Consider the following 72,089-nt stretch of genomic DNA (forward strand, 5'->3'; position numbering starts at 1 on the left):
TTCACACAAATCAGCAGAGGAGGATGAATGTGTAATTTATGTGTGTCTATAACATTGCACCATTGCTATTTCTCCCTGAAAGAGCCTTCATGAAGATGTGTCAATTTTTCATTGTGGATGTCACACATGGCTGCGGCAGTCACCACGCTCATGTGCAGCTTCCTTTCTGACCCATCATAACAAGTATCTTTGTGAGTTTGTTTCAGTACTGCACCCCTGATCCTAAAGAACTTACTCAATATTCCTGCAAAAGGAGCACACATTCTGTTTCATTATAATTTAGTAATTGTCAGGAGTCACAGTTTTTCCCATTTTCATGCTGAAAGTAAGCCTTGAAACAGCTTTCAGGATTAATAAAGCTTTGAAGGGTCACACTGGGAAAGTTTCTATAGACAAGCAGTTTGATAAAAAGCAGAACTAATGAAACTCAAATTTCAAGTTTCTCTGTCTTTTCTCTGTGGATTGTGACGTCTGATAAAGGGTGAGCCTCTGAGCCTCTCTCTCTCTCCAGGGGAGCCTAGTCTCCTAAGTCTTGCAGAAACTTCCCAGCTGAGTGGTTTCCACTCTCCTGCTAAGGGGAGTTGAAACTAAGCAAGTTCAAAACTTGTTACAGTGAGTCTGATACAAACACATGCAAACACAGTAGGACTGCACAGGTCTTATTTCCTTCAGAAATCTAGGTACAAAAAACAAAGGTGTGATAATAAAACATACCTTTGGAGAAAAGGTGAGAAAAAGATAACGAAAAACTCAGCACCTTGGTCTTGGGAAAAGAAAGCTTCACATAAAAAAAAAAAAAAAGCACAAGCAACTACACTTCTGCTTAAAAGTAACTTTGAGCGTGCCTGCCATGACAGCCTGGAAAAAGAGAGATAACTTCATCCACTGAAAGATGATATGCCTTAAACTTCACTTTGTCTCAGAGCCCGATAAGCAAATTGTGGAGAAGGAAAGGGGGAATTTACAATACCCCTTGCTGTTTCCATTACCCAGAATGACTTTATTGCATCCCATTTATTTTTGCTAAGTTTTGTAATAATGAAAGATCTTGAAGGCTACTAAGAAATGCAGGCTTCAAAGTATTTAATGTATTTCATGGGTGCTGTTGCTGTATGTTTCATAGCAATAAAGATAATGATAGCAAAACGTATCTCTCACCATGTCAGGCATTCATGAGATGCAGAAGAAAAGGCAGCACACTATCAGCAATGACAGATACACAAATGTGCGATGTCCCACTATGGTGCAAAACATCAGGGATTGACAGAGGTCAGAAAAGTTCTTGTTGCTTTTGTCAATTTAGTGGTAGCAGTTAAGCCAAATACAGAAAATAGGTTTGGGTGGGGTAATACACACATATATATATAAATGTATATCTAGCATATCTTATCAAAATGTAACATTACATCTCTATTTTAGTCTTCACAGTAAATGAAATTTTTACTTTCTGAAGCAAAATCGTATCTTTTCATGGGAAAAAAATATGTTTGTGAGTGGCAGACAAAAAAAAATGCTTATCCAGTGACAAATAGATTCACGGAATGTGAATCAAGGCAATAATTTGTCTTTCTTGCCATCGCTGTTACGCATCCGTCACTGCCACAAGGCTTTCATCCCTGCAAATTATATCCTCCCGAATCACTACACTGAATCACAGATCTTTCTGATTAGCTGCTTTTATTTAGCCACCCCACAATCATTCGATTCTCTCCATGCAAGGAAAAAACAGAGCTGTGATCCATCTGTTAAGTTATAGACCATAAGTTCCCATCTGTCATCCATGGACCAGTGGCAGTCCCCGGAGCACTCTCTGTCCGTCTGCAGAGAGCTGGCTGCTCTCCTGGTGCTGCCTTCTCCTCGTCTCCAGCTGTTAAATCACATTAAAAGATGGGTAAAAAAACACAGAAGAAAAAAATGTGAACCACATTAACTTTCCATGTAATCAATTGCTTTAGCTGCAAGAGGGATGTTATACAATTGCGAATGCCTGGGGAGGAACCTCGGAGCCACGTGTCTCTCCCGGCGGCAGCTTTGCCAAAGCCCGGTCCCAGCGGCAGCTGTAGCAAGGGCTCAGAGCGTGGCCAGCTGCAGGGTGCTCCGCCGGGAACCCAGGGCCCACGTCCAAGCGTCAGCACCGTTAACTGGCTCACTGCTGATCGCTCCGACAGAAATATCTACCACTTTAGGGAAGAAAGAGCTGATTTCCCTGGATTAGGCTGGATCAGTTGCCCCCACTCCCTCCCCCGCCAGCTGTTCATCTGGTTCTGCACCCGAAGCACCAGCTCGGACCACGGCTGAGCAGTCTTGTGACAGCTCTCCCATCTCCACAGTTTACAGCCTGGGGTACGAAACGTGTTTGTTTACTTCAGTCTGCTAAGCTGCCATAGTTCAGCAGTTGCTACGGATCCCACTCCTGGAGATGGAGAAGCGGTGGGGCGTTTCAGTCTTCCCTGTTCACTCTGACCCCACGCACAAGGCAACACCGCCCAGTCCCAGTCCCTCCTTACGTCTGACAGCCCACGGTGACGCAGCAGCAGCAGCAGCAGTTTCTGTCCCCTCCACCCTCCCAGCCCACCTGCCCAAGGCTACCAACCCCACCAACACCACAGCTGAAGATGCTATCCCACCACCTCACTCACAGCCCAGCGTGCAACTGAAAGCACCATCAGTTCTGGTTTGTTTTAAAATAGATCAGGCCTCTGCATCCCCAAGCACTGTCAGATGATCTGCTGGGGTAAATTCTTCAGCTGTCACATCTGACTGAGAACCCGAAACCAATAATACAACCCCAAACTGTGTCACAGATACTTGAACCCATCAAAGTGTCCTTCAGCCAGCACCCTCCAGACGTTGCACACAATATTGCCATTACAGAGCAGACTGAAAACTGAGGATGCAAGAACTGCATAACCAACCGATACTCAATTTCATATAAGAGTACCTGAAGGGAGGGTAGGTGCTACATTGGCTCTGTTATCGGACTTTATTCATATTTAACTCCATAACATTTCCCATTTTGATGTGTGCCAAATACCTCAAAGTGGTCCTGTACACCGTGCCAAAGAAACACGGCAAAAGCTGCATGGCAAAGGCAAGACTCAGGTGTTTGTGGAGGTGGTACATGATGTTTATTCTCAACTGTACAGGAGAAGCTGACACATATGGGTTACCCCCCCATAGCCCTTTGACCGCATGAATCTACTTAGTAAAGCAATTTAATTTTTGTAACTAACAGTACACCAGAGAGCAGTACGGCTGTCATTCACCACAAGTTCAAACAGCCCAGTAGCAATTTACTGCTGGCTCTGGTGGGAGCATCCTTACACGCACAGCTGGGACAGCTTCAGTTCATACGTGTCGATTAACACTGAGACACCTCTGCACCTCTGCTGCCAGTCCTGAGAGCACCAATATGTCTAAAAATAGGCTGACGTGGGAGCGCTCTGACACAAAGTAAAATACCATCCCTTACTTCACCAGCCCCAGAAGTGCTGTTTCAAACCTTAACTCCTCCTTCTTGGAGCACACGTGCATGTACTTACTGCCTAGTAAAACCAGACCTACTGACTGTATCTGAATGACTCCATAAGTGAAGACAAACATGTCTGTAGGTGTCCACAGCAGTAGCTTGTTGGGGTCAGTTGTGCCAAGCTCAGGGTTCTTTGGCCTTTTCAAATTCAGCATATGTTTAAGCACTTTATAGTGCTTGAATCCAGGCTTATGGGAGCCCAGAATATTTCACGTAAGTATATTAAGCAATTGACAGTGGGGCTCTTCAGTGTCTCTCAGTTATTCATCTAGAACAAGAGGCTGTGCTTTTCCTGGACTTTGTACTTTGCTAGCCTGGAATTAGCATTTTGCCAGCCCCCAAAGCCCAAATCTGAGCTCACCCAAACTTTTGGAAGGATGGATCTAGCTCCAAGCCCTGTATTTCAAGGCCATCTTTAATCTAGTGCTAGCAAAGTGTTGGGTTGTTGTATGTTAATTCCCCACTTTCTCGTCAACTAATGGAACAAAAAGGAGGAAAAACTATCTGGGTCCTCAGGATATTATCTTCCCTTTCTGTTGGAAATACACACTTGATGAACCAATCAGGCTATGAATGATAAACAACTGCTTAAAATAGATAAGAAGCAAATAGGCAAAAAGACAATAAGGTTATTAAGGGATAATACTGAGAAACTGAGTGACAGGTGATTATCTAAACTTCATTTAATTTCAAATTCAGCATTTCTTTTATGTCCGGTCCTATAATTTTTCTTTTCCCTTTAGTTCACATTCACTTTATGCAGCAAAAAAGGGGAGTAGATTCAAAACACAGAATTTGTCATCACCTAAAGCAAAAATTAAATGACTTGCCAAAAACTTCATACTTTGCCACAGGTCTCCAGGGTCACAGGCAGAGGCTTTCATTTAGATTGTTACCCTCGTTCTCTGCTCTTGCTCTTTGGACAGAAGCCAGCACTGGCTGGTACAGGAACGGTTTAGTGCAGTTGGTGATTCGTGCCCTCTCTGCCTGCTGCTGAGATCCGAGCTGGCTCTGTTCCCTGCTGCCCTGGAGCAGGGCAGAGATGACATGTGGCTTTCCACCCCGATCATGCAGTTCAGAAATTTTTGTTTAAAAACACAACCGTAAAGACAAAAAGTCTCACTTTGATTATTTTTTTTGTAATTAACAAGATGAAACTTACTTGTCAGGCATATCAATTCATTTTGTTGTTTGTTTCCCTCAGAACAAACAGGAAATTTGATTAACTGAGATAGCCTTGGCTTCACCGGCCTGATGAGTGTTGTCCTCTTTTACTCATGTACATGGGAAGGGCTAAATGCTCTTCTGAACAGTCTTGCTAGTTTCTGTGGCGCGCGGGGAGATGGAAGGAGAGGACTAGTTTTGCACCAAAATCATCTCATGGAAGAAGCAGCAATGCTCTGCTCCTGTGGACGTTGTCTACTTTTAAACTGCAGCTCAGTAGCTTTGTCACACACTGATGCCAACAGAGCTGACATCAAACCTTCACCAAAATGCACTTTGTTCTCCCTCCTCCTCTTTTGGAGCCCCAAAACCCTAATGGTAGCTTCCATCCAAAAGTACAGATGTTTCACCCTTTGCTCCAAATCTGACCAATTTCAGCAAAAACAAATCCTCATCCTCTCATCTTCTCCTCTAGCCTCACCTTATTCTATAAAGTTTGGCTATTCAGGGATGAGTAGCTTACATGCTCTTTGAACAAAGCATCAGCAATTTTCCTATGCGTGGTTTCATTCACTTGGCAGTTTTCCAACTCCTAATGCTACCGTGGATAGCATCCTCTTAAATAATGCCTGGAAATAATGTAATTTTACCCTCAGAAAGTAGTGAAGTTATGTGGTTCTATTGGTTCATACATGAATATGCCATTCTTGAACCAAAAAGCGTCACTAAATTGTTTTAAATATTTTTTAATCTCTGCTAGAAGGAAAGCATCAAAAATCCTGGTTTTATACTAAATTAAGGCCAACAGCTCCAGCAGTAGTATCTCTGATTTTAGGTGCATAGGGTATACAAAGTGATATAATAAGCAGAACTAAAGTGTTGATGTTTTTCATCAAAAGAATAATTCAAAATGGAATGAAATCAGCATTCTAACTAATATTTCTTCATTGGTTTTAGGCAAAACATCAAAGAAAGGTTGTGAACTGATTTTTTATTATATTTAGTTGAGATCCTCCAGAGACTTTTTATGACTTTTCAGATCAGACATTAGCTAGCAGAAGACATTGGGTAGAAATTGGTAAACTAAACAGTCATTGCCCAGTGCAATGGAAAGCAACTTCTCCTTTGTGGAAAAACCAGACTCCTAATATCCCTTCTAGGGATTCAGCCACTCAGGTTCTAAAGAATTTCAGCAGGATTTTATTGAAATTAACCTAAAAACTCAGTACCTTCCTAATCAGGTGGGGGCTGCTGGTCTTTATGCATTCAGCAGAGATATTTTGCTAAATGTTATTTGATTTTTTGAACTGTGTAACTGTTCTCAAACTCAGCTGAATTCTACATGGCTGTAGACAGATAATCCCTGTTGTAATATTGAAGAACATGGATAAAAGCAGGAGGGAGAGAACAGTGCTGCAAATCAGGGGGAATGCATGTAGCTCGCCATGTGTTTAACTCTGTGAGCTTCCGTACTTAATGAATCCCAGCTCTGCAGATAAGGAGATAATATAGATCCTCTCTAGTCATAAGTTGCATCATCCCAACATCTCCTTGGAGCGACACTTATAACAAAACCCCCTAGCATTTATTTCACTGGAACAGCTTCACAGAGTTAGTTCACGGAAAACAAAGCAGGCTAAACATAACCTCATTTGCCTTCTAGAAAGTGTAGTAGCAGTGTTCTTTGGGGCACCTTTTTCATTGACATCAAATTTTTTGGAAATCAGTGCAAGAGAAAGAGAGTTCCCACGTCCTCAAACTGGAACTGTAGAATAGGGTTCAATCTGGATTTGAGTTTGTATCTTTCTACAGTGAGGAAAATAAATGAACTACTACCACATCTTTCAGGACCCATGAAGTGGGATGGGGCAAGAAAGTAGAACAGCTGCTTCGGCAGCAACAAGGTAAAACAAAGAAATTCTGTTGTGAAGAATACAGCAAACCTAAAAAAAGAAAAAAGCTGATGCGAACAGCCTGCTGTTCATTACCCTCTTGAGAAATATGTTCAGAGCATCGTACAGACAGAGATATTGAAGAATCAGTAATACTTTGACATTACTCTACAGTATACTGCTTGGGAAACAAGCACTGTTCTTGCTGCCAGCGAAGCCTGGAATTACAGTTCCAATTATTCATTTTGCCTACCAGAGAACAATAAGGTAAAAGCTTGTTAGAATATAGCTTGTGCAGAACTAGTATCTAGTGTAAAACTAAATCACATAACTGCATAATATGCACTACACTACTATTTGTGCTACAGTGCTACATGTTCTATCAAATAGAGCTACAATAATTCAAAGAAAACAAATCCATCTACTCTCTATAGCTAATTAATATAGCAAAAAGGATAATCTGCGTGTTTTCATATGCATTTTACTTTTACCTCAAATGTCTTTGTAAAACAAGCATATGCCTGAGCTGATACAAAAAACAAGTTTGCATTAACTTGTCTTTGATAGCTATGTTCCAAAGAAGCTCCAACAGAGCCAACCTATGGAGCATGAGGGCTGCTCATATGCATCTCAGCATGGCTGGGAGCAATGGGGATGATGGTGACAGCGGCAGAGAGCAGAGGGAATGAGTGAGGCTGAATGATGTTTTTTTGTACATATGAAATGTGTTCAGTACTCTTTAAAAATATCTCTGCCCTAAACAAGGAAAGGATCTCTTCTAGGATGCTCCTAAGCATATATACTGCAAGTATTTCAGAAATAGCATGGATAAACAGTTGTATGTTTATATATTGTTAGATACATGCACAACGTTTTCTCCTGAACTAGAACAGTTTCCATATGTCCTACCAGTATTCACCCCCATTCTTTTTAAAGTTAAATAGAAAAGCCAAAACTAATGAAAATGCCATCACAAATGTAATAAGAGGAAAACTTCACTGTATAAGTCCGTGGTTGATCCACGTAATGAATAAAACACAGATTTCTGATCACCTCATCTTTAAGAAATACATAGAGCAGAACTTGAAAACTTTCAGAGAAGGGCAGAGAGTGGAATCAAGCCATAGAGCAGTTTCTGTGTGAGGAACTGCTTCATAAGCTGATGTGTTTCAGTCTGGGAAAGAGAAGACTCATGGAGAATGCAAGAGAGCTGCAAAATCATTAGTGATGTGGAAAGCATGGCTAGGATTCAACAGCTCACTGACTCTTCTCATACCAGAACTACAAATGACATTACTAGGAGACGGCTTATAAAAGCATTAGGGGGAAGTTGGTTGTCCCTCACATGTGGAGTCGTGGATCTGCAGAGCTTCTCAAGAGATGACTCTGTGAACTCTAAAAATTCACAGGGTTTCCAGGGCAGCTGCTCATGTGCGAGGAGTCCTCTGCTACGGGACACACAGAAACCAATCCAGCTTAGGAGGCACCTGTGCTGAAATAGCTAAAGGCTAAGAAAATATAAGAGGGAAGTACTACTAAAGCTTGGCCTGTACTTGCACTTTCCTAGACAGTGATGTAACTGGGTACTTACGGACACGGTGGGATACTGGATGTTGAACTAAATGGATCACTGGTCTAAGCCAGGATGGCTCATTTTGCTAGGATGAGAGAAGCAAAAGGGAAATTTTCAACAGGAAAAAAAATCACAAAATTAGCTTGGTTTGTGATCATGAATTCCTGTGCTGCACTTTACCAAAGAGAAAATGCATCAGCCTCCACCCAGGCTTCTGCTTGTTTTTGCCATCAAAATGTCACCAGTATTCAGGTTAAAGACACTTCTAATTCAGAAATCCAACATGTCACAACTACATCTTATGTTCAGCTCCCACTGATTTCAAGGGCTCAGCAGTCACGAAATTCTGAACACAGGATCGCAGACGTAAGAAGGCAATGAAGTTATGTTCTACAAATGTACTAGAAAAACAATAATTATTTTTCCTAGATAAAAATTGTCACTAAATAGGAGTTATTTCCTTAAGAAGCTTTTCAAGCCTCAGATGTTTTCTGGCTACCCTCCTTCAAAGGATGTGTTGTGATCCTGCACATTAACAAGTCCAAGTTAGAGCCTTCCCCAAAACCCTTCTCCAAGACTGATTCCTTTCTGTCAAAGGGGAGGCTAAGGAGCAAACAGAACTCTGCATGTCCCAGGCTGTAATATAGATATAACACTCAGCTCAGTGAAGCTCATGTCCTGTGGGGATTTTGTTCAATACAAGGAAGTATTTATAAGCTTTCTGCATTTTTCATCTTTGAGTAAATGCTATAAAGACTATTTTGTCTAATATTTAAATAGTAAAACTGTACTTCAGCCCTTCCAATCTGACAGTTGTATAATAGGACACTGTGGAGTATGAATTACTTGGAAAAAAAAATCGTAAATCCTCTCGTTAACAAGATAGCCATCAGCTACCTGGATATGGTGCCGGTGGGTTGGCATAAAATAGAGCTGTTGGTGGGCTGGGGAGAAAGAAACAAGAGAAATAGTCAGGCTCAGTTCTAATTACTTCATTATTAAAATAACTGCATAGGGAGACTAGGATGAGTCATTTTCTTTGGGGCCAAATTTTTCTTACTTTCAGTCACGTTGAGCAATACTGTGCTGCATGTGTGGTTCTGCAGAAATCAATGCGATTCTCATCAAATATTATTCAGTGTTAGTCAGAATATCTGCAGGTGGCTTGCAGAGTTTGGAAGTAAATTTTGAAGCTAGCTTGGGATAAGGAAATGCATTATGGCATGGGTAGAAGCCTTTTCTCCTTCCACACCTGGGACCGGAGAGGGCTGATACCCCATTGCTGTCTCTGTCCCTGCTTTCTAAACTTGCAGATTGTCTCCTGAGCGCGCACATGATTTAGATCGCTGTCACACAGAGCAATTCCTCCTCCTGCCCTGACAAATAGACTGTGACACACCTGAATTTAAGAAATTAGAGAGGAAAAAACAGGAGAGGTTAATCACTGTTTAAGGGAAACTTGAAATCCATAGATCATTAATCATTTGGCACTCCTAAGCATGCTGGGGGAAAAGAATTAAAATACTGGGTATCTGGTTTAGCATAAAGGTCTGTTGGAGTTCCTGTTTATGCTAGAGACAGGGAGACTATTTATCCAGGTATGAGCTGAAGTAATTACAGACTCAGCAGAAAAATCACACAGCATCTACCAATAGGAAAAGGTAACTAACACTTACCAATGTGGCAAAGGAGTTACGTCAAAAAAGCTTTGACTTCCTTCTTTAAGATAACAACATTGATAGAGATCAGTGTTGGAATGATGTGTCCCCTTCTGGGATTGATGTTCTCTACAGGCATTAGGAAAACGGAGGGACTACAAGAACCATTTGAGAGTTGGAGAAAATCGTTTACTGTGAAAGACCAAACAAGACAGATCTTAATAGCTCATTTGAAAAAGTACATTTGGAGAAGATCTGATTACAGTGCCTAAATACTGCCCTGGAAAGAAAACATCAGATAAGAAAGTCTGTGTAATCCTGCCAAAGAAGGATTATAAGAATTAAGAGCTGAATCCTAGGCAAAACTAATTTAAAATAAAAATTAAGAATCACCACATAATTATAGGGAAAGAAATTTTCTAGTTAATTACTGGAAAAAGTTACGAAAAGAACCTGAGCATTCTCCATCTCTGCATAGCCTTAGAACAACAGGCTTCTTCCAAAGCCAAGTTGTTGGCCTCATAACAGGGTAGCTAGATGAAGCTGAATGACCTATAATAACAAGAGGATAAGACTAGCCTTAGTAGTTCTGCTCTTAAAATCAGCAGAAAATAACATGATTCAAAATTTAGAAAGCTGAAAAACGTGGTAAAGAATTACTCTGCAGACTTGATGGAATCCACTCTCACCTAATGCAAGTGCTGCTATCGGAGTACCACATCTCTTAGGAGCAAAACCATACCTTAAGAGCAATCTGCTGTAGTAATACAACTCAGAAAAAAGCAAGCAAAAATGCTTCGGTTATCTTGGTACTTGAAGAAAATTTACACAAGTTCCCAGGTATTTTTGCAGTGCTCACCTTCAGAATAACAAGTAAAAAACTAAATAATTTGCACTTTAAAGTCCTTTCAATGGACTGATGCATCTGGGCTGACAGATCTTCATGGAATGATGCACACAGGAATGAAAAAGGACTTTAAATGGAATCTGAGTCTTTCTAAAACACCAGGAGTTGAAGGAGGAAATTTAAATACATAGTTTTGCCCACATGTGACAAAATGTACAATGGACAGTCATTTCACAAACCCCAGATTTAACACTTGAGGTTTTTAATGAGAAATAAAGCGTAGTGGGAAATGGCAAATGAAATGCTGGAAATATAGGCTGGTATTTATGTCACTTGATAATTAATGACACATATTCTCCATTGTATTCTGCTTTCCTCATTCAAGCCCACTATCTTAAATTCTGAAATATAGAAAGTAACAATTTCAATTTAAATGAGCAGTTCCAAGGAGCTTTGCTGGTGCAGTGTCAACCATGCGGCAGAACAATTTAATCAAACTTCACCAGTTTTCATCTTTACTCATGAATCAGCAAAACAAAAGTCCTACAATTTAAATGTAGGATTTTCTTTTTAATGTTAAATAGCATAGTTCTTTTTCACGGTGCTAATGTGGTTCATTAAGGCAAAGTGGAAAGGGAGCTAAAGAGGCAGCTGAACTTTAACAAGACTCCTCTCCTTATGTAAAATTCATTGAAGTTGTATCCAACTTCATTTTAACAACACGTTATATAAGCACTATTTTCATGGAATTCACTAAAGGAAAGTGGCTCAAGAAGATACTTTTTAAACCTTAGCATTGATTTATATGATGAGTATCTGGAAAGAATATTTTCTATGCTGGTGGTAGCTTGAAATCTCACAAATCTGACCTTCTTATTTAAAAATAATTCTCTCTGATATCAGCGGTAAAAGGACATTAGGTGGTTTTCTTCTTTGTTTACTCGTATTTTCCCTCATTAAATAAATCTTATTTTCAGTTTTCATCATCTGACAACAAAAAAAGGATGCCTTTGCATTTCAGAGCAGCAGAGAGAGTGATGGTCTTGAAAGTGAAACTAACATTTCTGTTTGGTATTTTGCAATGATAAGGACTGATTAAGCATGGCTTTAACCTCATTTATTTATCAGCTGCAAAGGCTCTGTCTCTTTAAAAGCCAGCTGGTATGAACCCATTCTTGAGCACATGGGATTCAAATAAAAACATAAGAATTTATTACTTGGTTTATTTCCTCTCTCATTATAAAAGTAATGTTAAATATCTTTATGTATATTGAATAAAGACAATGAAGGTAAAAAGCATTAGCTGAACATGGGAACATAGGCACTATTTCTGCAGGGAGCTGTATACAACAGACAGCAACAGATTAAATTCACACACAGCCATGCCACCTCACCCATGTACCGCATTTCGGCAGAAGGAAGTGATTGCAATGTCTGTAACATAGACAACGCAGAATTAGACTGGAATTTCGGGCATATTTGGCATAAACTACTAAAATCTGTGAAAACTGGACACAAGTTGGATAAAATCTACAATCTTCCGGAATTAGAGAAGGCAGAGATGCTCCTGAGCCACGGAACTCCTCAAAAGAATAACAATGACTGTTCAAAAGGCATTAACCTGTTGTGGTTTCTGTACTTCCTTTGTGCTTGCAAGGTGTTGTGTGCAGGTCAGCATCACTTGGCCAATGTTTCCTTCTGAGCTTACTCCTAAATACTTCAGAGTATCCTCTGCCCTTTCAGCACTCTGACTTAGCCAGCGGCCCGTTTACTCCAGCACTTCCATGTGCCAGCAGGGATGAAGAATTGCTTTCTTCCCTGTGTCTTTAGATGAGACGGGCAGGGTTATGTTTCAGATTTCCAGGACAACATTTTGTTTAAAGATCTACACATGATGAGTAAACATAGGTTCTTATCCCTTGAAAGTCACCTTTAAATAAGAATAAGAAACATTTATCTGTCACTGAGATTTTTATTATCAGGCAAGACTTACCAAGATAATGTGCTGCCTAGCTTGCTATTGGCTTAGTTTGAAATTCAGGTACTTTCCAAAGGTTGGTTCCATACAGACCGATTCACTATAGAGAAAAATGCTTTTCTGTTTAAGGAGTACATACAACAGACTATGATGTGCAGCCTGAAATGGAGGAAAGCTATCCCTTGTGCAAGTAATCCTATTGTATCCAATCTGTCTTGCAGGAAACCAAGCTGGAGGGAGTGATGGATGAGAAATAATTTACTGCTAAGATAACCTTAGTCTGAGTGAGCCTCTGCAAGCTGCAGCTCCAAATTATTTATCAGAGTTTACAGAGTTTGTCTTGGGTTTGACAAATGTAGACACATCTTAGGCAAAGCTCTGATTGCTTTAACTGAAATCTATAATCACATACATTTATTCTTCACTTTGTCTGTTTTGCATCCTGCTGCCTCTCTGCTGCTTCTGCTAAAATGAAAAAGTTGAATTTCTTCCATTAAAAATTTCTGTTATGAATACTTGATATTTTCTGTCTCCTGTCCTTAAATAGTAAAAGACATGATTGTCTAATCAATGGAAATAAAATTTCATATCCATGATGCTACCAACAGCTTCTTAGACATAGCGCTATTGTTTTCATAAACAATTCCTGTGACAGGCAGTTAACATTTTCTGATCATTATCTGCCATTGCCTACATTTTTAAAACTTGTTTACAGAATTGATCTGGAAACTTCACAAAAACGAACTAAGTTTTTTCCCTATCAACATTAAGCATGAGGAGTCATCTGCAACAGACCCCAGTAAAGCTACCGCGTGACAGAGTAAAACTCAAGCAACAAAAGGCTATAGCTGACTTTAAAAAATATGTAAATACCTATTTAAATATGAAGGATTGTTTCACTTCTTTATGTATGTATTATATGATAAATATGCACCCGCAATTTAGCTGAATTAGAATTACAGACAGAAACTGTATCACATGAATTTTATGAGACACTAGAAGTCCTTGAAATCTATATACAACAACACTTAAAAAGATGGTCACATAAACTGTGTTTTGACAGCAAAAGAGATGGTCACCTATTCTACAGTGCTGCCTGAGATGCAGCATTGTAAATGTTAAAAGGGAAATGTCACTCAAGAGGACAAGGAAAGGGGAATCACAAGGTTCTGATCTTCTCACTACTCATGCACAACCTTGGCTTAAAGCAATGGATAATCCTTATGAGATCAGGTTATGGTACAAACCTGAGATAATGAAGAAATGTCAGATTTTTGCAAAGGCCACCCTTGAAAAGTTTAGTAATCTGAAGTAGGTCTTCGGGTGAGGATCACTTCCCCCATATTTTTAGAGGAGATTAGAGAACATCGATAAAGTAAAACCAGAAAAGTTCAAAGCATGTAGGAACACACAGAAGAAGTAAATGACATATGGATAAAAAATATCAACAAGTTGGTCAAGAAGGAGGCAACTCAGGTAACATGGAATCAGTACAAAACGATCTGGTGAACGCGCTCATCTCTGAACCACATAGAAAGTAATCCCCTTGCAGGAATGAGACTGACTAGCTTGTTCAATGCAAGTGCTTCAAGATGCTTGTATAGGAAGTGTATGGATACAAAAAAGATGAGTGAAACTGTACTGAATTTTAAAATAAATCAAATTTCTCCTGATTCTTTCAAGATAAATTGGGCTTTGCCAATAATAGCAGAATTAACAAGGTCTGCAAGGCTTATCTTCAGTACATAGATATTTACGGACTTTTAGGTACATTCTCATTGAAATATACTGTGCATTAAAACATCAAAATAGGAGGTGGAGTGACCTTCCCTAAACATCCTAATGCACTGATATACTGCTCCCCAGTGCATAATTAAATCAACAGGCTGAAACTAAACCAAGCAATAGGGATGCCATCACTTACCTCATAATGCACCTTCGTTTTGGGGAACGCTCTAAGCACTTCATTATGTTAAAAGGGTTTCCTGAAAAGCACATCAGATGTTAGCTCAGTTTAATGTCACTGCTCACAGTCAGGCATCTATCTTCTTTTCTGACTGTTTTTCTTTATAATAAAGCAGTTATAAATCATTGTTTGTAATGGAATTAAATCAAATGATGCATAGCAACTAAAAAGATCAGCGCCATAAAAACTGGCAGACTGGAAAAATATTAAAATCAGTACATGACACACAGACAAGCAAAAGTAGTTATGAACTTCATCTAGAACACAAAATATGGTATCACTGTAGCTACATGAATTTGGACCAGCCAAGCTATTGGCACTAAATTTCTAAAGGGTGACACTTTGTGCTCCTTGGCCACAAAATGATTCCTCTTGGGACTGAGATGTAGGATCTTAATTCTTAGGTAGAGATAAAGTAAGAAAATCTCTTTTTGTTACTTAAGTAAGCAACACTGAAAATCTCTCATGATTTCATGGGTTATTTTATTAAAGAGATAGTTAAGTGCTGGTATTTTGGGGCCACTCAAGAAGCCCAGATTACCAAGCACACTAAATTACCTGCAGCCCTTTCCTCTCTCTCTCAGAAAAAGTAGAACAAAAAGGAAGAATAACCTGGAAGGTAAATATTAGCATGGGTACTAATGCCATGAGTTTCTTTTTTGTAACATATCGTAATTGCTTTCTATTTTTAGCTGATGTTAAAGAAGCAATGATCCATAAAATTAGCAATTATTTAATACTTAGATCACTGCACTTCATGTTCATATTTTCTAATTTACAACTCAGCTAACTGCACAACAGAAACTAATCACAACTCCAACAAAGTGAAGAGTTTCTTTTCACAAGATCAAGGAAGGAGTACATGATTAAAACTGAACCTCTCTCTGTTTAAGTAGGCCTCCTGGAACTGAATATCAGATAGCCACATATAAACTAGCCATAAACCTCCACAGAAATGAAGAGTTTCACAGAATTACATTAATTCTGTGTTTCATTTGAAAATATCACATTCAGTTTGCTTGTATTTTTCTTTCAGAGAGAAAGACTTACAGGGAAGTTCTCACCCTTTAAAAATATATGCACTACCCATTTATCTGTGTGCATCAGTGGACATTACTGTATTCTGTACATTCATAATGGTAAACTTATGCAGAAGGTTGAAGTCATAACTTAATTAAGCTTTTAACTGAAGACATTATTAAGAGGTAAAATCACCACCTTTCACTGAACTTCATATTTCCCCATACTACTTATACTTAATTTAGCATTTTTGTGGCAATATTTGATAAAAGAAAATTCATTAATCGATATCTGATAAATTAAAAAGGTACTACTCCTTTAAAAAATTAAAACTTCACATCTCTCTCCATTACTCTCAACCCATTTTGCTGAGTATTTGCAATGCCTTGCATTACAGCTCCCTTTTTTGAACAGATACGCAATAATACAATTACTGTATTGTGCTGAAAACTATTCTCATAAATAGCTAAGCTTCAGATGTCAAATAAATTAACACTGCATCACCCTGACTTTTGTTTTCATTTTCCCCTTTATTTGCTTACAGACTATGATAATCCATAAAGGGTCTCCCAGTTCTCAGTTTTCAATTAGCATTCTATTGCCTAACTTTTTGACTGAAAACTCTGGAGGTGTAAAACGGAAAATACAAATAAATAAAATGGAACGTTAGTAGAGAGGGCAGACAGCTCATGAAACTCAAAACACTGAGATCTAGAGCAATCAGTGGGCCTTATCCCAGTTAAGCAGCCAAACCAGGCCCAAGCACCAAGCCTGGATTTCAAACATTGGGTTATCTCCACGCCGAGCACATCTTTATTGAAGTGGTCTGGTAATTATTTTCTCAGACTCAAGTGCACATTCAGGCTATGCAAAAAGAGAGCAACCACTTCTCACCTCCAAAGCAGCTTTCAACTATTCATGCCAAAGCATAACACAAACCTGGATGTCAGACTGGGTGGAAGATTTTCACCATAGTATAAAATAACTGGCAAGACTGAAAGACCTGGTGTGCCTCATACTTTCTCCCGTCTCTGTTTTCTGTTGCTGCAGCTCCATTCTCCATAAGAGCTAATCAGAGAAGATCTTCATTTGGCCACAGCCCACCACACACAAAGACAGGGAGGTCCAGTGTGGACGTAGAGAACCTGGAGGCCGTCAGACATCCAGAAGACAATGAGTCTGCAGGGGAGGCAAAGCAGAATTCACTGCAACTGTATCTGTCCAGCACAGCTCCACATGCACTGCATTAAGAAAAATGTGGAAATTACATTAATGAAGTATTTTGTCTGATATTTTTCCTCATAGGCTCTAACTTTGAGTTCTACATTTATTGTTACAGTTTACTGATTTATAGTTAGTTTACTTTACACCTACTTGCAGCAGGTTTATATGCATGCAAGTTGTGCTGGGCATCCCACCTGCAAATCTGTTCCTGGGTTCATCCACAGTTCTAACAGAAGAAGAACCAGAAGCTTAGCTGCCGACTGCAGTCAGAGACTCCATCGCTGTCCTAACAGAAACAGAAACGTACCATGGAGAAAAAAACTCAGTGTCTCAGACATGTTTAGAAAGCAACCAGCCCACATAGTCTGCCAGTGACGAAACCCAACATGGGTCCCCTGGGGACCCCTCCACTACCTGCAGACATTTCTGTACATTTCTGCACTGCCTAAACAGGGGTAAAAATAATGGGTTAAGGCTCAAAATGACAGTCAGCTCATACATATGGGGATTACTGTATACACCCCACCTCCAAAGGGAAGAAAAGCACCTGTGCGACAACATGCAGCTCTGTCCCCAAGTGCTGAAGCCAAGAGCTGAGCAACCGGACCAGTGACAACAGTCACCCTTGCCCAAAAGCACCTTGACCTCCTTGCAAGCTTCCCCCTGCCTTCTGTCAGTTTGCAGGGGTATCTGGATCTGTTGACCATGCAACACAGCTGCCAATTATTTTTGCTACATCCTTTAGTTTGCTATCATTTTAAAGATATTCATTATTATTTATTTTTGCAATGTTTCGAATAACAAGCTGACCGCTTTTCAAAACCAAACTGATGTTAAATGAACCAGCAGGAAAACACCGATACAGAAAGCTCCTCCAACTTCTGGCATCACTCAGTTGGCACACACATTACATCCAGTTTTAGCACAAAGTGTACACCAGACCAATCCTAAATATTCTGGACATTGCAGCCTAGTTTAATCACAAAAAAACAAGATGATTAGACAAATGAGTCATTTTGTTTATTGCCACAAGAAAACAGCAGAGCACTTTAATCAACTTCATAGCACAGAAACTGTGCTGCTGCATTTTTGGAAAGTAGTCCTCATTTCAGTAAATGATTTCTCTCTAGTCATCAAGTCCCATGATGAAACTCCATCTCATCCTGAAGATCTGGGTGAGGTGGCAAGGCAATGACTAGGACGCTCTCGGAAGAAGGAGGAGAGTCTGCCTCAGCCACTGACCAGCACTGCTGCCTGCAGAGAAGCAGGCAACCAGCAGAAAAGTCAGAGGAAGACAACCAGCTTGAGAAATGTTTTATGACACAACCTAGCCTAATCTCATAAAAACTTCACAACAGTGACCCTCCCCCTTCTGCCTCACCCTAGACTCAGTCTTCTCTGTGAATTATTTGCTTACGGTACTCATTATCTATACTCAAAGCGCTGATGCACTTGAATAAATTGAAGTACAATTTATTTCTGCTTAAAATATATTTGCATTTTAGTATTGTGAGATTTGCATTATTTTATTTTTATTATATTATTTTTTTCTGAAATCTTAGCACGCACCAGTCTGGTTGCCTTCAATGTGTCTGAACATGTCAGCTGATTAAATCCTAGGGTACCAGTGTAGACAAGGGACACTCCAAAGGCAGTCCGAATCACTAAGTTAAAAGTCTAAATTGAGTGTTATTTTAGTCCTGTCCCAGAGGTACAAACACTATACCTGATACTTTGAATGAACTCAGTCAAAGGCTATGAAATAGCATCAATTGCTTTGTTTAGCAAAATGCTGCCAAGCCAGGTATTATCAGGTCACAACTCACAGCATTTACTTTACATGAGAGGAAAGTGGTGAATTCACCACTTTGAGGCAACACAGAAAGCTTTTGGCAGAACAAGGAAAGACATGACAGTGCTGGTTAGCTGTGTGATTATGCCAATTTGACCACTTTCATATTAAAAACAAACCTTGTATTATACCTCCACTTCAGCAGTGGTTGCCACCCTGGTTTTATAAGCTTTCGGACTGCCAAAGGAAAAGCTACGTTATCATGATAGCAAAGCCACGTAACAACCAAAATGCAAGATGTATCTCTGGAAGGTGGGAAAGGAGTGAACCACAAGGCAATCTCCTCCAACGCATGCATGTCACCCCAAAATAACATCTTACTACATCCATCGTTTCCTTTACTATTTGCTGTCACTGCACCGACATTTTCACTCGATGTGGTAACTCTTCCTGCTTTCAAAATCGTTCAGGATCTTCTCAGCTTCTGCATAAATTCAATCTTCAGGTTAAACCTGGGCCCCAGTCAGATTCACAGCTTCAGCTTTCATGGAACGTTCTGTCCAGGAAAAGCCGTAAGGGCTCAGCTGGCCGAGGTGGCTTTTTAGTTTCTGGAGTGTGCGATTATGCAGCAGGAGAAATGACTTTGAAGTATAAAGCAAGCAGCTTCAAAGAAAAGGAATATGCACTGGTAAACTGAGAAGGGAAAGGTCAGAGTTCAGTTTCCAGGTTTTTAACAGAAACACAACGCACAAAGAGGTACAAACAATGGCCAGTGGAACAGGCCAAATATGTGTAAAATGAAGGAATGTGATGGTAACCTTCCTTATTTCATTTTCCAACGCTCTTAGGATGTTTTATGTCAGCATCTTCTTCCCTGTCCTAGCTAGATAACCTGGTCAATTAAACCTCCACCTTTCCTTCCTACGGAAAAAACTTTCTGGGACATAACTGAAGTACCAATTCAAGTAAAGCAACTGAAAATTCTTTACATTGAAAGAAAAACGGTGGACCTCTGACATGGTGCTTGTGAGAACCCTGTGCTTTATGCACCTTTCGCACTCCATTTTTTGCATGAATGTCATCTAGTTAGTATTTGCAGTTCTGCAGGAACTACAGCTGTGGCTGTAGCTAATCTAGAGTGAACTCTACCATAAATGAGCATAAAGTCGCTTTTGTAGCTGAGGAATTTAGCCCAGGATTAGACCAAGGTACGTTGTAAGCCCACAAGCGGCTCCGTGCTGCTCGCCCAGGGGCTGCGTGCTACAGCCACAGCAGGCTGCAAGGCAGGCAGATTCCCAGTGGGACGAGGGAATTTCCAGCAGAGATGCAACGAAACAAAGTATGGCCCTCATCGCTAGCCGGATCACCTCTGGGGCGCAAGCTCTTGCCCTTCACCGCTCCCTTCGTGGGCCGGAGATGGTGCGAGGGAGGTCGTGCTCAGGCCATGGTGGGAGCAGAAAGGAGAGAGCTCGGTGCTCGGCCGTAAAACACTCCCTGCTGGGCTGCTGGAAATCACAGCAACCACCGACACCATTTTCAATTACGTTTCTGAGCTGCCCAAAATACGGGCATTTCAAGTCACCTCTGCCCGCCTCGCAGCACCGAGCCGTGCCCCCCAAGGAGCACAACGAGGAACGCAGCCAGCCTTTACCCGGTCTGCACATCCTGCATCAGGCTCTCCTTCCAGCTCCAGGCTGCAAAAACAACTTGTTTTGAGTGTTGTGCTAAAGTGTGAACACAGCACTCCCCAGCTGGGCAATAAAATACTAGCAATGAAAATGTGAGGCTGGAACTGGGGAAAAAGCTCCAGAATTCTGCTGTGTGAATGTGAATAATGGGAAAATAGTTGAAGCTTGCACTCCAGATACATTACTTAAGACTCTGCTTGTTTGTTTTTCTTAATATGACTGAAGTGATCAAAATATCTCATTTACGATTTTCAGCTAATCCTTCCACATACGTATTAGACACTGCAATCCCTTTCATAGATGGAATCTAATACTTCCTTTGTAATTCATGGATGAGTTTTCTCAATTAAAAAAAAGAGGATAAATCACTCCACTCATGTGGAGTAGTTATTGTCTTAAATAATAATCACTGTGCCTGGATTCCATCACAATGTATTTTGCTACTGAGCACCCTGTTTTCTTCTTATTTGATTAGAACTACCCCTCCCATGGCCTCTGTGGAAATGAGCAACACAATGCTTTTATGACCAATACGGATTTTGTAGTTTGTTCTACTTACTCTGCAGCACATTCTACTTGTTGTAGTTCAGGCCTGATCTCAGAAATCTTTGAGTGCACTTATTCGTGTGCCTGTGAGCAACAGAGCAGCATGTAATAAGGTGAACCTCCATGTATCTCCACAGACGAGTATAAACTCTGCTTCATTCTGATCTTGTCCGATACAACTGCAGGTAAACAAATGCACCAAAAAATGCATTTGTTGTGTGCTCGTACTGAATGCATGTCACGCTCTTTATCCCGCTCAGAGAAAGTAGTGTGAAACCTTCTCTCCCCTTAGAAAATGGTGTGGCATCAGCCATGAGACAGGGACGGCTGCTGTCGGTGCTGTTTCCGTGAAAGCATCTCTTCACCGCCACTAGGTCAGAGCACGCTTTTGCCTGCTAAAAAAGGTGTCATCTTTTCAAGGGCAAAAATATTATTAAAAGACCCACCTTTGTCTGAGATGAAAAATTTAGCATTCCAGTTCTTCATACAAGATTGCCTTCAGCAGCTGTGAGCAGAAATGTCTGCATCACTGATATCTTTCATGCTTCTTCAGATCTTAAATGAAGATCTGAATCTGAATGAATACCTAGGTGGTATTAAGGGATGTACAGAGATATGGGAAGCACTGGAACATCTCTGTCCTGTCAAGGTACATTTTGGGCAACGCCGCACCAACCGTACATTGAGTATCTCTCTGTATTACTGCTCCTTCTCTGCTTACATTAGACATAATTTAACAAAGATCTTTAAAAAATAGCAATGCATACCTTCTATCTATCAATTAATAACTCATATCTATAAATTACTTTGATGATAAGTTTGGTATAAGAGAGTTGACCTGTAATGTCTTTCTCGGCTCTGACATCAGTTATATACGTTCCTGTTAAAAATTAAGCCCATCTAGACTGAGCTAAATGGAACATGACTGTTCTTAAGAAATGCTGTGACCTTTTGCACTGAGCTGAAGAAAATAATCAACGTAACACGTTGTTGTACATTCCCTACTCCTCATTTCAATTCTATCAAAAAGGCTCTGTGTTGCGAGAAGCATTGCTTGGGGCGCTAACAGCGTGTTTATTTCATGTTTCCACAAATCCATCTTCATTTCATGATTTCGTAGCAGCTCGATTAGCGTGATGAGTATAGTTTGGAAAGCAAAGCTGGTCCTGCAGTAAAGATACTGATGTGAAATCCAAGAGAAAGAGATACAGTTTCTAACTTGGCTGCCCACGTCTGCCAAGACTTTGTGAAGTCATTCAAATTGTGTTCTCAGTCAGTAAAATGAAGATGATTTCATCTTGGCTTCACCTTGTTCTAGCTTAAGTCTGGGAGTCTGGACAAGCCAAAGGACAACAGGGCCCTTGGGGCTGACAGCACTACTGTGATACAAACCGGTTTCTTTTGGCAGATAAAAAGCAATTGGAGTCTATGGTAATTATGGATTATATAAATGCCAAAGTTTTTATCAACACCACAACATTTTTTTATAAAGTTTGTAAGGAGCAACAAGTTGTGACCTTTACTGCTGTGAAAAGCGTTCTCTTTCTTATTATGCCTCCCTCTTTCTTTGCTTCTCAGTCCTCCATTGCTGAGGAAATATTATCCTCCGCTCCTACAGTGAGTAATGTTCCTTATGTAGTTTTTGCTTTGTAGCATTTTATCAAAATTTTCTAAATTCTCTCCTGTTTTCTTCCTCTCTCTGCAAAGAATACTTTCCCCATACAAAACTGAACTCAAACTGGGATTTATTGAGCTTTCATCTGCTGACACTGGGAAAAGTGAGTGCTTCAATAAATATTGTCTTAATTACTCCTTCCTTGTATTACTACTCATTCTCTGTGAATATTAGCATGTTTCAGGAGGAAGGAGACGACTCTGTGTAGCAGGCACTGCTACACCTGGTGGGAAAAGGGTAAACCGAGAGTCCAGCCGGGACCTTCTTCCCGCTCCCCACTCTGCCAGGCCCTGGGGACCCTCATACAACCTCTGCAAGGATGCAGGGTGAGGACCAGTGATAGACAGGAACCAGCCAAAGACTCCAACGACAGAGGAAATGGAGAAGCAGATGAACCAAGGAGTCAGGAATATCTGTAGCACTTCCGACAGCCACAGCTGGATTTCTTCTGCCCAGCACTGGCTGTGCACAGATATCTCTCTTCTCTCTCCTACAGTGTTCTTGCGCCTGTGCATTTCACACCCGATCTCTTTCCATCTTTTCCTCTTCCCTGGTCCTCACCAGCAGCCGTACAACTTATCCACTGCAAAATAACCTTCCCCATTACTCCTTTTCTACACAGAATTCACACGCCTTTTATTTGGTCCTTTTCTGCGCTTTACTTCATTCTTCATCTTTTCCCGTTATAGTCTGTATCTTATCCACAGGGATTATCTGCACCTCTGTGCACAGTGAGATTCTGTCACTGGCTGGGTTTTCATCACGACCAGATTAAACACAATAAGTGACATTAAACAGAGTAATGAAGGACACGGCAGACTGAGCAGAGCAGAGTGGTCAGGCTGAGCGTGGACACTCGTCTGCAGAACGATGGAAGCAGGAGTCGTTCAGCCCAGCGACGTGGGACGTACGCTGCAGGAGGAACACTCAGAAGGTTACTGGGCTGTCTGTCCCATCACAACACGCTGAGTATTAGAGTGCAAGCCAATAAACGATGGCAGAGCTGAGGGTCAGTAATTGACCCGGAGGACTAATCTGATGACGTCCATCACAAAAAGCTCTGCTTGTACTGAGCATCCTCACAGCAAAAGAGGTACCGGATGTGTCAGCTCTGGAGTTAGTCAGTGCTTCCCTAACCATCATAGGAACCAACTTCATGGCATTCCTGCTGATTCAGTGGCATGGCAATTTGCTTGTTGCTCCAAATGCAGATCCCTCACATACTAACATAAATACACCCACTGGGATGATCTTTAAAATGTCTACCTCTCCTCCTGAGGGTTCACTTACAAAGCTGGCTGATATTACTGCGTAAACAGAGAGCCCGATTCTGTTCTCACGTACACTGATTACACGCAAGAGCTACGTCTTTGGCTTGAATGGATGTATTTCTGACAATCCGGACACTCATTTGAGCATCCTTAATCTGACTCAGATAGCGGATGTAAGGACTAACAGGTAGCAGAAAGCACAATTTCCATACAACAATAGTACTAGACCTTGTGTTAGCTCTGAAGAGCTAACCTGGCTCTATCGCAGTTACCAAATAAGTGTGCTACATCGATGTACTGCAGCGCTAGGAAAGGCAAATGAGATCGGAGGAGGTATAAATTTAGGTGTCTCCCTTCTCCAGGGGAGATAATTATGCATTAACGCCCTAATGAAATTTCAGCCAACATACTGTGTACTGTTCCCATCACTCATGTCCAGAAGTCATGAACTCCAAGTTCCAGCAAATGCAGAGCAGAGCATTTACTCGAGAAGGGCCTATCTCAGGACAGAAATCTGAACAGCGTGGTTCATTCACTTCAGCAAAACGAGGACTAGGGAGAATAATCCCACTCCAGAAACACACCAGAAAGGGCAAAAACGCTCTCTAAACTGAAGGACAATGCTGAAAGAAGATCAAACAAATATAAACCAGCTAGAAATAACTCAGGGCTGGAAACAGAAGGTGGCTTCTGACAGCCAAAGAAACACAGCTTAGCACGGTTGGGGCAGAGCCCTGCACAAACGAGAGGTCTCAGCGATCAGCATCATCGCTCTGCGTCGGTTCCCCGGGGATGTCAGACGGAGCTGCTGGGGTTGAGCACCTCGCAGAAGGGCTTGGAGGTTTTGCCTCCGTCTGGCTCCCTCCGATCCGTCTTTTCCTGGTCACCAGAGCTGTGGCAGTAAGGCAAACCTATTCATACTTGGGACATTCCAACATTTTCCAATCGAAAGCCTGGCCTTCTCGCTCTCTCCAGTAAAACCCGCTTCCGCCAAAGGCAGCGGGGCGCGGGACAGGGGGCAGGGGAGCGGGGCTGCCGCCAGCCCCGGGGCGACCCCGCCTCTCCCCCCACTCCGTGACTCAGGCCGGTGTCTCATCCCCGCCCGCCCCCGGTGAAAACTCCCCCCGGTGCCGGTCCCCCGCTCCCCCCGACGGCAGCGGCACACCTACACACACACACACACACACACCCGCCCCATCCCAAGCCCCGTCGGAGCCGCTGACGGCGGGGCAACGGCGCCGGGGGGGGGGGGGGGGGGGGGGGGGGGGGGGATGTCGTAGGTGCAGCGTCAGCGGGAGCCCGACGGCGATTGGGGGAGGCCGCGCTCTCCCCGCGTTCACTAATTATAAAGTGCCGCCGCCCGCACCCGCTCCGCTCCCGGCAGCGCCCGGCTCGGCTCGGCGTCCCCCTCAGCCGCCCTCCCCGCCTGTGAGTTCCTCCCCGCGCCCCCACCCCCGCCCCGTGGCTTCTCCAGAGGCCGCCTGGCCCCGCTATAAATAGGAGCGGCTCCGACGGCGCGGCTCCGGCAAGGCGCAGCTCCCTCCCGAGCAGCTCCCGGGAGCCCCGACGGGAGCCCCTTATGTGAGTGAACCGCCCTGCCTGCGCCGGGGACCGGGGGAGCGCCGGGGGCGGCTCTGCCGGGACTGGTGCCCGCCGTCGGGGCGGCTACCCCGGGGGCTCTCCGCTGGGAAACCCTTCCCGGGAGGGGCCGCCGTCCCGTCCGCGCCGCGCCGCTCCGCCGTCGGTCTCCCCGCCGAGCCGCGGGCTGCGCGGGAAGGGCGGGTGGAAGTGTTTCGGGACGAGCGCTTTCACCGGACCGGGAGCTTCGGGGCGCTTCGTCCTTCGCGTCCGCTCCTGCTCCGGGCGCCGATCCGTCGCCATGCCGCTGCCCAGCGCCCGCTTACCGTAAGCTCCCGCTCACCTCGCAAGCGCAACCTCCCCGGCTCCAAAAAGCGCCTGAGTTACCGGAGCTGCGTGCGACCCAGGGCTTGGTTTTTAAAACAGTTTCGTGCCACCTTTTCCTGCCCCGAAGCCGGGGGAGGCAGTGCCGGGGATGGGGGGTGGATGGGGGGGGGGGGGGGTGGTCGCTGCCGCCTGACCTCTCCTTCCCGCAGCCCCATGGCGTTGCTCCTGAGACTCGGCTGCTCGCTGCTGGCCCTCAGCACCTGCCTGCTCCCCAGGGCGCGGGCGGACTGCGGCCGCGACTGCGCCGGCTGCGCCTACCGCCTCGGACCCCGCGCCGGCATCCACCCCCTGGTAAGCGACAGCCGGGCGGGAGCGGGAGCGGGAGCGGGGCCCGCCCGCCGGGGAGAGCCCTCGCCTTTGGGGGGTGGGGAGCGAAACAACAACGGTAAAGAGTGGGGGAAGCGGGCGGGGTCTCTTGGAAGACCCGTTGTTGAAGGGTGGGGGAGCCCTCGGGGGGATGGGGGGGGAGGCCGGGCACCCCGCGCCGGGCAGCCCCTCGGGGAGGAAGGATAACAAACGTGTGAAAAAGAGTGCAGACGTAAAGGGGGAAAGGGAATCGGGCCGGAGAGGGCGGCTCTGCAGGAAGGGGAGAGGAGAGGAGAGGTGGCTGCCGGGCACTCCAGCCCCGACAGGGCGGGGGGAAGGCGGGCGGGACGAGAGGGGGGGTCCCGGCCACCGGCTGCGGGCTCCCCGGCGGGATGAGCTCTCGGCAGGCAGCTGAACAGCAGCGGGACTGCCTGAAAACTTGGCTGAATCTCACAAAATTTTACGAAAAATATCCTTAATGAAAGAGTGGTCAGGCGTCCGAACAGGCTGCCCAGGGAGGTGGTGGAGTCACCATCCCTGGAGGTGTTCAAAAAACAGGTAGATGCGGCAGTTCGGGATATGGTTTAGCAGACGTGGTGGTGTTGGGTGGATGGTTGGACTTGATGAACCCAGAGGTCTTTTCCAACCTATGATTCTATGAAAAAGTGGGGTTCAAGCCCTGTTTGAGTAGCGATACCTCCCGCTGCTCTCCCTCTTTGCTCAGTGCTGCACAGCAGTATTAGGAATATGCCTGCAAAAGGTCCCTTTGGCAGTGTCTCCTGAGACAGATCATGCTAAGAAACCTCCAGAATGCAAGGGGGTTTTAATCTGTTATTTTAATGATACTGAAATTATTTTAAAAATTAGATTAAAATTTGATATTCTTAGAATCATAGAATCATTGAAATTATTTAAACATTAAAATTATTTAAAAATTCTTTTAATTATTTAAAAGTATAGTCACTGAGGCAACTTAACTTGAAGTTTAAGGGTCAGGGTCAGTCAACAGTTCTGGGGTCCCTCAGCCCTCCCCGAAGAAGGTGGGAGCTCCGGCTGCCCAGTCCTTGCCAATGGCACCTGCTATTCCTGACCTCAAACAGATGCGTCTTGAGGCATCATGCTCTCGGCACATCTAGATGATCTGAAAAATTTTGTTCCTAAGGGGTCATTGATTATTCGGGAGCACATGAAAGGAAGGACTGGACCCTATTCTTATGCAGTATTAGGAATCACTGAGTACTTCTGCCTACTCCAAAAGCAAGGACTCACTTTTAACCACAACAGGTTCATAAGGGCAGTATTCTTAGCATTGTTGGCAAAACAGTTCCCTATACTTTTGCTTACTTTAGCTTTCAATCAAACTTTAATGTCAGCTGGGGAAAAAAGTGTTAGTTTGCTCTTTCAGAGGGAGGGATATGTGCTTTTATATGTTGTGGGTGCCAATACTGATACTCTCTCTTGTACACCTTCAGAAATTATTCAAGAAAGAATCAGTCCCATAATGTATATCTATATTCCTGTAAAACAACAAGCACGTAGTGCCAGTTAAAATAAATAAATTATTGTTGCACAATATATAAATGCCTTTAATTTTCTTGTGATCATATCAAAACCATATATAAATTTCTCAGACTAAAATGGGTCTCAACGGACAGGTAAGGCCAGAGGTAGAGAGCTGGTCAGTTACCTGTTAGAGAAAACTGTGCTGGAGTTTTAAAGCATATTGAGATCCTTAGAATCCATAGGCAGAATAAGTGTTTCTCTTACTGAAAATATTCATGATTTCTTCTTTAAGTATTGTGGTATGAAAACCCTGGACAAGAAGGAAAACCACCAGATTCACCTTTTTTGCAACTGAAGAGTGTGGCCTCACAAAAAGGAAATTCCTCTGACACAACAGGGATAGTAGTAGCTAATCTGTATGTTATTATCTTTCCATGACAGGTTATGATATATGCATACAGGTACTAAAAACTTTTTTTGTGTCTTAGCCTGAAAGCTTTTCATTACAGTCAGAAGCAACACATCTTAGGATTTTTTCCCCTCTTTCTGATGGTCACTACTTTGTATGTCAGACTAGCAAAATTAGCTGCCTAGGAGAGCCTGTATTTGTACCTTTGAATTGTTACACATCGAAAGATCTCTTCCACGAAGAGACGCTAATGACAATAGACAGAAATACAGCTTTAGAGCTGTGCGGTGTGTTGAAGACACCGAGCCGTACAGCACAGCTGGCTTCTTTGCAACAACAATGACCTTTTATTTGCTCCAAGTAATTTATTTCCTAACATTTCTGAATGCTGCTTTTAATTAAGAAGATTTAATCCCCTTCTACACTTTCAGTATTGAGCAAACCTCAACCAGTTCTTCGCTTACCAGTAGTAAATACAAAAAATTTCATAAGAACACACCTGAGCATGAGGGAGGTGCAGGAACTGTACGTGGGGCTTCATGTGAGACAGAAACATAGGGGCAGCCGTGACACACAGGACCCACGATCCATCTTGTCCAGTGTTCTGTCTCTTAGAGCGGAGACTACCATCTCCTCCAGAGAGGGGGATGAAGACCTTCAGAACAGACAGGTGCCAAATCAGCTGTTCATGAAGAGCAGTCCTTCCAAGCCACTCACAAAGAGAGGCTCACTCATGGTCTTTTAAAAACCAGTAAAGCTCAGACAAGGTGGCAGTGAGGCGCTTGTTACTATCAAATCGTTCTCAGTAAACCGCATCCGTTTTTCAGGCATGTACACTAGAATGTGAAGGAAAGCTGCCTTCTGCCAGAGCCTGGGAGACCTGCAAGGAGCTCCTGCAGCTGGCAAAGCTGGATCTTTCTGAGGATGGCAGCATTGCTCCAGGAGACAAGAAAGAGCTGGATGAGAACCATTTGCTCGCAAAGAAGTATGGAGGCTTCATGAAAAGATACGGGGGCTTCATGAAGAAAATGGACGAGCTCTATCGGGTAGAACCGGAGGATGAAGCTAATGGAGGAGAAATCCTGGCTAAGAGGTATGGAGGGTTTATGAAGAAAGACTCAGACGACGATGCCCTTGCTAATTCCTCTGATCTGCTGAAGGAGCTTCTAGGAGCAGCCGATAACCTTGAAGCGGGGCATTTCCGAGAGATAAATGAAAATGACGGGGACATCAGCAAAAGATATGGAGGCTTCATGAGAAGCATAAAGCGCAGCCCCGAATTGGAAGATGAAGCCAAAGAGCTGCAAAAGAGATACGGTGGTTTCATGAGAAGAGTGGGCAGGCCAGAGTGGTGGCTGGATTACCAGAAACGATACGGTGGGTTTCTTAAGCGCTTCGCCGACTCCATTCTCCCTTCAGAAGAAGATGGAGAAACTTATTCCAAAGAGGTCCCAGAGATGGAAAAGAGATATGGTGGATTTATGAGATTTTAATACCTTTCCCTTTAATCCTTTTGTCCTAAATGAGAAAGACTGCCTTATTGGTCATAACTTATTGTAACGTGTTGCTTGTACTGTACAGTTTTTTACTGTCCTTGGTTAATGATGCAACCTGCGATCTGTTGTTTCAGGTTCTGTGTTCTTTCAAGTCAAATAATTTCTGGGTTAGTCAACTTTCATTCTGTGTTGTAGTTTCCAAGCTAGAACTATTTTGATTACTGTATTCATTTTCTTTAAAGAGGAAGTACATCTACAGTAGAGTTGCTTAACTGTATATACAATAAATTCTTCATCCCAACAGCATAAATTCTGAGATGCTATTTATTTTCTCTCTGTCATTTAATCAAACATCTTCTCATTTTTCCTTTAGGCAGAGTAATGCCAACCTCTTTTCTGTAATTACAGAATTTGTACTGCACACACCACAGCTAAAATAAATTTTTGTCTTTAGTTTTCTCAGTTTCTTAGAATACTACAATAATAAATATACTCTAAGGTGGATATAACTGTATGTGCTGTAACTACTCTCATTTTAACCAGTTAGTAAAATCAATGTTTAAAGCCAAAATTTATAATTCATGGTGTTCAGCCAATTCACATGAAAAAAAAAATCATAAGCGTGGTTGACTTAAAGCACTAAAGCATTTCTCCAGTGCACAACACAATGCCACATTTGATTAGTTGCACCTTTTATATTCATCCAATATAGGATTGTACAGTTGGATGTAAAGTTATAAACACTAACTCAAAGAACAGTAAGTCAGTTTGTGCAAAATAAACATGATCCAAAACTGCATTAGAAAGCTTCAAAATTCTAATTTTACAGGGTACCTGACAAATGGTTTTCCATGGAACAGCTTTGTGTTTGATTCCTCAGCTGATATAAATCACTTTGTCACTCCTGAAATACGGGAAACTGCCGATCAGTTTTCTCTATTTCAAACAAAGACAGTGTAAGTAAATCCGACAACAAACAGAAAGCCCAATATTAACATTATAGATCCTTTGGCATTTACATAGGCAGCACTTAGACCAAAGGCCAGCTCCCATCCCACTGCATGCTTCCTTCCATAATGCTGACTGTCCCCTTAGTTTCCTCAAGCAGGTGTCCATAAGCACTTTTCCCCCACCTACTGCTGCTAGTTATTAGTTCCTTCCCACTTAAATTAACATGGCAAAATCGCTAGCAATTCTTTCAAGATATGACCAAGACTTACATAACTACAAGCACAGAATTTAAAGTTTCTACAGCCAAAATCCTCAAAGCTGTTTAGATACCTGATTGTTGCTGAAATAGTTTATGGGAGCTAGATGTCCAAAACCATCTGTGGCTCTGCATTCAGTACCTGTCTTTCAGTTTTGCACAATGCTACCTATTGACACTGTCATGGTTTAGCCCCAGCTGGCAATAAAGTACCATGCAGCCACTTGCTCACTCCTCCTCCCTCCGGTGGGATGGGGAGGAGAATCAGAAGAAAAAGGTAAAACTCGTGGCTTTAGTAGAGACAGTTTAATAGGACAGCAAAGGAAGAGAGAATTAGTAACAATAATACTACTTAAAGAATATACAAAGTGGGTGCTGCACAGTGCAATTGTGCACCACCCAGAACCCAGTGCCCAGCCCACTCCTGAGCAGCGATTGCATTTATATCCTGAGGGTGATGTTGTATGGTATTGAATATCCCTTTGGCCAGTTTGGGTCAGCTGTCCTGGCTGTGGCTTCTCCCAGCTTCTTCTGAAAATTAACTTTATCCCAGTCAAAACCAGGACAGACACAAAGATCAAATTAAGGGTCTGTCCAAGCCAAAGGGATCTTCTAGGTACTCAGGACTTTAAAAAATCAAGCTGCATTCAAGTAAGCACTTAAAAGCATCACCACATACAATTAGTTGTGATGACTTTTGGCTTGGCCCTCAGAGGATGATATAGGTGTTCTGAAGTGGCCAACATTCTGCTGAAGAGCTGATAAACCGCACGGCATTCCTTTCCCTTCAATAAAAAGCAGAGTACCTATTTTCCTGCTGTACAGAATTAATGACACCAATTTTAAAAGGCAGAAAATACAGATGCCTGTAGAAGCTCCATGGCCCTTACAGGATTCAGTGGTGTTCCCTATCACCTTTCTAGAGAGTTCTTCAAGATGCCACCAGGAAAAGTCTTCTTCCCGTTCTTTCCCCCCCCAGTAGCACGTGCCCACTAGTGGCTGGTGGACATCGGTCAGGTTCCTGGCACACATCACCTGAGTGGTTTCATCCACGAGGACCTCGGGCTGTGCACCCTGAGCCTGCTCTGCAGCACAAACCCACGCATGGGACGCAGGTGTCAGCAACAGGTTTGCTCCAAATGTGCACTCTAGAAAGAACTAAAATGACAATGCAGTTGCATCTTTAATCTTTCACTTCAACATTTATTCATTTCTTTCCCCTAAAATTTACTCACCTTTAATTTAATCAGAGAGGCCCTTGCCAGCCTTCTAACTAAAACAAGCACTGTTGTACTTCATAATGCAAAAGGTTTACCAGGTGTTGTCACCCATCCTTCACAGTTAACAAAAAATTGGTGATATAATGAGGTATAAAGCTCCCAAAGCTCCAGAGACCTAGTATATATCTTGCAAAATGAAGTGTTTTGAGCTACTAAACCTTCTCATTTATATCAATTTATACAGAAAAAAAAGTACTTGATACAAACATCTATCTGGGATATACACATGCAATCCAAAACAGGAATGAAGGCAAGCAGTGGGGAGGAGTAAGTCTCTTCCAAGGTTGAACGGGCAGGTGGCAACGTACATGGAAGGGGAATGTGACTTTGATCCTCGGAATGAAATAGCAAAGCTGAATAGGCCTTATTCCTTCCACTATAACTGAAAACCTCTCCAGTCAGACACTTTCTTGCTTTAATATTTATAACTTAAAATATGTGAAATTAGATTAAGATCTAATTTCTTCTGTTGACATGGAATTTCTTATCTTACAACTTTTAGTTATGCCATCACACAGGGGCTCTCTAATACTGAAGTGCGCTAACATTCTCAGTAATTAATATTTCGGATGAAATCAGTTCAAAATGTGCCAGTGAACAATGCAAGGTTTCCTGAAGTCTGCTTTACTAAATCACAAATCAAAACTAAGACTGAAGATAGGGTCTGCTGGTGTGGGAGGTGAAAAAGGGCATCTCACTCTTGGTCCAAGTTCTGAAAGGGTCTCCTAATTTTCCTCTTGCAATACATTCCTAGAACTGTCACTTCATCGGAAGATTATTGAAACAGCTGTATTGCTTTACATAAACAAAAGCAGAAAGGAGGCAACCCTGATGTCTGGAAAGAAAATTAATTGCAAGAGTATTCTGAAGGAAGAAATGTCACCCTGAGACCAAAAGCTAGATTTTACATTTCCTTTCCCTGGCTTTTTTCATTGCCTTGGCATTTTTACACAGCAATCAATATTCCAGAGTATGATCAAATACAGTATCATTGGTCTGAATACTAAGTAAGTACAACAAAAACTGAATATGAACAATGAATGCTGCAAGGGTCTAGACCAGTCAAGGAGATTAATGACTCTGCATTAGGAACAAAAGGAAGAAAAATATAGTCTAGCTGAGGCAAGGATGAGTTGGGCTTTTTAACAGGAACTAATTAAAGGAAGGAAACAGAAAAAAAGAGGGATTTCCCGAACCAAATGGAGTTCACATACAGGAGCAGATCACGAGGGAGAGAAAAGCTGATGAATACAATGATCTCTGAATACAAAACTGCATGCAGCTGGAGCTCTGCCTGAAAACCTAAGCTTAAATCTTGGGATAATGAGGAAAGGTCATAGAGCCATTCGCACATCTCAGATGAACTTGGCATATTCTATGAGCTGAAATATACAGAGCAAAACTTTGAATTTCCTGGGTTTTTTTTTTCTGGTAAATGAATATCTAGTATGATATACAATAAATACAAATAACTACAAAATTATTATTACAATAATTATTTTGTAATTATTTCTAAATAATTATAATAATTTACTTTACAATATTTTATAACCATATCATAAATACAAGTAATTATAACATTAATGTTGTTAGCTGTTTCAGATAATGTTTCCCAAGATAGACTCTTTATAAGAACAGAAACATATTCTAATTTAATATACTGAGATAAGTATTATTAAACTGTGTTCGGTATAGACTCTAAATATGCACTGGTTCATTTTTATTCTGAAGGGAACTTAATTAACAAGAACAAAATTTTTCAATGTAAGTGTGTGTAAGGGCCTTCACAGAATCACAGAATCGTAGGGGTTGGAAGGGACCTCTGTGGATCATCTAGTCCAACCCCCCTGCCGAAGCAGGGTTACCTACAGCAGGCTGCACAGGAACTTGTCCAGGTGGGTCTTGAATAGCTCCAGAGAAGGAGACTCCACAACGTCCCTGGGCAGCCTGTTCCAGTGCTCTGTCACCCTCAGAGTGAAGAAGTTCTTCCTCCTGTTCAGATGGAGCTTCCTGTACTTCAGTTTGTGCCCATTGCCCCTTGTCATTAAGGATGCTTTTAGAGGCCTACATATAAGGCAAAAGGACAAATTCATAGCACAGCTCTACAGTGTACGTACACATCTCAGTGCCACAGAAAGTTTTCTTCGCAGCCTTCTTCCTCAAGCCCTACAGAGCTCAGCTGGACACAAACAGCAAGATTCCTTCTTACTGCCCACAGGAGCATTCCAGAATTTGCAACTTAAAAGGCAAATGAATGATTAAGTTCCCTGACCCTAGGTTGCTTTGAGAATGAAGAAATTCCTGGTATGGGTTAGCTGGCCCCAAAACCCATTTTATTTACAGTGACGTTCTGGGGACAACCCCAAGGAGCGTACCATATTTCTGGCCTTGTAAGGCACTGAAATGGGATCTAAAAAGTCACACAGAGAACAGCTGTAACCATTTCCCTATCAGAGTCTTAAAATTTTCATGCTTCTCTTCAGTTCCCACCCGGACGGGTGATTCAAGCAGCACCACAGAGATCCCTCTACCTGACCAAGCTTTGCAGTCTGGTCTCTTTCTCCAAGAGCAGCCACCTGGCAGTGCACAGACCCCATCTCTTCCACTTTCTTTGCCATCCTACCACCTCTTGTAGAAATCCTTCTATCAGCTTCCACCCACAGCCTTGGCTGTAATTTCACCACCCATGACACTGAGGTTTGCTTTCTGACTCAAACTGTGAAAGACAATTGTATACATCTAATTGGGGAATGCCTGAAACCTCCAGTCCTAACTATGGAGGTTAGGTGGCTATTTTTAGGTTTTCTGCTTTTAATATTTAATATTAATGTTTCTGCTTTAAATATTTTAATATTTAATATTTGATATTATATTAAAATAATATTTTCTTTGCTGCCCACAGTATTAAAAATAGGTGTATATATATATCAACAGGAATGCACTGATTAACACATCATATCTGTACCATAAATGTATGTCATAATATCGTAACTAATATCATAATTATAGACCACTACTCCACCCAGTTGATAAGGGTAGGTAGCTATCATGATCACAGCTGTAAGCAATGAACAGGGTAGCAAAGCCAGCTGTAAATCATTAATCCAAGCATTCAATTACTAATCCCATCAGCCTCATTTAAAGCATTTAAACTGACAGTTGCATATCCAATTAACTGTTGCTATAGAAAATGAAAATGCTTAGAGGTATTTGACAGACAAATCTTTACTGGCCCAGCAGGGATTTAGACTGAATTTTTTTAATTAGATTGTGACTTTACCTAAATTGAGCATTTACTGTAATCCTTGCTGAAACCGTGGAATGAAATCTCTCAAGGTTAAACAGTCATCACAAAAGCACATCACTCTTCTAAATGATTCATTAAATGGACTGCGCTGCGCGGCTTCCTCAGGGGGAAGGCGGCGTATCCTCGTACGCAGATCATGAGTGCTAAACCTTTCCGTAGCTATCCACGTCCGTAGGTACACCAGGGCGTACGTGACCTCTGCTTCTTGCCTTTCTGCCGTTACTCCCTTTCTCACCAGTCTTCTCCAGCCCGACAGTGACTGTTTGCAAAAGATCCTATCAACCTTTTATTTTCCTACTAAATTTAAATGTATTCATTGACTTGCACTCCAAGCCTGCAGTGAGATCTGTGTGCAGACCTCCGATCAGAACTCATCTCAATTTCAATCCGTCTAACAGATACTGAGTTATAGAAACTGTTTCCACACTCCTATGAGAACCCGCATCTTAACTCTTAGACTTAATGCCTCTGGAAAATATTCTAAAACACTTATTCAGGTAATGCTTTTTCTTTCTCTCATGAGCAGAAGACAAGGCAGCAGCAGTATAAATAATAGGTGAATTTCTCTCATAAAAGCAACTGAGGCAGATAAGCCACATAATCCTTTCTTAGAACATATACACCAGCATTTTTCAATCATGACATGCAGTATAAATGGGTTTTACAGTGGGGCTTTCACATTTCTCTACATTTCCATCCTCACCTCTCCAAATAACTAGCTGACGAGGGTGGGAAATGGGGCTGAAATTTCAACTGCACCACATTTCTCTATATAGAAAAATATTCTGTAGAAGATCTTTTTTATTTTCTTTTTTGTTAATACAGCATACCTGTCATGCTATGACAGCTACTGACACAGTTAATGTGACAAAGCCATTGTCAGAAAGTGATTAACTCATTCTTTTACCATCAGCCAGAAAAAAAGTTGTCAGCTTCCATCTGAACAGAAGCAGTGAAAACTAGTCAAAGCAAAAAGCTTCCGTGGGACCCCATGCATGCTTCAGTTTTGCTTACCCAGCTACGGATCAGCAGACTCAAGATATGGGAGGTGTTTCACTCCCAGGTATCCATCACACTGAGCTTCTCTGTAGTAACAGAGACCGAATTACTTAAACAGGGTTCTCAGGATAGATTGAGAGGTTCAGAAGCAATAGCTTCTCCCTCCGAATTGTTCAGTGATCCCTTAAACTCAAGGAGTTGCACCGGCACCGCAGAAAATGAGTCTGTTCACAGCATCATGACCATTAACAACAGTAGTGCCTGCAAATGCCCTTTAAACATACCAACCTTCACTGTCCCAGCACCAATCCTTGGGGGCCCTCAAAAGTCTGAAGTCACCGGTGAGGCCTGGCCAAAAAAGATGCCTGCATGATGACACATCTACTCCTCTACCTTCTTTGTGTAAATGTGGCTACCAGTCATTCAGTTTTCGCAGTATCTTAATAAAAAGGGCAACTAAATCACTACCTAACCTTAACCTGAGGCAAAATAAATATACATAGCAGTAGGTAAAGAGAAATGCCTAGAGGAAATAATTTTTTGAATATCCCTCGCCTGCCTCTCAAATTTCTGCACAGCTTTGAGATCTTCTGTGGTTCTTTGTCACTGTTGTGCATTCCAACTGTTCTGTTCTCCTGGTTGCACTACTTGCTGGCATCGTTCTTCTCTGTTTGGTGATTTTCATACTATTGGATTGTTAAAGTTTGTTTGATGCATAGGGTCATGCCTTGAGAAATCTCCAGACACTATAAGACATAGCAGTTTGCCTGCCTAAGTGCCCAGACATCCATCACCACATTCCCATTGCCTTCTGCTCTGTACTGTCTCACTACTGTTGGAGTATAGAGTCCCTCAATCCAACCCAGAGTCCCTGATCTCAGAATTCAAGTTCTTCCTGAGCAGAAACACAATCTTTCCTTCCCCCTACCCATCACTACTAGGCTCTACAGTGGCACAGTGACACTGGGTGCTGTTCAGTCAGGCTCAACGAGATCGGAGAACCCACCTCTGTAGTCCTCAGCACTACTGTCACCATTACAAGAGCTCACTTTTTCGGTATACAGACAGAAAGGGCAAATTATTTAAGAGTACATTCAAGTGCCTATTATACCCACACGTAAATAAACAACCCATCCTAGCCCAATCACTTATCACTCAAGCTAAGAAGGGTTAAAGAGAGAAAAGAATATATAGTTCCATAGTCATAAATAATTTCAATCTTTTCAGTTAATTTGGGCATAGGGAATACCGTTTGATAGAAAGAACTACATAAGAAGAGACTTTGTATGTCTGACTAACTTACAGAAGACATCATTCTCCTCCCCAGCTTCTCTTCCTGGGGAATATGGCTGTTTCACCCTGGGAAGCAAAGCCAGTTTTCTTTTTGTCCTACCTATGTACAAGAGAAAACTTTATCATTTTGTCCTCTGCTCATTTGCCTAAGCTTGTCTCCAAGATGCCTAGAATTTTCCTTGTGAAGAAGACAGTCAACAGTAGCTTTTTTTCCACTGTACTCACATCTCTAGGGGTTCTGCAGCTTAAATCCTTAAGTGTCTTTAGGCACAGTAACACCAGGCTGTGTGCTTTGTGCCCTCTTCCTCAGAAATGGTACCATCAGCCGTGCACTTTCCTCAGCTTGAAGCAGCAGACAAGCACTGGTGCCCTGGCTAACTTACGCTAGATACGACTGCGCTATCGTAGATGCCACATCTGGGTACCACTGGATCACAAGGGGTACAAACCTGGTGGTGGCTAGGTGTATGCTCCAAGCACCTTCTCAGTCATGGAGTGGTGCTGCCCTTCCAACGAATTTGTGATTACCGATGGGCAGAACATTAAGCACCTGCATGGTTAGATGCAGATGCAGACGAGCAACAGCTTTGAAGATGTCTGTGGCATGCACAGGCCTGCCAAGGGGTCCCTGCATAGCTATAGAGATCTGAGCCAGAATGCCTCTGTAGGCTCAAGGCGGCTTAAATTCAGTAGCTGAGGATTTTCTTTGCAGTGTTAAAAGTCTTCCCTATGAGAAATACAAACACTTCCATAGCTGCAGTAGCCTATAGTTACCATATCTCCCAGATCTTGGCCCAGCAGTATTGCAGCTGCCACCTGATAATTTTCACTTCAACATGTGGACTGGAAATTACATGAATTTGTCTGTGTTATGAAGTATATTGAACCAATTAGAAGAAAAGGAAAAACAGGAAAGGAGATTCTCTCTGCTCCCTACTCTTGCTTGGAAAGGAAGCAACCCATGCTTTCATTTGGGATGCAAGATCCAAGCTTCATGAGCTGGAACTCCTTTTGCTCTTCATTCATAGGGTGTACGGCCTCCTCCCTCGTATCCCTGATCAACTTCGTCTTGAGGCAGAAATGGCAGGTTCACTGCAGAGGACATTCCCTCTTGGGTGCTCTGTTGTAGTCCTGAGGTTTGGCCAAAGCTGTTAGAAACAACACGCACAGACCCAAGGGATACATTAAGTGTGTACTGAGGATTTAATTTCCTTTTGATGAATTAATAAAACCACTACTTTGGTTTTGTTTAGGTTAAGCCTTAGCTATCTGATGAGATTTCAAGATGGACACCTGTCACTGCTGTAGTTCAAAAGTGTGTTTTGACACAGGCATCTGGGAGACAACTTGAGCTTTCCCTGCCCTACTGAAAGCTAAAGTTTTTAAAGAAGGGCTGGAGAGTTAAGGTTGTTGCATATCCAGTGTAATAAGGGATTCCCATATGTCATCTGTTTTCCCATACTGAATTACTTTTAAAAGTCAGTCACGTGACTAAATTTAGTATCACAGACAAACACTATAAACTTCTTGTCCAGGTCCTTCTAAACCTGGATGTTTTTTTCTTTTACTAGTATCAGTTCACTAACATCACTGAATACTAGTGACCTGCAGAGAGCTGCTTTTCCTCACCAGTCCTTATTGGTGCTGAATATTTCACCTTTTGTAGGCACTGGGGATTTTTTTGTCTTTCCAAATATATGAATACAAATTACTTTGCCACATGATCTGCACCACTACATTAATTGTTAGCACTGATGCAATATCAAACTACATCTGAATGTCTGAAATAAAATTCTTCCACAAACTTAACAGAGATCTAAAGCGCTAATAGAGACTGCAGAAATTAGCTTTGTCAGAAAACATTAAAACATCACTTAATTTGTCTGTATCTATCAAAGCGTTTGTTTGGCACATCTGTTTGCAGCATGTGCATGGTTTATATTAAGTTTTAAAAAGACAGACACAAGTCATTCAGCTGCCCAGTAACGTAATTATTCGTCAAGCACTTTAATAAAGTAATCTCGTTCTATTAAATCCGTTTCTTTCTTCTTGGCATTCGAGTTTTAAGATTTGCATACTGATAATACATGAATGATGTATTGATATATTGATACGTACTTAATAATAACATTCATAAAGAGCTGTGGAATATAGCTGTAGAATACTAGTACTTAACATATATTTAAAGTATATATTGCAGGTCAGAGGTCAAGATGCATTTCACTCTCATTCGCCTCACCACCTCACAGGTGAACTTCTTCGCATTCCCAGTGACAGGAAGATGCCTGTCAGCCAACGCGTAGGCCAGACAAACATGTGAAAGGCCCAGCTGACTTGCAAACAGGAGGCAATTCTCTCTAATCTTTACTGCCAATCAAGAGGCCGATAAAACGAGTTACTCTTGCAATTGCTATGCATGGCCCTTAGAAGTTTTGACAGTTCAGTGTATCACAACAAACATATACTTGCTGAAAAATTGTGTCATCTTTATCGCCTTGGCAACTGCAAGTGGGCCAGAGGATTTACACCACGAAAAACCCTCAGCTGAATCCCTCACTGCATGGGTAGATTTCAGCATGTGTGTTTGATCGATTCTTAGGCAGTCAAAAAAGCAGGATAATGATTTATTGTAATCGACTCACTTGACAGACTTGATAGGCTTAATTTGACATGCCCGCCATAAATTCTCATAACATGGAGTATATATAAAATACACAGAGGTGCATAAAGATGCCAGTGTACTGTCATTTTTAGGTATTCTTGGTTGTGTGGCTGTTTCTGTTCTTGATCTTGTTAGTAGCATACCTTTAACTTTTAAATTGATCTATTATGCATTCATATACTTAATAGCTTTGTTATCATTTAAACCAATGCCAGCCATCTGAAGGTTTGTTACTGGAAGGTAAATAATAAAAACACCTCTCATAGAACTGTTTCCATGGCTGTAGCATTATTTATTTTTTCAAGTGCAGTCAAATGTTGTACACAATATCATGCCTGTTTTTTTTACTGTCGCTGATGAAATGGAGCTTTTGGTACAAGCCATTAGAAATTCAGTGCACAAAAAGGTAACTTGGGGGCTAGAGACTAGTTACTGTGTGTACAGCAACTGGAAGAATAAGTTTCTGTTTGACAACAAAATTTGACATTTTGAAACACTGGGACAAAATTGGGACAAAAAGCCACACATAGACATGATCTCCAAATGACAAACAAGTCTCTGAAGAAGCCATCAGATCTAGCTGGTGGTGAGCAGAATGTGACCTACCCTAAATAAACCGTGCATCCCCCAGGTCCCTTGTCTTTTACCATGTCCGGTCTCTGTCTAAAGCTAGCAATGAGCTCCCACATCGAAACCTCCAATTTAGGTATCTGAATTATTAATCAGCATTCTCATCTTGACTACTTATGGGACAATAAACAAGAACCTTGCTTGGTTTGTTTCATAACCAGGCATTCATTGCTGAATCATTTCACCTTCCCTGTCCCATAATCTGCTGCTTTTGCCATGTAATCACTGATTGCAGCATAAAACACTTGGAGATATGTTACCCATCTATTTTGTGTTGGTCGGCGACTTGTTTGGAACCACAGCACATTGACGCTTCCAGAACCGCCTTCAGCCTCAGTGGGTGTATTTCAGCTTCACCATTTGCTAGGATATAAATAGAATATGCAACAATTAATTGTGCATGGAATTACATCACTTCCATACAACTATTAGCACTGACAGTGTAGAACTTTCCACCGTATTTCTGGGTGTAAATTACATCAAATTATGTGAACTACTGTTTTATTTCAAATGAAGTGAAAAATGCCTCATGATTCTCCATAAACTGTAATCTGAATTGTGTTTACAACATAGATGTGTGGGCCAGAGCGCCCTGTGACTGTATTCAAATTCTTCTACAACTTGCCGATAAACATGACAAGCCATTTAGTATCACTTATTCAAAATGCAAAGTACAGCAAAGAAGCGGTGCTCTCTTCATTTGGCTTTTTACATAAACAGTGTGTGGAAGATGTCATGGTGATCGAGACAAGCTGAGAAAAGCACAGTTTTACAGACCTATATAGGAACATCGCTTTCCATTCACTCTTGGGAAGAAAATACTGACACTCCACTTGTGTGGGACTGTGGTTTTAAAGCCAGATAATGTCTGTGTGGGAAACTGAGGAACCACAACTGTCATTTTAAAGAAGCGAAACAATGATAATCAGGTGGTTTCACTGTTTTATAGGGAAACATTTATGATCTGGCAGCCTTCCAGTACCCGGAGGGGCCCTACAAGAGAGCTGGCGAGGGACTTCTTACAAGGACGTGTAGTGACAGGACAAAGGGTAATGGCTTTAAACTGAAAGAGGGTAGATTTACATTAGATATAAGAAATAAATTCTTTACTATGAGGGTGGTGAGGCACTGGAACAGGCTGCCCAGAGAAGCTGTGGCTGCCCCCTCCCTAGCAGTGTTCAAGGCCAGGTTGAATGGGGCTTTGAGCAACCTGGCCTAGTGGAAGGTGTCCCTGCCCACGGCAGGGGGGTTGGAACTGGATTATCTTTAAGGTCCCTTCCAACCCAAACCTTTCTGTGATTCTATGACACAGTTCTGTGATCAGCATCTCCCTTTTTATTCCCATTCCAGCAAGAGGGCAAGCTGTGGAACAGTAACTTCTGACATAAAGTGAGAGGTGTGTAACTTCATACTCATAATAACAGAGCAGCAGAGGAAAGAACGAGCGCTTGCTTCCCTGGTCCTCGGCCGGGTCATTCCCCACGTCCCAAGTGAGTTGCCCACCGGCAACGCCGCCCTCCCGGTTCGGGTGGCAGCAGGCTGGCTCCAGCGGCACCGGTGCTCCTTCTCCCAAGCCTTGCCTTTCCTGTCCAGAGTACTGTGAAGGAGATAGTGTGGGCTAAATGCGGGATAAGAATGAAGGTTCATAACTCACAGGGCCGTGCTTTTCTGCACTTTTCTGGTAATTTGCTCACAAATGAAAATACTTTGTGTGGTTTCGGCCATACGGCTTTGGAAAGTATACGCAGCGTGGACACTGCCTGCTTGCTGAAACAGGAGGTCACATTCGCTGCCAAGGAGGGCACCTTCACTTCCAAGGCTGGCGTCCCGCCACTGTTTTCAGTACTTTTTTGTTCAGCTGATATCACCTTGCTGTAAAGCCATTGCCACAACATGCGTGTATAAACCACGTGTTACTAAAACTTTTAAGAAACCTAGATGGAAGCCGAGGACCCTGGAATGAAACAGCAGGCATGTAGCATCTAGCAGAAGATATTTGCTTTAATCCGACTAGTAAGAAGCTGGCAGCTTCCACAAAACAAGTCTGTAATAACGTGGTTTGTACCTGCACGAAAGAGCAATGTGAAAGAAACAACTGTTTGAAAGTCCATCTATTTTTCAGTCAATATCTGAGAGTTTTGAAGGACCAGTAACATACTGTATTTCGGGGCTTGTGTAATGAAAGAGCAGTGTTTGTGCCTGAAAAATCATGTTCAACTTCAGAAGCATCCTGAACATACTACAGTTCCTGAAATTATTTATTTGGGGGGGGGGAAATTTCATCTTATTTGTATTTCCTCCATGAAAGAAAACCTTTTGCTGGGGAAATAGTGCTTATTACTGGCTCTGCAAATGGGACTGGAAGGTAGATTACCTTAAATTTTACTCCTTTGGGAGCAACCTTGGTTCTTTGGGACATCCATGATGACAAAGAAACAAGCAGATTAGGAAAAAAAAAGAGGAGCTAAACAAGTGTTTGCCTACCACTGTGACTGCAGTCACAGTCGTAGGGAGGGGGTCTATGAACAGGCAGACAAAGTAAGATAGAGCTTCTGGTTCCTGATTTGGCTTCTTTCTTCCGATTTTTACTTCTTTTTAATAGTATATGCTACTGAAATTTTTAATAAACTACTCTTCACTGAAGGGAAGCATGTAGGGCAATGACTTTCTCTTTTTGACAAGTAGCTTCTCGATGGAACTTAAATTATGTTTGCAATAAAGTAACTGGGTTTAAACTATTCTGTAGAGATTTATCGATTTCCAGTCTTCTTTGCAAGATGGTAACTTCTTTCAGATTAAGAGAAAGGTAAAACATACAGCAGAGGTTAGCTCCATGTATTAGCTTGTTTAGGCTCTAACATTTCTTTAAGATACCAAGGAAAAAAAAAAACAGTGGAAACTGCGGGGGGGGGGGGCATTCCTTTTCTTTGTCCGGACAATTTCTTTAGAAAACTGGAGTTCTACTGGGTGATGTGAGGTGTAATGGTTTCAGAAATATCATCAGGACATGCCTGGTCTCCAGTCAAATTGATGGTTCAGATTCATCTTATTTTTTGGTCAATCCAGCCGGATAGTGAGCTAGAGAAGGACTCCATTTTGAATGACACTCTTCTGCTGTGCTGACCTATGCTTTGTAAAAAATTACTCTTTTATTATTATTGTCAGAGTCCAGAAATTGGACATTAAATTAACATTATTAATTTTTACTTGTTCTTCAACTACGTACTGCCTGAAAATATTTCCCAGTACAACCTCACTTATAATGCAGTTAGCCGTTCTGCCATTTTATTCAAGAATAAATTCTTCTTCTGTTAAATTCTCAGTATATGTACTCATATACGTGACTTTCAAGTCACATCTTTGACATTTTGTGTCCAAAGGCATACATCAGAGAAATTATCTAAAATATTTCATGACACATTAATGTTGATAGATTGTTTTGGAATAGCCTTGAAATATAACATTAATTTTTAATGAGTTCTCGGGGGGGGGGGGGTCTTTGTTTTGTGGCTGTTGCTTTTAATTTTAACCAAAACAGACTAATTCTTTCTGAACACGGCTATGAAAGTTTGAAATAAGTATTTTTCCTCAAGAAATGTTCCCAATGAAAAGTACTTCTAAAGGTAAGTTGGATTCCATATCTGTAAGTACCTGGAGCTGCAATTCTGATGCTTGCAGTTAACAAGGTATTATTTTACCTGTACTTGTTAGCAGCATTTGGGGCACAGACAACTAACAGGGCACAAAATATATATTCAATTTTGGGTCATTGGTTGTAGATGTTAAGAACCACAAGTGGTATCATAGTATTACTTGGACAGTGTAGGAAAGGATATATCACATTATAATAGCATGTCTGCAGAGACGAGCAAGTTGTTGAGTGTTCTGTACTGACCCAACACACAATGTTCAAGGAGGTCGATCTTTGCCAGTTACTTAGCACTACAGATTATGTGATCCTCACCGTGTAAGACAGTGATTATGACTCCTGCAATTTTGGAGTAAGAATCCCAGTAATTTTAACAATCTTAATGTCTGTTATCACTTCCCAGCAAGATAAAAAATCAGTCTCAGCAACTTGTGGTCCATACTTCAAAAGTAACACTTGATATTTCTTCGCAATGATACATAAATCAAATGGGAATTCTTCTAGGATCCTCTTTTCACAAGAAAAAAGCTCACTTTAGAATTTACCAAGACCAAATGTCTTTAAAAAATAACATTTTAAAATGGTGTTAAATCCCTATTGCTATAAATGCTATCTGGTTCTTGCAAAGATGTGCACCAAAATGATTAGTTCAAGCTGTTGTAAGTAATTTCTCTGTTAGACTTCCCTATTGATGCTGAATGTTTTGAAATTATGTATTTGTTCTTAGTTTAGCAGAGTTTCAAAACTTTTGTTTTGTGCACTCAATGAACTCTTGCTCTCCAAACACATTCACCAAATCAGCCACGGGGCTCCAGCCTGCCAAGTTTGCTGTGCCCAGGTCAGCAAAGAGTATTCTGGAGTGCACAGCCTGACCTACAAGCAGAAACCCAAAGAGCTGTTTCAAATTCAGGAATTGGTGTCCAGGTGTTAAATTACTGCTAACTCTACCAACATCTTTGTAGGTGTTTGCGTGAATTGAACAGTCATGTAGGAGCCCAACTTCTTTTAGAGCCAGGGGTCTCCTCTACTCTTGGAAATACCTGCAACTTTTTTGATTGGTAATATGAAAAGTCTTGAGCTTGGACAAAGACGACAAAGAAATAGCAGGGAAATTAAATTAATTGCTTTGCCTTGGGATATTCACTGCAGAAAAACCTAGGTGTTTTCCCATAGTGGAAGCTTTCTTTCTAGGAAGAAAATCAGATCATCAAAGTCCACAAAGAAGAGATTTTGGAATAAATGGGTGAAGTGATATTGATCAGGCAGGGTCCACCTAAGAATTCTGAAGGAAATCAGATATAATCAGATATGAAATGAGACAGAAATGCGTGGGGGGTATTTTGTTGTAACAGGTGTCCAAGAAACGAAGAGTAGCATATGTGCCAGTTTTAAAGAGCACTTGAGAGGACACAAAGAAGCAACGAACCTATCTGACAGAAAATTAGTAGAAATTATAACAAAGAGAAGAATTGATAGACACCTAAAGAAATACATGATGAAAAATAATCAGCTTGACTTTTTGTAAATGGATGTCAGGCTTCCCACATTTTTTGGGACAGTGATTAAACAGGTCAAATGAAGCTGGATTAAATAAAATGCAACTGTTGGCAAAGCTCTGTTGTCATGTGAAGAAAAAGAGGACCATCATACGGACTGACACAGCAGTTAAAAGGTACGAGTGGGGGGAAAGAACAGATATATCCCACAAAGGAAGCGTCGGGTGTATAGACGTGCATTCATTTGTGCAGATGGAAAGGTGGAAGCATCTGAGCCACACTGGTCTGTGACAAGGAGAAAGCCTGACACAGCTGGAGGAGTATCAAGCGAGGCTTCACTGAACACTAAGGTTCCCCAAGAGAGCCAAAGCAAGGGCAAGTGTTGGGGCATCAGATCCAAGTATCTATTTCCAAATTGCCAGGCAGCAGCATATCTGGGATTTTTATGTTTCTGTGGTCATTCTGCAACTTTTGAGACATCAAATAACCATTTGCTTTTAGCACAGAAATCTCTGCAGTGAGCCTGATTCTTAATACTGTAAGTAAATCTTGGCCATCTGCTATGACATAAATCCAAATCATGGAATAAAATCTTTTTATAACAAACTCAGATGGAATTAATGGAGATTTTGACCTTCTCTCCAAGTGCTGTTATCTATCTATTTCATGGTACATGCTTCTGTACTCAGAAGACTTCTAATCCCCAGGGATCTGCACTGAATTCTTTCCTGTTCAGTAGAAATGATCTGGAAAAGGAGTTGAACAGGCTTGATTGAGGAAAACAAATTCTCACAATACCAGAAATAGGGAGCAAGAAATGTTCAGGTGGCAATTAAAGCACACTTGTGGTGCACGCCAAAGCTTTGTAACTCATTACTTCAGGTTCCTGCAGAAACCAGAAGTATTCCGGAGTTCAGGAAGCAATTAGAAAAATTCTTGGGGGAAAAAAACTTCATTGGGATATATCAAATACAGAGATATAAATACCTTATCTGTCTCAGGGACATCCTAAGCTACAGAGTGTGAACATCCGAGGAGTACAGTGGAGAAGACCTTAGAGTTCTCGTCCTTTTTTCACTGCCTTCCATCATGAGACAAGGACTATGGGGTTAGATGGACCTTTGATCTGATGCAGTACAACAGTTCTTACATACTTACATTTCCAGTAGAGATATAAATAATTGCAAATGTCGCTAAACATTTTCATAAATGAAGCACAAGAGGCAAGGACACCTTCTAAAGCTTTCTGTTTATCCTTTTTTTATTCAGATTGGAAAAGAAGTTCGGGATGTGACTATTCTAATCTATAATGCTGGCATACTGCTTGGGGAGAAGTTCTGTGACATTTCAGATGCAGATTTTGAAAAGACCTTAGGAGTCTACTTCCTCTCTCAGGTTTGGTTAATGTATCTTTTTCTTTCCTGAGTGACCGAAAAGTATTTTAGTGCGAAAATCTCCTGGTGGCCCCTACCTGGAGAACCCAGTTTGGAAAAGGGATCAGAAGGGCCTTGAATGGGGGAAGATACATTTTTTTAATCATCCTATAATTGGAGACCCACCAAACTGACAGTCTTTCCACTACGTCTTGGTAATGTTAACGCAAACCTGCCCGGGCACTCTGGTAAATCAGAAGTTTGTGCAATCGTATTGTGAAACATGCTCTGTCTGTAACAGCTGTGGCTGAGGTTAGTGCTGACATGATGGCACGTGACTTTCCTACTCCTGACGTTTGCTGGCATCAGAAGGCTTTGTCTAACAGACTTGTACCATTTGGGGAGGCACAACCACGTTGCCTATGTTGGGGTCAGTCTTCAGGTCATCCTTTGATTCCTAGTAACCATCTGCTTAATGTACATAAAAAACTAATCTAGATAGTGTGTATTACCTTTGCTTTTTTCGTATCTCTGAAGGAATTCGCTGTTATTTAGGATCTCAGTTGACCTTTAGGAGGTTTTGTTGTGAGGGAGCATTACTCTTGCCCGCTCTTGCATTTGTTGTGTACATGCCTGAGTGAGCAGCCTGCATCAGGGAAAAATGTAGCATTATTGCAAATCTCTCTCTAAATGGCATTTCTCAAGTCCTCTAATCGTTTCCCAGTCCACAGAGCATCATTCTTGCAAATACCTGAGGCAGAGGGAGATGTTCTTCCTAGCAGGTCTGAAGGGACTTAGGGCAGGAGGACAGTGACCATGGGCCCTCAACCAAAAAAGCATGTACTAGGCACACAAATCTAGAGTCGAATAGACATTGCAGCTCATCTCAGCTATTGAAAAAAATTCGTTGCTGCTCTTGTATTTTTTCTTCTCTTTCCCCCGATAAAACGCTAGCATCCACCTTCTACAGTTAGCATCACCCACAGTGGTGGTGTGGGGCCAGGAGCTGTCGGGCAGTTCGGTTCGTAACAGTTAGAGCCCATAGGCAGCTGAGCTCCACTTGATGTGTTGACTTCTAGCTCCCTCTTGTGTACCAAATCTTTGGCAATAGTCAGAGGACAGAGAAAGTAAAAACTTTGCTGCTTTTAATAACACAGTTTTAATGCTGATAGATCTTCAGAGAGAGAGAGAGCAGTCATTCAAGAAAATGCTCTCTCTCATTTATAAATTCTTACAGCCATAGGAGGTCAGTTGAGCCTCTTGTATATTGAAGCCCCAGAAAGAATATTGGGTTGTAAAGCTTAATTTGGAATGCAACATTTTTTGGCATGTCTAGTTATATTGTCGTTTATTTATATAAAAGTCTCTTGGACTTGCAAGGCCTTTCTTCCAGCCATCATCACCTGCAACCGTGGACACGTGGTTAGCACAGCCAGTGCAGCGGGATTGTTGGGAGGCCACAGAATGCCAGGTTAGTATCCTCATGTGCTATTTTTGAATTAGATCTACATACCCATAACTTTTCTTGGAGGTCTCATAAATGCTTGGCTTAAGCAGTTTCTACTGACATATTGAACACTCGGGAAGAGCCTGCAGATACGAAAGGTGGTGATGTACTGAAGAGGAAGATGGGGGTATGTTGCCTGAATGGCACAGGGAGCTCACTGCTGATTTTACTGTCGGAGTGCAGCCTGCCTTATCTCCACAGAGGGAGGACGATCCAGCTCGTACGCGTGCAGTGGGAGGGAGACCTGATACAAGTTGTCCAATACTTTCTCATGCCAGGTTTTCTGCAGATGCATGTTCAGAGTCCTGAGACGTGCGTGGATTATACCTGGAAATATACATTTCGTTGGAAAATGGTTTTCAGGTCCAGAAGGCATTTTGGCAGAATTTTCATTAAAATCCATTTGAGTGAACTGTGTTTTAAGCTATTGAACAACTCCATATTCTCATCTATTTTCCTCAGGAGAGCTGTCTGCTACAGTCCTGACTATTTCATCATCCTGGGTCTGCTGCCCAGTCTCTCCTCAAGCCTTGCTGACATCCTGATCGTATCTTAGGTCGCCCTAAGAGAATGTGAACTTCAGTGTAATAAGTATTTTGTGTTTCTTCTGCTGATTGATGGTGTTACTGTAGTGTTTCTTTGCCACCTGGTATTGCTGGGTCCGATGCAGTACTGGTCATGTCCAGCTTTCATCATTTACCGTAAGGCTTATGAGAGTGGACCAGCCCATCCGTGCATTATAACTTTTTACACCTTAGCTATGTATTTTTAGGTTGTATGGTTCCATCATGCACTATGGCTGAATCCCTGAAGAACAACAAACTGTCTCTGATGCCAGTTTTTGAAGTTACTCTTTTAACAAAACTGGATTTTTTTGTATCTAACAACTATTTCCACACACATTTGAAAAAGCCTTAGGAAACCACATGTAAATTCCTATATTAAAATAAGGTTCTTGCAGTTGCAAAATTGCAGAATAATTTAGGTTGGAAGGAATCTCTGGAGATCATTTGGTCTATACTGTGAATAAAACCAGGCCCAACTTAGATCAGGTTGCACAGGACCTTGTGAGAGCAAATTTTGGTTGTGGATGGAGTTCCATATGTTCATCAAACAATAAAACTCAGACAAAATTCAGCCTTCCTAGGCAAACAAAATGGTATTGTGGTTGCAGGGCAAATCAGAAGAAGCAGCAATAGGTTGAAGCAGCATTTGTAAGTAGGGTATTTAGATTTTACCACTAGAAATAGTTCTTACAGAAATGTAACCAGTGATATTAAAGGGTGAAGACATTCTGAACTGAAAGAATGCCTGGCTTGTACATGAGTATCTGGAAATGTACGTAAAATATTGAATAATCTCATCTTCCTATATGTCTCCATAGTGCACTGAAAAAAAGTCCTCTGGAAAGGATTGATCTCATCCTTGGACAGCTGTGCATCAGTCATGGGAAGAGAAATTAACCTTCAGAGTTAGCATCACCAACATGCACAGCGTCCTTAAAATACTGACTACAAGACTTCTAATTGTATAACTACGTAATATGAGGGCTTAAATGTTACAAAACATTAAATTCTGTATATAACACTTACTGTGGTGCTCTGACATATTTTGGATATTACTTCCTTCTTCAGTTTTCAGATTATGCAGGAAGTGAGTATGCAATCAATGGAATGATGGAAGCCTTAGATTCAGAACTGTATCATACAGCAAAACAAGGCACTAAAACAGCAGTCATTTGACCTTATTTTATTAATACTGAATTAGCTAAAGGTTTTCAAACCCAGTAAGTAAAACTTACATTATGTACTATATCATATGTAAAAAATAATTACTACTCACTAGTATGCCATATTCAATCTCTAGCTGTTATAAGGTTGATTTGTTTTTCAATTCAGCATTTTTGCCCTATTGGCTCATTCAACTATGTCTCTTGACATAAGAAATCAAAGCTTTGCATACAATTAATAACTGACGTGCATCAGGGACTGCATAATAACCTTGCAGTCAAGGAATGGTTAAGGATGCACAGCAACATCTAGAGGCAACCTTACTTGTCAGTAGAATGGGCACTGTTGAGGGTCTCTGCCCCAAGTAATTCTGGCACTGTGGTTACTGTTACAGCTGCCAGGATATTCGTGACCTGTCATTATTAACTGCCCCGCGATCTGTATTAGCAGGTACTCTGCTTCCCTGAGTGAGAGTAGCTGTGGTGGTAGCACCTGGTGGGTGGCTGTATGGTTGTAGGGTGGGGAGGCTGCAGGCGCCAGATCAGCCATTGCAGTAGTGCAGTACCAGGGGTCTTGTTTCTTCAGTGCTCTGTTCCCGCTTCCACCGTTCACCTGTAGTAGCATTACATTATGCAGAGCACAGCATTTCTCCTGGCTGGAAACAGACCTGGTCCTGGTCTGTTTAGCTGTCAACCCCAACATGTACAGTAGAAAAGGAGGAGGTGCACGGAGGGTGGAACTCTTATGCGTAGAACAGCAGATACTATGGATTACCTGGGAAGTTTTCAATGCTGCAGTCACTGTGGGCATTAAATTCTTTAGGGTATGAGCAGGGCTTGCACAAAAGTTACACATTAGTCATATCACCAAAGTGTTTTCAATTTGTTTTGATGATGCAACAAATAGGACTGGAGACTCCTTTTCAAGACTGTGTGACAGGAAGGGGGAAAATTATTGCATTAAATGATTCCTGTGTCAGACTACATCTCAAAAGTAAAGTTTTATGATTTCATCATGCTTTGTTTCTTGTTTCACTAGAAACCACCTTTTAATTCCTGTTTATGATGCAGAGTATGTAGCCAGCAAGATCGTGGCTGCAATTCAAAAGGAAAAGTTTTATCTAATTGTTTTGGTTTGGCCTGGATAAATGCCAGGTGCCCACCACCGCTCTGTCACTCCCCCTCCTCAGCTGGACAGGGGAGAGGAAATACAATGAGAGGCTCAAGGGTCGAGACAAGGACAGGGAGAGATCACTCACCAATTGCCGTCACGGACAAGCAGACTGAACTTGGGGAGCAAAGGAAGTTTAATTCATCACCAATCAAATCAGAGTAGGATGGTGAGAAATAAATCCAGATCTTAAAACACCTTCCCCCCACCTCTCCCTTCTTCCCAGGCTCAGCTTCACTCCCGTTTCTCCCCCCCAAGCTGCGCAGCAGGACAGGGAATGGGGGTTACGGTCAGTTCATCACACGTTGTCTCTGCCACTCCTTCCTCCTCGGCGGAGGACTCCTCACACTCTTCCCCTGCTCCAGCATGAAGGTTCTTCTCACGGGAGACAGTTCTCTTCAAAGTTCTCCAACATGAGTCCTTCCCATGGGCTGCAGCTCTTCATTAACTGCCCCAGCGTGGGTCCCTTCCACGGGGTGCAGTCCTTCAGGAACAGGCTGCTCCAGTGTGGGTCCCACACGGGGTCACAAGCCCTGCAGCAAACCTGGTCCGGCATGGGCTCCTCTCTCCACAGGTTGCAGATCCTGGCAGGAGCCTGCTCCAGCGCGGGCTCCCCACGGGGTCACAGCCTCCTTCAGGCATCCGCCTGCTCCAGCGTGGGGTCCCTTCCATGGGCTACAGGTGGATATCTGCTCCACCGTGGACCTCCATGGACTGCAGAGGAACAACCTGCCTTACCACGGTCTTCATCATGAGTTGTAAGTGAAGACTCTCTGCTCCGACATTTTGAGCACCTCCTCCCCCCCACTTCTTCACTGACCTTGGTGTCTGCAGAGTTGTTTCTTTCACATCGTCTCACTCCCCTCTCTCGACTGCCGTTTCACTGCATTTTCTTCCCTTTCTTAACTACGTTATCCCAGAGGTGCTACCCCCATCGCTGGACGGCTTGACCTTGGGCAGGGGCGGGTCCATCTTAGAGCTGGCTGGCATTGGCTCTATCAGACATATGGGGGAAGCTTCTCACAGCAGCCACCCCTACACCCCCCCCCCCCCCGCTACCAAAACCTTGCCACACAAACCCACAACACTAATCATGCCTCAAACTTTACGCTTTCTTTCTTTCAAATTGTAAGAATGTGACTCGTCTCCTAGCACTGCCTTCTTTCCTTTGCCATGTGCCCACAAAATCTGCAGGAAAGTTTAATAAAAACAGTCCTTCAGTTAGTATTCCTGCAGTTAATCCAGTTATATGTACCCAATTATGAAGAAGCAGTGGTTTTAAATTTTAATGATCTAGGTGAATAGCATTCCTCTGGCCAATTCTGTCTCAAATGCATGTCTTCAGCTGTAGTTCGGTATAAAAATTTCAAAAATTTTCCCGGGATGGTACATTGGGAGCAATGCCTGGACTAGAACTGTCTGCTCCCAGTAACTGCCTCCACTGCTGGCTGGGCTTTCACAGAATGGCTTGGTTTGGCATTCATTTCCCCCATTTATAACGGGGGACTGCCAAACATGTTATTGCCAGACGTTAGAAGTATGGAGCACATGTAACAAATTTATTATTTCTTTATTAATAGAGCACACTTTTCTGAAAGAACATAAGGCTAACTCAGTGTTTGTCCCATCAGTCTCGTTCCTAGAAAAATGGTACCACTCTTTGAATCTTGCCTTAAGATCGCCGAAAGCTTGGATAAAGCCTTCGGTCGGAAGGAAAAGGATTGAAACCAAAATATTCTGAAGACCTCAAGTGCCATCTAATTGAAAACTTTCAGTAAAAATTAATTTTGAACCATGTTTATTCTTTGACAGAAAATTTGCTTCTTGTATGACATTTCACTTTCGTCAGTATGCAATTTAATTCTTCATAACTGTCTTTTAACTGCTGATTTATAGGCACAGCTCGCTCTCTCGTTTCATGACAGTATGCTGCTTTTATCTGCACTCTTAGTGAAAGTCAGTCCCTAGGCAGGGATGTTTGACTTCATTTCATACTCTGAATCCTCAATTTCTGAGCAAAATCTCAAAGCATAGGAAAAATGCACTACTGTTCATGCAGAAAGGAAAAAAACCCAAAGTATTTAACATATTTCCCTTTCAGGGCCAAAATAGCACTGCAGTTCACACAAAGCCGATAAGAAGAAGGGCGATGTGGGGTGATGTGCTCTGGCTGGCGAGCTGTGCGGGGAGCCTGTGACCTGGAGCGAACTGCAAGGAGCGCTGATGAGGTGTTTGCTGTGCTGTGCCTCTTACCATGCTCCTCACTAGTCCCAGCACACTTCTCTAAACACACCGTGTGCCTTGGTTTTAATCCATGGCTGGAGACTGATATCGGATATTTATCAAAGGCTGGGGCTTAGAAAGAGCATTTGTAAAATTGTGGTGGCGGCAAAAAATCACGTGCCTACTCAGAAAGGAAAGATGATGAAGCCCCGCAACCAGATAAAGCAGACAAGAAAAAATGCGTTATAGAAATTACTTATGCAGTAATTAATTGCCTCTATAAATTTTGTGAAACATTCCTACACCAGTAGAGTCACAGTTCCTACACGGGCTCTGCAGTGAGCATCTGCTGCAGGCAGCTGCATACTGAACACTGGTGAAGCCCACAGGCATCTGACTCCTTTCTCTGACTCTGCAGGTACCTCTGTGGCTTTGAAGCACACTGCTGAGGCCAGATAAGTATGTTCAAGGTGTTAGGTCCCTGAAGTCAGCAGCTGAATCTGGACCTGCAAACTGGTCTGCACAGTTTTCTTTAGTTTCAGTGACCTTAGTAAAATTACTCAGAAAACTGTTGACTTAAGAGTGTTGCTAGGAATCTATACAAGAAATGCTTCTTTGGCAGTTTTCTGAGTAGTTTTTGAAAAGTCATTAAAGTTTGAAATTACATAGGTATTATGTTAAGTGATCAAGCAACAACTTTGCATGGGCTGTACTGAATTCAGAGATCGAAACTTCAATGAAGTAGTCTGTTTGTTAGTGTGAAGCATAACTCTGCTGTAAATCATGGTAAAAGAAATACAGACAGGAGGAATACCTCATGTATTCTTGGACAAATACGGGCTGGATCTTGGGCAAAATCTCTTCTTATATCTGGAGAGGAATCACTCCTATCTCCTTCAACTGTCTCTAAATGAAATTACAACCTACAGGTCCTAAAGGAAAAAACTCCCCAAGAGCAGAAGTTCAAAGATTAGTCATGGAAAAGTACATGCTGGTTCTTAATTGATAAAAATCAGTCCTCATGCAAATTTTCAGAAAATGCTAACATAAAACAGTCATAATTTGCTTAATTTAAAAATAAATAAATAAATTGCAGACCAGAATAGGGAATCTACAAAGCACAGTTTATAGAACTCCCCTGTAAGGAATTAAAAGGAACCTTGACTGGTCATCTACGGCCTGCATTCGTCACCATATTTTTGTTCCACTTAACTAACCCCATACTTACAAGATCCCTTCCAGCTACAAATGCCTATAAGAGTGCACACTCCAATGTGGTTTTTCAATTCGGGGTTGGGGGGGCTGAGGGGATGGAGAGCCCCATCAGCACGTCGGCCTGCTGCATCAGCAGTAGAGACTTCTCGCGATCTCCTGGGGGGAGGGGAGCAAGGTGGGGGGGGGGGCCATGGGGTGGGGGGGGACCCATGGGGTGGGGGTGGACCCTTAGGGTGGGGGGGGAACCACCCCAGGGTGGGCACAGGGGATAGAGAGCCCCGTCAGCACGTTGGCCCGCTGCATCAGCAGCAGCGACTTCCCGTCGATCTCCGGGGCGGGGGACACCGTGGGGGGGGGGAACCCATGGGGTGGGAGGGGATCCATGGGGTGGGGGGAGATTCAGGGTTCAGGGGGTGATGTGCCCCAGGGAGGGCTGAGGGGACGGAGAGCCCTGTGGTTTTTGAAATCCCAGTGTTTTCAAAGTACACATACATTCAGTAAATTCTTTAATGATGTACCCCATAGATATTACTGGGAAAATTTTACCTGAAAGAAGGAGAAAGCTATCTGAAGTTTGCCTCTTTAGAAAGCAAGGTTTATAGGCTTATATTTTGAAAAACTCTCTAGGTGATCAGTAATTGAAATATGCTTTTCTGCTACTAATGAGCCAGGAACAAAGTCTAAATTGCTCCCTGCAAATAATGATCCTTCTCTTAAGTGGAAACAAATATGTTGAATATTGGGATTCCCTTATTCCGCATGAATGTTGCAATCTGGCTCTAGGTCTATGATTATTTTAAAGTATGGTTACAGGAGACTACACAAACTGGCATGACATTATATTTGTGAATGTAGGGTGGGCCTGAATATGCTTAATATATCATTTAATTGCTTGTGCTGCAGAGGTCGTGAACAGGGCTCACAAGGCGAGAGACACACCTTTTAAAATGCTTTGTCAAATGAGGCTCCCATTCAAAGTAGTTACCTGTTAGTGACTTTAAGATTTGGTGGACCAGCCACCATTAAAAATCTGGTATGTCAGGATGAAACATTTGCAGCCAAAGAGCCCACTGTGAGGGCTCTCCTCTCAGTGCCCTTTCCTTTTTTTTGTTTCTTTAACTAACTAAAATATGCCAACCTTACCACTGACATTTGCACTTGTAAGTTTACCATCTATATGCACAGGACATAAGAAGATTAAGAATAATATGAAGGAAACAATGCTTTATTTTCTAAGCCATATTTCACCTACTCTGCACAGCCACCCTGCAGAGCTTTATTCTGTATTGCTGCAGTCTCAGCCAAGGGCACTCTTTGGCTCCATTTCTTCTGGCTAATCTGCTTGTCTCAAGAAGGAATTTGTAAAGCTTACACTTCCTAAGTCTCACGGTGATCTGTTAGAACTTCTTATCAGCCCCAGAAATCAGTAACTCATTCTTTTCTATGCAAATATGAGGAAAATATTTTGCACAGAAGTGCGATGGATGATGTAACACGATTCTAAAACTGTAAGCCAAGATCTTCCTACTGAAGTTCAGAAGACGCAATCTGGTGCTGTTCCTGTTTTTAAATATACAATGATCTTATATATTTTGAATTATACTGTACCACTTAGTAAGCATCTCTGAGTTACTGACAACTCCTGAGAAATGTGAGCTTTCCTTCTTTGAGGCTTTCATCTTATTTGTAGTTCCTCCACACAAAAACAACGTTGCAGGAGAAATTCTGCTATTACTCAAGTTGCAAATGGGACTGGCAGGCAGTTTGTCTTCATTTTTAATCCTTTGGGAGCAGCCCTGGTTCTCCGTGAAACCGATGAAGAAGAGACAAGGGGATTAGCCCGATAGCCATGCGCTGAATCTACCCAGGTTGCTGCATCAATAAAGAGATAATCAGTGGTGTCAAACAAAATACGGCTTCTTGCTCTTATTTTATGCCCATTAGTATAACAAACCTTTTCAGAGTATATTTTGCTTATAGAGATAGTTGTAGAATCAGATATCTTATAAAGAACATCAATCATACCCAAACAATAAGCAATCTGAGGAAAGGAAAATTTGAATGATGCTGGGTCACCTTGTAATCTAACAAAAACCTTTACATAAATCTTAGTGGCAACAACGTGCAACTTTAATTTCTCAACAATTTCTGTAACTTCTTGGCTATTTCAGTGCCATTCCCTGAGCACCGAGGCAAGGGCTCAGGTGGTTTTTGCTGTACGCAGCACCCTGTGACTCCCAGCTCCCAGGATGGGAAGAAGAGAGGCTCACTGCAGCACCTTGTCCCGTTCAGCCCACAGGCTGGATGGCTCAGTGCAGCTCAGTTCCTGTCCCACATCAAAGCTCCTGCTGGAGGAAGAGCGTGTTAAAAGCATCTGCAGAACAGAGAATACTGTGTGATACAATATACCATAGGCATCGTTATGCACTATCCTTCCAGGCTCAAACCCAAAATGTCTCCAAGCAGTTCCTTCTGGGCATGCAATGCACTGTCCAAATCAGGGTAACCATCTGAAATACACAGCTCTAGTGAAGACAGCATTGCATGGAGATGGAGATGAATATTACGTACGTTCTGCTAGATTTTTTTAGTTCATCTTTTCCATGAGAGAGAAGTGTTTCCACCCAATGAAATGCATTTTATATTCCCTACAAATCACCATTGCAGTACCTCATATTTGCTCAAATTCTTCATTTTTGCACCTAAGCATTTAACATCTTAAGAGATGCCAAGGTGTAACTTGGAGCGTATCATAGAAACAACTGGACTGTCCCAGAAATTCTGATAGCTGTGTTTGTTTAATCACCTGAAATGGCACTATCCCATTAAATTATGAAATATTCCCATAACAACCTCAGGCTTTCCAGAGGCCAAATTACCATCCATAAATGTCAGCCTGGAGAACTCCTTATTTTGAGTTATCTAATGAGTTTGTCTGGATCTCAGGTTTGAAGAGAGAAACCAATCTGAGAGAGTAAATGACTAGTAGAGTCGAAGAGAAGGCCAAAGAGAACAGGTGGGAAAAGGCAGCATGAGACAGGGGCAAGTCTGAAGACCGTGCTGTGCAAGGTTTCCCTTGAACGTCATCAAGATCCCAGTGCTTGCAGGAAACCTAGCCAAAGGTCTCAGGATACCAGATAAGGGTAACTTGTTTCCATGAGATGCTCCCAGCCTGTACAAAGGCTACGGATGCATTTGCACACAGATCACAGAGCAGCGCACATAAGTAAGTATTTGAATATGTTAATCATTGTGAGGAACATTCCCCTTAACTTCACTTAGTGTTGAAACCTGTGCTACAGGCATGTTGCTTACTAGATACCAGGAGATCCCAGTGGCACCTTCATCTGCTATTTTACCCAGCAGGAATTCTGAAACTGGGGAATCTATTGCAAGACTGGAAGAAATATAGGAAATTAGTTTAGCAGGACAGATTTTACAAAAGGACACAGTGAGAGACTCAAAGCCAGTTTGGGGCTAGTTTTATATTCCAATTCCTAGTGAAAACTGTATTTTCAAATTCTTCAGTATTTGAAGTCTTGTTCACGTGTAACTTGTACCTGCTTAATCTCTGCATGGAAAGATGTTTAGTTCACAGTTCCTAAAGGAATGGAACAATTGTGGAGGAACAGACTTAGAGTTGGAAGTCAGGAAATTCCCTGTTCCTCTGTCACTGCCTTTGTCTTTAACCAAAAGGTTTAATCCCACCGTTCCAGTATCCTCATGTGTACCCTGCGAAACACAAAAAATAGTGAATGTGGCATAAAGTATGTATTTTTCACTGTTACAAGTTATGGACAAGGAAGCTTCATGCTTATACAATTTTTCAGGGTAACTAGAAACAGAATATTCATCTCTTTCCTTTCAGACCTAGAAAAATATTATTACTTTCTACATTATCTCGTGATTTTCAATACTTCATATAATTTCATGAGGTAGAAAAGCCTAAATCAATTCAAAGAGCTCACTTCTTAACAGATCAAAATTCTACCTTGATTACTATTATGGATTTTTCCAGTTTCTTTCTTCAGGCAATGCAGTGCCTCTGTTCAATACTTCAGATACTTCAGGATGCCACAGACTGCTAATAAAGAATGACTGCTTTAATTTAAAAAATAGTGAATACAGATCTAATTGCTATTTAACATTGCACAGAACTGTTGCTGAAGCCAAATAAATGCTCAGGTGGCCATCCACTCCATTAACTAACCTAACTTGACAGCACTGCCTGAGGTAGCAGCAATTTAAATTGCCACAAGGCATTGCTCAATGCTTTCATAAACTCCATGCTTCCCGGGCATTCATTGATCAAACACGTTGTGTCGGTGGAAGTGGCATTCGAGCGGTTGCTCTGTCACTTCCTCCATTGCTTCTTTCTCAGAAACGTGGTTAACAAATCAACACATTAATATTTCCAATATGCAATGTGCCGCTTAAGTCACAATTCACCTGATTTCTTACTGCTGTCTGGTTTAGATGAAACAGACCCAGGGATGCTTCTCTGTTGCACTGTCACTAAAGGCAGTCTAGGCAGCTTGTGTCTACAGATGTGTGCGACGTAGATGTCTGCTTTGGGTCAACTGAACTCCCCAGATAGCAGGGCAGCCCTCCTGTCTAAATGAGCAGAGACTCAGAAATCTCAAACGGCATTTTTTTCCCTGCACCATCGTAGCAGCTCTTTACTTCAAGCATTGCTTACCATCGCACCAAGCCTCGGGCTGACCAGTAAAGGCCCTTCTTCATAAAATTGCCCCACACAATTAGTAGTTCAGACACGCAGGGAAAACACATTTGCTGTTCTGATATCCACATCTGGGAAGCATAAAAAAATAGTATAAGTGGCATAACATGTATGTAAATGTATTGTTTCTACTTTTCAATTATGGGAGACAAAAAGATAATACAAGGACAGAAACTGTTGCTCTATTCCTTATTCCTCTCTTCCATTTCTCAGTTCCTTAGCCAAAAGATCCACAAATCTTAAAAATTCATTATTGAAAATTATCTTTTCACTGTTAGCATTTTTAAACCATTAGCATTTTTAATTACATATTTATGGCCTTACAAATAAATTTTATTAAGTACAGGCAAATCATCAGTTCCATATGAAGAAATTACTCAATAAATATCTTACACTGTTAAACGATTTCCTTTTTACCAAACTCAGCTCCTTCAAGAAGAAGCATATATATTCTTCTTCTGCATTTACGCACATAAAGATACTTCTTTTTCTGCAATAGAGCAGGCTACGTAGAGCTGGCTCACGAGTCAGCAGGGTTGCCTGGCTGCCTGGGATGGTATGCTGGGAGGTGACAGGAGATAAGGAATAGACAGATACTCCTCCAGAACAGGAAAAGAGTTTGAAAGAAGCCAGAGAGTGTGATAGTCCTGAAAAGGTCTTTGAACGTTACTCAGAGTCTGACAGCAAATAAACTTCAAGTAGGAAAACAGGCTAGACGTGATGTCTACTTTGTTATCTCAAGTGCTTTGTTATCTATAGCTTTACTCCCTGCTGGAAGTTGAAGGAATAGCAGTGCTTTAACTGCAAAACTGGTAAATTGGAGAGTCCCCACATAAATTAACATCTGTCAATTAAGAGAAGAGCCATGATCTGTGTCTTTGAATGCAGGCGGTGAGCACCCACCCTTTGGGCTCCTGCAGAGTGGAAATGGGAAGGAAATTGTTTCCCTTCAATGTTTAAGCCATGTTACATGGGACCATGTTCTCCTTATACAGATGTGTTTACCACCTGGTAAACTGGTGATGTTTTCTTAATATATACAATTCTTTAATACATAATTTCATGACAGTTTTTTGCTTGCTATGCAACAACTTTACAGTGGCTTTCTAATTAATTATTTCCTTTGATTTTAATTTTTTACAGTTTCCTTTCCAAAGAATCACAGAATCACAGAATAGCAGGGGTTGGAAGGGACCTCTGTGGGTCATCTAGTCCAACCCCCCTGCCGAAGCAGGGTCACCTACAGCAGGCTGCACAGGACCTTGTCCAGGCAGGTCTTGAATATCTCCAGAGAAGGAGACTCCACAACCTCCCTGGGCAGCCTGTTCCAGTGCTCCGTCACCCTCAGAGGGAAGAAGTTCTTCCTCATGTTCAGACGGAACTTCCTGTGCCTCAGTTTGTGCCCATTGCCCCTTGTCCTGTCACTGGGCACCACTGAAAAGAGCTTGGCCCCATCCTCCTGACACCCACCCTTCAGATATTTGTAGGCATTTATAAGGTCCCCTCGCAGCCTTCTCTTCTTCAGGCTGAACAAGCCCAGTTCCCTCAACCTCTCCTCGTAGTGGAGATGCTCCAGTCCCCTCACCATCCTTGTAGCCCTCCGCTGGACTCTCTCCAGTAGCTCTTCATCCTTCTGAACTGGGGAGCCCAGAACTGGACACAGTACTCCAGATGAGGCCTCACCAGGGCAGTGTAAGAAGGCATATACTTTTACAGGAGAGTGAGAAGTCACTGCAATAACTAAAGTAAGAATCAGGAAGGGAAATATAATTTCTTTCACATAAAAAAAAAGTTTGTTACATATCAGCAGAAGCAACAGACAGAATTCCTACGTAAGGAACAAGCTACATAATTCAGCAATCGTGGGAGACTTCTCACAATGTAAAACTTAGGTGACTTCAGCCACACATGACTGCAACTGATGCATTGTTGGGATGAACTCTGACCACACGCACTTCGTAAATGAAAGGCATGTTTCCAGGTTGGAGATGGCATCATATTTAATGACGCTAATGCTAATTGATTAGTGCTAGTGGTTCGTATTCCACCAAATGCAAATTACCTTTAAAATAGCTCCTTCATTATTATTGCAACATAGATGTATTCACATACTTGTTAACATAACCTGTTATATCTACATAGGCAATATCTACAAGGAAAGTGCAGATGATTAACATCAGGAGAATTTGACAATGCTACACGTGTAGCACTCTGTTTCTCTTGTACCATTAATCGGAAATGTCATCTTTCTGGAGAAACATGAGGAAGAAGTATTTAGCATTAACTAGCACTGCATGCAGAACAGAGGGCTGGTACATATTTAGCTCTTAAGTGCACAAGCGCTCTTCTTGTCCTAGCATTTTTATGTTTCAATGAAATATTTTTGCTTCTGGTTTGTTTGCTTTCTTATTAGAGAATTGTCCTTTGTGTTTTTCACATGCAATTTAAAAATTATCTTGCAGACACTTCAGTCCCTGGGACTCTCAGGCTTTTGTATCATCAGTATTTCCTCCAAACAAAAAGAGCACTGCTGAAGAAGCAGAGCTTCAGATTGGGTTGAAAGGCAGTGTTTGCCTTAAACTGTGATACACTTGGAGCTAACCTAGTGCCCTGGGTCACTGACCAAGAAAGTGAAAAAGAGGGCCTTGTGTTACCCACAGAAAACGAGGCATAAGGAATGTTTGCCTGCTGGAATGGCTGCAGGAGTAGGGAGGAGGGCTGCGCAGGTAAGGTGGGATTTCTTGCTTATGTGTTGTTATACCCTAGAAGAGTAAATCTTCTAAGATTACGTTTTGTTAAATTGTGACATTTGGAAAAGGGACTAAAGAGCAGGACTACGATTCTTTCTAATTCAAGAAGGAAGTTGCAGACAATGCCTGAACTGTGTCTGTAATAAATAGTCTAACGTGCCTTGGAAACTGTTTCATCTAAGCTTGCCCATAAAACAGATTAGCTGCTTTGGTCACAGATCAGAATTAGGTGTAAAAAGGGAAGTTTTCCCCTTTGGCTCACTTTCTGAGACTCAAAATTTTGAAAGGGTACCAAAAAAGAATAAAAAGCAGGAAACTTACTTCTGCTTTTGTCCTTGATGTTTAGACAAATGTATATCACCAGCAGTGCCCAGTAATACTGTGGTTTCAGGGATGTGACTGGGAACAAGGATGGTGTTAGGTTCTCAGCCTAGCTGATACCTTATGCCTGGGTGGCACAGCAAGAGCAAAACTCTGCTTGTGGTATTCACCACAGCTACAGCACCAGGACACAGCACCGTCGGCCTCCGCTTGGCTCTTCAGCACCACTTTCTCCTCATCTTTGCTGTCTAGGACTTAAATGATGCTAAAATGTCACAGTAAAATAATATTCCACTGATTGCAAACATGAGAATATCCACTTTCAAACTCTCCTGGCTATTAAATGAAGCCCATTTTTTACAGGCAAAGACTTCAAAGACTCTTTCCTCTAAGGAATAATTGTTTCCAGATATATTTTTTTCAACCTGTCATAGTCAGAAAGAACTAATCAGTTTTCCTAAAACTGTAAGCCACAACAAGAGCAATGAAAAGCAACAAAATAGAAAGCTACACGGAAAGATCTTTTTATCACCTGCACCAAACCAGTGCCCAGACTCTCAGGTATGGGACAATATTTTCATTTCCTTCCCTGAGAGATGCTTTTAAGAAAAGGACAGCAAGGAATTACAGTCATGAGTCACAATTTTGCTAGAAAGTTCACAATTTGGCAACTTTGGCAAAAACAATTTGGCAGAAAGGGGACTTCTGCTGAATGGATGTTGGCAGAGTAAATTACTAGCTCTGGATTACAGACAGGTATCTAAGGAAAGAAAGGCATGGAAAGCTACAAAAAGACATCTGACAGTTTATCTCTCTTCCCCCCCCCCCAAAAAAAAAAAAACCCTCTGCATAGTTTCAGAGGATTCAGGCCCCTCCTGAAGTATGGTGAGACACGGAGAGCAGTGGAGGCTGCCCCAGAGCTCGAGGCTGGCCAGATAACTCCCCCTGCCCCACACCCACAGGAGTATTTTCTGTCACCATTCACAAATGCTGACACACAGCCACACTTCCCCCCTTTATGTCAGAGCGTGAGAAATTGCTCAGAATTCCTCAGGTATTAGCAAAGATACCTATAACGTGTGTCACATCAAATAACAGAGGGCTGCCCGCCCAGATTTCGCTGCCTGCTGGAGATGGGGCTACCAGAGACATGTGAGGCATCATTGCTCCCCACGCCTGGGTACCTCCACCGTTACAGAGAGGTCAGGTGAAGGCTCATGTCCACATTGTGGCATCTTCTTCCCAGAACATCTGGGTCTTCAGCCTGCCATAGTTCCAACAGATGAATCTGGTCCAAAAAGCAAAAGATTCTTAGCATTTCCCTTAGGTTTAAGAATTATTAAAAATTATATTATACTGTAAAAATTTCCCTTCTTCGGCATCATTCAAATTACATTCAGACAGTCATTAACTTGACTCAATGGCATTGAACTGGACCAGCCTTAGCCAGTGGAAAGCCTTGTTTAATTCAGCAGCTCTCAACATACTCTGGAATGCACTGGAGACCACGTCTGTGACACCAGCGATCTCCTGCCTCTTCACAAACATGGGGAAAAAATCAGGCACTTGCAGTCATTTTGAGAAATATGTATCAGAAACGTCTTGGATGACACTGTATCCCCAAACTATGTAATGCTTGACAGAAATACCCTGTAAAAATGGCTAATTCAGTAGTTATACACATTCCATTTAAGCAAAAATTGTTTGCACAAGCCTGATAAATACCTAGCTTACCACTGCTCCACCATTTACTTTTCCCCACCCTGAGGAAAAGAGACTAAGGAAGGAGTAGGTGACTCAGTAAAAGGGAAGATCAGTCTGAAGCTGGTTGCCACTATTCCTAGCACGAACAAGACAGGTGAAATAATTCCCTTGGTTCGGAAGCAAGGGCGACTCTGAAAAATGCTGCTCCACAGCCCTTGGAAAGGCAGCAGAGCTGTCTTCCCTTCAGTAAAATTCTCTGACCGGACAAAAAGTGGGGAAAATACAGGGGTTTCTGGTGCTTTGTGTAAACTTTTCTTTTTTTAAAACCAGCCAAGGTGAAACTGATTTAACGAATAAAAGTTCAAATGTGTCTACGGCATTTATTTCTACATGTCCCATTTTTTGTCACAAAAACACAGGATGAAGAATATTAATTAAACCAATGACAGCCTCTCCTGATTTTCACTTGTTAATATCACAAGGTCGCTTGCTTTGTTGCACAGGAACATCTTCCTTTTCATCACCATCACTGAAGCATTCTCCAGAGCTTAAATAGCAGAAGAAATATTCCTTGATGATGCTCATTTAAATTCAAAGTACATTACACAGAATTGCAGCACACTTTGAGGATCTAACTGTACAGCAGTTGCTTATTTATACTAAAATGCGTTTGCTTAGCTGAATGATCCCATCTCACTTAATTTTGGTTATCTGGAGGCGAGGTGGCAGACCCAAGCTACTCATTTCACTGCCTGATTGTTTTCTGATAGCATTAATTACTTTGCAGCAATTTATTTGTACCAGCAGATGAGGAAGTTTGGATCGATTTCCAACCCTAGGATGTCCTTTTAATTGGCTCAAACAGGGTAAAGGAATGCCACCCTGTGTTCTTAGTAAGAGTTCAAATATTTGGACTTCTAATGTTCATCACAAAACAGACAGGAAGGACACAGCTAATTTATATCCAAGTTTAAACTGTTATTAAAAATTACGTATATACTATAACTATATACAATGCCAAAACATCACAATGCTGTTGATATGTTGGATTGTTACTTCTTTCTTCACTTCACAGATTAGCTATTATTTATAAGGAATAAATTTGTACTAATTGGGTAAGCTGGAAACAACAGATTCTGAGCTGAATGCAGCAGGCAATTAAAACACCAGATGTCTTTCCTATGACTACTGAATTAGTTACAGGTGTTCGAATTAGTATCTTAGGTGAACAGCCTTCCTCTGGTAAAATCTGCCTCACGTCACTCATTCTCTGTGGACATCAATGCTGAGTGAAAGATTTTTATGCTCTATGGGATATTCTCCTCGGAAATGCTCTTGGGATTCGGAATGAGTGGTTCCCATTCCTAAAACAGCTTCAGTGAGTGTGGCCTTGGCTAAAAGGATTGCTTCCCATTTCTTACTCACAGCTTCAGAAGGTCAAACGTGTCATGGAAAATACTGATGAAGATGTGAAGTTTGGGTTCAAATGTGAATTTTTTTTTTGTCTATTATCACGCAAATTGCTAGGGTACCTTACAAGATTCTATGTTAACTAGAAATGCTGTTTTTCACTTATGCAAACTGAGCTGCTATAGAGCAGAAAATGAAGGTCCTTGTACAGATAAATAATTGCCTAAAAGGTAGGGAAAACCAGTAAGAGCGAAGAGTTGGTTTCCAGAGTGGAGGTGGGCTGCTCGGGGAGCTCTGAGAGGTCTGTGCTGGTGGTTGTGCTCGTTTCAGGCATTTGTTGCTGGAGTAGATGGTGAAGAGTGAAGTAACAAAATCAGCTGATGATGTTAAGGGTAATTCAATAACTTGTGTCACTCTCACCTTCGCTTGGCACCTTCGTGTCCCAGGCATCCACAGTGCAAAAGTATTAGTTAGCTACTGGCTAAACTAACGCAAACCAACCGGGGTCTGGGGTTATTTTTCCCCAGATGAAAACTGGCCGAAGTTTAAAAGGGCAGTAAAAAAAGTAAAAGGGCAACTCCATGACTCTTTACAACTTTGAAAACAATTCGCAGGTGATCAATCTGGCAGGGAGAGCTTGGGAGACCCTCGCCATGGTGCAGCGCCCCAGCGCTGGCGAGCAGAGGGCTCAGACCGGGCGGTGGGCTGCCCGCTGCCCCCGCATCGCCCAGACTCCGGCGCTGGAGCGAGGGCCGAGCTGTACCCGTTCTGGGTGTTCTGGTCTTGGAAATATCCTGAACTCTGTACTCTGCATCCCACCGGCCGCTCCCGACACCCCGGAGCGGAGGCCACGGCCCTGCCCCGAACCCGAGCCCCGCCGAACCAGCTCCCCGGCCCCGCGGGCCCGCACGCCCCCCCGGTTCCTAGCGGGGAGGGCGCCCGCAGCCCCCCGCGCCGGCCCGCACACCCCGACGCCGGCCCGGCCCGGCCCGGACCCGCCGGTGCCCGGCACCCTCCCGGCGGGCGGCGGCCCGGCTCCGGTGGCGGCGCGCGGCGGCCTGCAGGCGGCGCCCGGTCCCGGCGCAGGCCCCGGACCGGCCGGCTCCGCGCCCGGCTGCTGCCGCGGCTGGGGGAGCGGGGCCAGGGAGCCCCGGCGGGGGAGCCCCCGGCGAGGAGAGGCCGCGTCCCGCCCGGGCGAGGGGCCGTTCCGCAGCGCCCCCGCTTGCTGCCCCGCCTGCGAGAGCCCGGATCCAGCCGGTGCCTCCAGGAGCCCGCCCGGCGGGACCGCGCCGCGCCAGCACCGTAAGGGAGTGCCCGCTACCGGGTGGCAGCATCTGTACCTTGGAAGCGGTACCTTTTCGTGAGCGTTTCCAAGTTTCGGCGAGATTTTCACGTTTGTGAGCTCGTAGTATTTTTTCGGCTTTTTTAGAAAGCTGTGCTGTGTATCAGAAACATGGTGCACACCTTCCGAAGTGTCCCCGAGTCATGTGTCTGCCTGGGACGACTCTTCTGTTCCTTCAAGGTTTTTTAATAATACTTTAATTAATTGCAAGCCTGGCAGTAAGAAAAGACCGGGCACAAGAGTGGAACTGGGAGGACAAATTGTTCTAAAAGTCATATTCAAAGTGCAGCATGATGTTCGAAGAGAGATGCCCAGAAGACTGCCACATCCACAAGCTTAGACTTGGGACAACGCCAGATTTGGAAGCCCTTGGTAAAGTGAAGTGACAGGAGCCAATGTAGCTGCCCAGCATTTAAAGAGGGAAGAGAAGGTTGAACGTATCAAAATGCAGAAGAGTTGGGGATGGAGAGCCACAGCTCCCTGCACGCCAGCTGTGCTAAGGGTGGTGAAGACACGGTGACGAACACAGAACAGAAGTAGTGTTCTCCAGGGCATGATCAGGAGGCAAATAACTCACTGGTCTAACTTACACTCAAAAGCCATGTATTTAGGGTCTACTGCAGGAGAGAGTTCCTATCGTTCTCATTCCAGTGCAGCTTTCCTTTGGCATTACATAGCTGAGATGTCCTGAACAGAGGTTTTCATCTGCTATAGAAAGGAGGACATCCAGGATGTACAGCAGTGTTGAAAAATAGTGATGGCCAGGTCTGGTGCTCAGGAAGGCTTAGTTCTTCCTTCCCATGAAGCGGATAAAGCTCCCTGCGGAGGCCAGCTACTCAGAAAATATCCTCAGAAATAAATGAAAATAATATGCCATTGTGCAGACACGCAGTGGAAAAACCACGGGTGCTTTTGTGCGCCTGCCTGAGGGGGTGAGATACTGTGAGACAGAAGCAGCCGTCCACAGGCGCTGTCGCTCGCTGGCCCTGCCAAGCCTGCACAGCGCGCAGATAGAGTTTACTGGCATATCCAAAGCGCAGTGACCATACGGATAGCCTGGAACTAATGTGGAGCTCTCCGGGGCAGAGACACTCACTGTGTGGCTACGTCTGTAACACAATCTTTGCACACTCCTTATATTCTTCAGTCTTGAAGAATAAGCGTTTTCTCCCAATGAAGTTTAGATTCAGTTTGAATACCCTGTCAAATGACATTGCAATTCTTCATGCTTTTACTTCAGTTTCCATCGGAAGGCACACATGTTTCATGTCATGTTATAGCTCCTGATGTGTAAAGTAGGAGAAGAAAGAAAAAGGGCTTTCCCAGGAACTCTGGCATCCTTTTCAGTTGCCTAGGCAGATGATATCCCGGGTAATGTTGATACGGTCCAGGTGTCATCAGGCTGTGCCACTGGTGCTGCTCATCAGCCATGAACTTCAGCTCTTAATACATTGTATGTAATAAATATGCTCAGAACTGTCAATTGTAATTGCAGGCGTGTGTTCCCCACGCAGCCACAAAAATACCAAAGAAAAGGAGACAGAAAGAAGGTACCTAGTCCAAGGTACCGCTGAGATTTGGAGCCCTCTTTGTGTGCGAATTAAGTCTGCCTTGCCAGAAAAGCATCCGTATCGCTGCAGGAAGCTGAACACGGAGACTCGCCTTCAGCTGGCCCAGATCAGGCACGCAGCTACGGAAGTAGAAGCCTGAATATTTATACGCAGCACAAGTTAGTAAACACTTAAACAAGTCAGTTTCTGTGGGAAAAAGTCCCATAAATTTCATCAGGCTCTGGAAGTAGCACTGTAGAAGTGTTATTTATTCATTGTTAAAAGCTCCCGATGTCTGCAGCTGTTCTTACCGATTTTATTGAGAGGAACTCTGTGAGGCTGGAGAATCGATCCTGAAATAACGTGTTTTCAAACAGGGAAACTTGAATGTGAAACTTTACACCTTTTTGAAATCCACGTTTCTTATTTTATCAGGTGCACATTTTCGTTTGCTGCTTTAGACGTAGAGCACGCCATCAGAAAGATCACGCTTGAAGCTCAAGTGGAAAAACACAGGCACATTTTTACTTAAGGACGTAAGAATGTGTCTTTCCTCTTCATGGTCTCTTTCTTCTCTCTGCCAAATATCGATTCACGAATATTGATTACTACAAACCTGTTAAAAATGTGCAATAAGATAGACTGTCAAGCTCATGGTAGTTTTCAGTCTGATTCACAAAGAAAAAGTGCTTTCAAATCTTGTTATGTTTTAGGTGAGTAGGATTCCTATAGAAACACAGGCTTCGTATATATTTTTCCAGTCCCATGCATGCATATATTTAGTCCAAGAATTTCCATGAGTCTCAAGCAGAATTCTCTGGCAAAATGCCCTCCGAGGGAGGAATCAACAATTCCCAGTTTCTGAAGCCTCTGTTACTGACTGTTCTCTCAACTACAGGGCTCGACTGAAATGAGGGTCCTTCTTCATCTGCAACCTGGGAAGGTCAGATGCATCATGAAGAACGATGTCAGAAATGTAAATGCAAGATCATCAAATTTATTACTAAAGAAGATAGTATTAAAGTAATATCTAAAAAGCATACTGCACTAACGATATATTAATATAGATGTTGTGAATCTAACAGGGGGTTTTAGGTACTATTAAGGGGGGTTAGAGGCCATTAGTGAGGGGAATATACAATATTTTTAGGGCTAACTAAAAATGTCTTCTCAGCTTAGCACCTTCAAAAGCGATGCTAAACTCTTTCATTTACCTTGCAATCTTTCATGCAGTGAAATTACTCTGTTGAAGACTCATGCAATGAAAGAGAAAAGACTGAAAGCAAACGGCTCTGAAGATCTCAAATGCCAGAAATTTAGCAATTTCTGTGATTGTATCTACCCTGTATTCTTGGTAATGTGGATTCATTTACTTTTGTTGCCTCCTGTGCAACAGCGCAAACATAAAATGAAAACGAAACTGAGATGTAAAGAAATACTATGAAGTATAATTTAACTGGTTTGATTTTAGGTTTTATTACTGAGAATGAGGAAGGAGAAGGTGATTTCTATAGTTCTAAGGGCTAGCAGAAATTCTGTATTTGCCACCTCAGTTTTGCACCAAGGAAAACAATAATGCTTGTTTTGAATTACTTCAGGATTTTCAACCACCTGGATAACACCATTGTTCAAAAAAGGAAGGACTGAAACTACATAGCTTTAAGACATTGTACTAGTAGTTTAAACTTCTCTGGTCATTAGCAGAATTAATGAGTTATTTGAGTTTAGTCCTTGTTTAGGTAATATTTTCTCTATGCTACTGAAGATTTTTCAGGATGTTATTCTTAATGTCTGTTAAACAAAATGATGCTGTGAAAATTGCTCTTTATTCTTTCACAGAGTTCTTCATGATGTTTTAAAAAGCACGTAGCTCACATTGAGTCTCACACTAATTCTAGCTGGACTCTTAACTCTTCCTTACAAAATGGTAAAAGAAAGTAAGTTATTGTAGTATCTATTTGCACCTTGCATGTAAAACAGTAAAATAATTGCTTTCACATGAGGTTATTTTTAGCTAATCTCTGTGTGCAGTCTGTAAACTGCGTACTGTATTTGTCAGTAAATAGTCGAGAATTTCTCCTGTTTGTAATTTCTTGCCTTCTTTTGATGATGTATGGGGCTGCGGGGGTTGTTAGATAGTTGCCTTCAAATAACAGGCCATGAAAATATTTGAATACAAACAAGCATATAATTAAATAAAGAATCAAATAAGAAAGAGGGAATATGCTATTGTGGAGCAGGCATAACTTCTTTCCTCTCTAGAAACTCATTTCCTCAATTGATTTAAGTATAAAACAAGTTAAAAAAATGTCCTTAAAAATAAACTATTGCCTCTCAAATCATATTTATCTTTTTTTTAAAATGAGTATTCTAAAAATGTCCTTGTTTTTATAATTACATGTAATTTCTTAAATTAGCATGTGATAGACATAAATTACAAAAAGGATTCCTCGGGTTATGGCATTCAGCTACAAATTCCACATCAGTGTGCGCAGATATGCACACAGTTATGCACAGGGTCAAATAACATGCTCACTAATTTCACATTTAAATACAGAGAATGTTAGTTCCTGTCCCAGAGTATTCTAGACACATAAAAGTAAATAAAGAGAATCCCAATGCAATTCCCATTTCACCTCAGAATAGAGAACCAGTATCCTGGCCAACTTCTGAAATGAATTTGTTGTGTCTCAGCCTTTTATTGATCTCTGAAAACTGTAGCAAGAGGATGTCAGGAGGAAAAGCTTCTTGCAAGAGCAAGATATTGCCTCTGGAAAGGGCAGTAGGCACCTGATCAGCTGTACCTGCCTTCTGCTAGCAAACCTCTCGGCTCCACCATCCCAAACACAGTCCCGCACCTGAAGCTGGAAAGCGGAGATGGCAAACGCAGTAGATTGGGTCGGTGCGGGATGGCAGCTTCTAGCACATCAGGCAACTGCAGGCTTCGAACTGAGACCTGCTGGGGAAGGGTAAGAACATATAAACAATAAGAAAAGTGCCAGGAAAGATTCTGTGGTGACTCTGGAAT

General features: G+C 42.3%; 1 protein-coding gene and 1 pseudogene across 2 annotated transcripts; both read left to right on the plus strand.

Annotated features, from left to right (window-relative positions):
- The first annotated feature begins 25,277 nt into the window (after positions 1-25,277).
- PENK (proenkephalin) lies at positions 25,278-29,928 on the plus strand. Of its 2 annotated transcripts, none has more exons than XM_075415267.1 (3): positions 25,278-25,404; positions 25,938-26,079; positions 28,834-29,928. In XM_075415267.1, the coding sequence occupies exons 2-3, from the start codon at positions 25,942-25,944 to the stop codon at positions 29,497-29,499; spliced, it is 804 nt and encodes a 267-aa protein (XP_075271382.1). In that variant the 5' UTR covers positions 25,278-25,404; positions 25,938-25,941; the 3' UTR covers positions 29,500-29,928. The 2 variants fall into 2 exon arrangements, with proteins under 2 accessions (XP_075271382.1, XP_075271381.1); XM_075415266.1 differs by lacking the exon at positions 25,278-25,404 and adding an exon at positions 25,603-25,728.
- A 13,161-nt stretch (positions 29,929-43,089) lies between these two features.
- LOC104332301 (epidermal retinol dehydrogenase 2-like) lies at positions 43,090-53,530 on the plus strand (annotated as a pseudogene).
- Positions 53,531-72,089: the final 18,559 nt, after the last annotated feature.

Source organism: Opisthocomus hoazin, chromosome 3, assembly GCF_030867145.1.
Source record: "Opisthocomus hoazin isolate bOpiHoa1 chromosome 3, bOpiHoa1.hap1, whole genome shotgun sequence".
NCBI lineage: Eukaryota > Metazoa > Chordata > Aves > Opisthocomiformes > Opisthocomidae > Opisthocomus > Opisthocomus hoazin.

Excerpts from the sequence above, each read along its gene's own strand:
- PENK (XM_075415266.1), top strand. The coding sequence starts at position 25,703 with ATGCCGCTGCCCAGCGCCCGCTTACC. Across the intron at positions 25,729-25,937 it reads CTGCCCAGCGCCCGCTTACC|CCCCATGGCGTTGCTCCTGA; the intron begins GTAAGCTCCCGC and ends TCCTTCCCGCAG. Across the intron at positions 26,080-28,833 it reads GCGCCGGCATCCACCCCCTG|GCATGTACACTAGAATGTGA; the intron begins GTAAGCGACAGC and ends TCCGTTTTTCAG.